The sequence below is a fragment of the Anser cygnoides genome, chromosome 1 (assembly GCF_040182565.1).
Source record: "Anser cygnoides isolate HZ-2024a breed goose chromosome 1, Taihu_goose_T2T_genome, whole genome shotgun sequence".
Taxonomy (NCBI): domain Eukaryota; kingdom Metazoa; phylum Chordata; class Aves; order Anseriformes; family Anatidae; genus Anser; species Anser cygnoides.
In genome coordinates, this window is record NC_089873.1 from 203,691,169 (window position 1) to 203,752,116 (window position 60,948).

The following is a 60,948-nucleotide window of genomic DNA, read 5'->3' on the forward strand; positions in this document are numbered from 1 at the left end:
GCATCTTTACTTTGTTGGATTAATAACTGGTTGGGTGGCCAGCCCAAAATCAGAAATAAAGTGGCGAGCAGCACTAGGGAAGTGATTGTCCCTCTGTACTCAGCTGTGGTGAGGCCGTACCTCAAGTACTGTGTTCAGCTTTGGGCCCCTCACTACAAGAAGGACATGGATGTTCTGGAGCATGCCCAGAGAAGGGCTACGAAGCTGGTGACGGGCCTGGAACACAAGTCATATGAGGAGTGGCTGACGGAGGTGGGGTTGTTTAGCCTGGAGAAAAAGGAGGCTCGGGGAGACCTCATCACACTTTACAGTTACCTTAAAGGAGGTTGTCGCAAGGTGGGGATCAGTCTCTTCTCCCAAGCACCAAGTGATAAGATGAGGGGAAATGGCCTCAAGTTGCATTATGAGAGGTTTAGGTTGGATATTAGGAAAAGCGTCTTTACTGAAAGGGTCGTGCAGCATTGGAACAGGCTGCCCAGGGAAGTGGTTGAATCACCATCCCCGGAGGTCTTCAAGAAACATATAGATCTTAGTAACATCATCTGGTGGTGGACTTGTCAGTGCTAGATTAAAGGTTGGATGAGATGACCTTAGAGGTCTTTTCCAACCCTGAATGATTCTATGATCTATCTCACTACTGATCAGTCTCCTAGTTATGGAAAATCTTGCATTTACATTTGTTTTTAAGGACAGAATAGCTCTATGCAGCTGAGAGTAAAGTAACATGCTTGCAACATGCATATTTACCTCTTTTCATCTGTCAGTGTAATGCAGTTGGGTCTCAGTGCGTCTTAGGCAGCCTTACATACACATAGCAAGGACTTCAGCCATTATCTCACAGTTTATTTTCCTGCCTTTTGTTTTGTTTTGTTTTGTTTTTCTAGGAGGCCCTCATGCATGAAAAGAAGCTCCTAATAAACTCAGGAAGCATATACAAAGTGGAAGCAAGGACAGGTGACCTGAGAGTAACTTAGATACAATGCCTGAGTGAGCAGATTAAGGCAGGAAATCCAAATGTCACCTATTTGGCAAGCCTTCCACTATGAGATGAGATAAGTGGACAGTGAAGTGGGTTAAAAACTGTTGTCCTTCACAGGATGGAGATATAGGCCAGCAGGAACCTCATGCAGCTCAACAAGGAGAAGTGCAGGGTCATATACCTGGGGAGGAACAGCCTCAGGCACCAGGAGGGGATGGGGGCCACCCAGCTGGAAAGCAGCTCTGCAGAAATGGAGCTGAGGGTCCTGGTGGAGACTACGTTGAACATGAGTCAGCAGTGTGCCCTGTGGTAAAGAAGGACACCAGCCTCCTGGGCTGCATTAGAAGTGTTGCCAGCAGGTTGAGGGTTGTGATCCCTCCCCTCTGCTAATCTGGTGAGACACGTCTGGAGTATTGTGACCAGTGCTGGGCTGCCTGGTACAAGAGAGACATGGACATGCTGGAGTGGGTCCTGCAAAGGGCTATGGAAATAGTTAAGGGCTTGGACCATTGTTATACAAAGAGAGGCTGAGAGAGCTGGAACTGTTCAGCCTGGAGAAGAAACGGCACTGCAGATCTTAACAATCTGTATAAATAGCTTCTGTAAAGAAAACAGAGTCAGGCTCTTGTCAGTAGTGTCCTGTTACACGACAAGAGGCAATGCGCACAAAGTGAAACACTGATAGTTCCACTGAAACATAAAATCTTTTTTTTTCTTGTGAGAGTGATTGAGCACTGGCACAGGTTGTCCAGAGAGGTTATGGAGTCTCTGTCCTTGGAGATACTCAAAACCCACCTGGACACAGCTCTGGGTGAAGTCAATTTGAGCAGAGTTGTTGTACTGGATGATCTGCAGAAGTTCCTTCACACCTCAACTTTTCTGTAGTTATGTGAAATGACCTGAAAGAGCCATCTCCAAAACAGCAGCTACTGCAGGCTGGAGTGCATGCTGGTGTAGGAGCTTCATGTCCCTATCCTCACTCTTCAGGAGGGAGAAACCTGCTCTTATCTTGTTGATTTAGGCAGGAGTGGTACGAGGTGCTGTTGTTGCCTACCCCCTTCCTGCTTAACTTGTCTGCCATGTCTTGTAACTGAGACAACAGTAATTTTCTGCAGGGAAATCAGCTTTTTTAGACGATTCAGGATCTGCCTCTGACTGAAAGCAGCAGGAAGCAAGTGCTTTCTCTCCATGTAGGAAGTGGAAAAACTTTTGATCAGGTTGCAAACGCTGAATATGCCTTATTCTTTGTTGTGTGTTTAGCCTATCTGTGACTTTATCATAACACCTAGGCTGCAGTCTTGAGATGGGGGAGCTCAGGACAACACTCTCTTTGTTGGAGGAAATGGTGTTTTTTTCTCCACTGAAGTGCTGTCTAATACAATATTAATATTAATCTAATGTCTAAACAACACTTCAACAAATCCACGATGATGTCCAAAAAACCCCACACTCTACAGTCAACAGTTGGTACAAACAACATCTACCCAAGGTCTGTCTACTTCCTCTTCTCCTCTAGGAGAAGGAGGAAATTCTTCACTCAAAGGGTGGTGAGGCACTGGAACAGGTTGCACAGAGAGGTTGTGGATGAAACATGATCTAGTGGATAGCATCCCTGCCCATGGCAGGGGGTTAGAAGTTGGTGACCTTTAAGGTTCCTTCCAACCCAAGCTGCCCTATGATTCTATGATTCCTCCCAGATTGGACTCCTACATACTAACGAGGAAACACAGCTAGGTGCTATCTACCAGCACCATCTGCTGTTACCTTAGAGAAGGTATCTTAGGTAGGGAGGTAGGTAGGTAGATAAATCTATCTTGACGCTAATGAGACCTCATTCCTACAGTCACATCTACATGGATAGCTCTTAGTTTATATGAAATCCCAAAGATCCTTTGTGGATATAAATCCATGTTCTGGGGTTCCATATTGAAACTAGTGTTCACATATGCAGCCTCCAATGACTTAAAACCTATTTTCATAGCTTTGGTTGTGCCTAAGACACTCTCTCCATATAAAGAAGACTGGTTTAGTAATTATGATGAATTAGCACAATACTTCTGTAAGCGGTGGGGATTTGAAGAACTTTATTGTCTCCTTGTTTCTGCTTTTGCGGTTGGTTGCTGGAGGTAAAGCAAGAGGGAATCCTTCTTCATGCCCTTCAGGGGAGAGCTGTCTCCTATTTAGGCTGCTAAAACTTCAGAGTGTAAAGGAAACGAGCTACCACTGAATGAGGGAAAATTCATTCTTTATTGTTTATACATATTCTGTGTTTGAGCATTTTAAATCCCTTTATAAAATTAAATGATGAAACAAAACAAAAGGGGTTGTTTGCTTGTCTTAACATTAATCACAGGCACAGCTAGAATTTGACAAAAATTATTCATACCATCAATTTTTAACTGAGATTAATTGATCTTTCAGTACTGTGAACTAACAAGACTTTCAAGGAATTGTACAGTACTAATTAGAAAAGAGAGCTTTCAATGGTTGCTAAGAAACAAGTATATATTTGTAATCACTTTTTTACCCCCTGGAAGTGATGCCTTGTCATAGATACAAGAATGTTTCCTTAGGAACAAATTCCTGTCATTTCCAATTAGCAAGCTAAGAATTTAAAAGCTAGTTCCTGATTACTGTGAGGAGATAGGAGGGGGTCCCTCTGGTAAGTGTAGAGAATCACAAGCAATCTCTGTATTAAAGCACTAAGCAGGACATGTAGCTCTGAGCATGCTGAACTAGCAGGGCCCGCAGCATGCGTTTCGTCTTGGCACAACCTCCCAGGAAAGCCCAGATGTGGTTCATAGTGAGTACCATGACCACACAGCACTTCCAGTAGATATTTCAGCCACCCTCTTTTAGGAGATGCAAGGTACAAGCTGTGCCATGCCAGTTGGCTTCAGGGCTAGCAACAGTCCCCAGACTGCTTTATTTGCTGGTATATGCATAAACATAGAAATCAGATAAATCAATGAATCAATTAAAAAAGAAGAAGAGGAAGAGGAAGAGGAAGAGGTTGAAGAGGAAGAAGAGGAAGAGGAAGAGGTTGAAGAGGAAGAGGTTGAAGAGGAAGATTGAAAAGGAAGAAGAAGAGGAAGAAGAAGAAGAAGAAGAAGAGGAAGAAGAAGAAGAAGAAGAAGGAGAGAAACTAAAAAATATTTGATGAAAATATTTTCATCAAAACCAACTTTTTTTTTAAACACTATCTTAGAAATGACCAGCTTTGTGCTGCATAATTGCATTACATTTCTTTATTTTAAATACTCCCCACTCCATTGCTACATGTGCCATAGAAAACCACTTGCTAAAGTCTTGTGCAGAATTTTGTTTATATGAATTTTACTGCCATGTGGTTACATCCCATGAGTGAAGTTAGGCATGTGTTGAAGCATTTACAAAAGAACTTAATGGACTACACAGGAACATGGGGAAATCAACTGTGTCCAGAGCACTTCCAAAACATGCATAATAATAAAACCGGAAAACCCCTAGATTCCCTAGTAAAGCTTATAACAGAGAAGGTGTTTTGAACAAAAGCACTATGTTTAAATTAACGTTCCTTTTAAAGCAGTATCTGCATTCAAAGAATGACCTTCAGGTTTTATTAAAGATATTTTTATGGGATCCTGCAAAGATTGGGTTTTGTCCCCTCCTCCTCCTCCCCGCCCCCCCGAAATAAAAATAAAAAATAAAAATAAAAATCCAAATCTTGCAACTGAGGCAAAAAAATGGGCAAGTGATAAATCACAAAGAGAAATTGTAAAACTGAAGAACCTTGGTCACTTGAAAAGCTGGGAAGCAAGGAAGAAATGCATGTAAAAGGATACATAGGAACAAAGAGTGTTGTCCACAGATGTTGCTGTAGCTCAGACTTGAAGAACATCCTGAAATAGAAATGAGAGCACGGAGGCATTAGACTAAATGTCATCTCCCAGATGACACTGTCACCAAAGGTCTGATGAGATCTTTGGCTATCTAAATGTGTTGATTTAGGGTATATGAAATTACAAATTCTGAAGCAGCTCTGATCACTATAGGAATATTGTGTCCATTTCTAGATACATGACAGATTTTGAAACACAGAAAAGGTCTTAAAGAATCAGAGGAGTGAAGACAGATTTTAAGACAGGCAATTCAGGAGTTTACTCTGGTTAGTTTAATAATAAAGAATGGAGAGATGTCTTCCTTAATCACAGTCTGTGAAAGACTGTTTTTTTAAGTTACTGGAATTTCTAAAGCTAATTGAACAAGACTTGTTATTGTCTGCTGATTGCGTTTGTTTTTACCACATTTACATGATGGATTTATTTTTGTCTCAAAGCACAGCTTATTATCAGGGATGAAAAAGACATCCTGCCTTGTTCTGAAGCAATAGGAGTAGCATGACTGAGATGGGTCACAGCTAGGGACAAAGGACTGTGTCTCATTAGAAAGCCTTGACCCAGGGTTAAACTTTCTATCAGACCTGCCATTGAATTTTTCTTTGAATGAGTCTGACAGATTGTTTTTCTAGGATTACTTTTACAACACAGGATCTAGCCCATTTCCAAAGCTCTATCTATTAGTTTGATATAAATCTTTTGCCACTGCAAAGATATTCTTGATCTTTCTTGCTGTATTCCTCTGCTCATAGGCTCTAAGATTTACAGGAAGCTGAGGCACATTTAAAGTGCTCTTTGGATTTTCTATCTATTATATAGCTTCCAATGACCGTGAGGATTTGAATTTGATGATCAATGAATCATTTCCCATCCTATAGTTTCTTTTTCTCAAGTACATATGAGAACAAGTAGTTGACGCTTCAATATAACAGAAAAATAATGTTTCAGTAGCTAAAATGGAAGGTAAACTATTTGAGGTAAAAATGAAGATGAATTTTCTGAACATGAGAATATTTAACTTAGTAGACCAGGTCTTGGGGACAGTACAAAGCACTCACTCTTTTTTTGGATTCTTTCACATCCTTCAATATAAATGGGCAACTTCAAGGCATAATCAAAATACACATTTTCTGGCGGAGTTAGACAGACAAAGGGAGTTAAACAGCTTCACTACCCACATGGAGATTACCATGTCCTGGATGACCAGTCTGGAAGCTGCTTCTGCAGAACATGAGCATCTTCCAGTAGCAGCAGTGACTTCCCAAATCCAACCCAGGCCCAGCTTCTTACACTTGGTATTTCTATATTATAATTTGCCTACGTTTCTCTGTTACCTCATACATATTCTCTTATATGGAGATAAGTATTGGTGATATTTCTATAAAAGAATATTTCCATAAAAGAATTTCTGAAGGATTATTGGTTTCTGGTAAGTTAATGCCAAGCCAAATATTAAATGCCATTTATTACTACTTCAGATGATTATTCCTCTTTGATCATTAAGAACATGGAAACACATCTCTACTGTTTAATTAGACCTCTCTTTATTCTCTTACCACCATATGACATAGTAGACATGATATTAAACTGAGCAGTGACAATTGTTACTATCTTTTACCTTTTAATTGACTAATCTCTGCATGTATAAGAAAATCCTAAAGGAAAGATAATTTTAGAGGAAAAAAAGTAACAGACCTATCTTATTACTCCTTGCTACATTTTTGTCCTCTCAAAAGGAAGCTTCTTTTAGACAGAGTCATTTCTTATCTATCTCGTTATTTCACAGTTCTTTGTGAAGAACATCTTGACCAGATAAAGAAAATGTGAGGCAATTAAAGTAAGTATGTTTACTGATGGGACACCTAACCCACCAGTGTAATTAAAATCAGACATTTCACTTATTTTTAACTTCCAAAGTGACCCAGAAAAGTGTCCTCAAAACTTTCTGCCACCATTAGTGAGCAGACTGCACCTTTGTCCTTTATGTAAGCCTCTCACTTTCCATTTAAGCTCTGAACCTCCTCCATCCCTTTACAGTTTTCCTCCAGGCTTCCGACTTCTTCCCATCCATATCTCAGTGTCAATCACCAAAGAGTAATCTCTGACAATAGTTTTGGATTTTAGATCCTTTTTTTTAACCTCATTCCCCATACCTGCAGCATCCTCTGACCTTGTAGCCATTTCTGCTCTCTTCTCTCTTCAGCCACCCTCTCAAGCCACAAAGTAGCTCTCTCTTAAGGATGTAATGAAACCAGGGAAATTGAGAGTACAGGATCTGCTTAGCTGTGTCAAAGCCACCCCTAAGCACCCAGACCGAGGCCAAAGGGAAACCAGACAAGAGCAATGCAAAAGTCAGCACCAAGGTTAATACTTCTTTGAGGCCAACAGAAAGGTAGGAGTTGTTTGTCTCTCAGCACCTGAAAGAGAAGTTAATCAAATATCTAACTTACCCAGCAATGAGACAAACTCATCAATTTTCAGTGTCCCCTTTTTTTTTTTTTTTTGAAAAAAATAAATAAAATAAAATTACAGACAGGACTATAACTCCCTGAGCAGGACTGCTTTCCTTTTCAAGAAATATCTCACCTCCAGTACATAGGTTCTAACAGTGGTTTATAGTTAAAAGGGCACCCTTTAAAATTAATTGTTACAGTAGATGTTATTATTTGTAGAATGTCTTTAAACAGTGCCTGGAACCTCACTCACATCTAAGTTTTTGCCTGGAACAGTGCAGATGGGTAACAAAAACAATAATTCCTACTGTCCAGAGTTCACTTTTTACAAAGCACTGAAAGAAGACAACGTGGAGAAAAGGTACAGGAAGATGAATGATTTAGGAGAAATTAGAGGCTTTGAAGATGCAGTGGAGAAGCTAGTGAAACTGGGGAATATTTAGTAGTTCAATTTAACCACAATACGGAATTTCTGATTGTCCTTCCTTCCCCCAGGAGCAGTCATTTCATTCCTCTTTCTTTTATCCTCCTCCCTCAGCACCTCCACTGGCCACCTCTGGCCTTGCTCTGGCCAGTGTGACATATCCTATCCCCAAGCTTTGTGCTGCTCGTGATATATTTGGTAATCCCTGGAACAGACTGCTGCACTTGTTAACTTTGCTCCTATCCAGAGCTGGAATTGTCTGTACATCCTTTTTACCACCACCAGATGTTCATAAGTCTCATGCCCTCATGCAGGAAAACAAATAGCAGGTGGGCAGTTCTTTCTCTCTGCCACTGCTGTCTCACACCTCTTGAAATGCTGAAGAGATGCTGTTACTTTTTTGTTTGTTTGTTTTTTCTAAGAAAACCCTAACAGTCCAGAATGATTCCCGAATCTCACATGGTGAAATTCAGGTGGGTTTGTGCTGTGTAAATAAGCTTTCAAGCCCTGATTACAGTGATCACACTTTTTTCTTCAAAAATCTCTAGATACATTCAGGACATCCATAATGATTCACATGAGGGTTTTTCTCCTGGGTGCCCTTATTTCAGTGACACTTGATGAGCAATTATTGGCAGCAAAAACCTGCCACTGGTTTCAAAACCGAATGCGAAGTTATGCCATACCTGTCAGGATTGACATGCCACAGCTAACACACTGCTTTATTGAAGCTGCCAACATTGTGAGTATGCAAGTCCAAGATTTTGCTAGATCATCATCCTCACAGCATCATAAGGTGTTCCTGAGAGTCTTTCTGGACTGAGGGTCTGTTCAAAAGCTGTTCTTGAAATAATTGTATGTTGTTTTTGTTGTGTTGTGTTTTTTTCCCAAAAACTTAAGGGCAGCCTTTCCCAAAGCCATAGTGTCTAGCTTTTATGTGAATGTCAGACTGCCTCAGGTCACCATAAAAAAGGTTACAGCAAATCATGTTCTGATGTTGGTGTTCCACCTACAAAATATCACAGATGTCATCTTAAAAATTTCACCTGAAAATGTCTGCTAGATTAATATTGCAGTTAGCTTAAAGGTAGAAGCCTACTGAAAGAAAAATTAAAACACAGAGAAATAAGAAAAGTGCCCTATTTTGTGTTGCATTTTACTATGGCTTTGCTGAACTTACAGTCGACTCTAATGCAGAGTTCTGTCTTTTTCCTAGTGCTTGCTGAATGGGCTGACACAGGTGCTGTTATTGCTTAACTACCATAACAGGGTGGAAAACAGTTAAAAGAAATACTTTAAAAAATTATCATCATCCTCTCTGCCCAACCCATGCTTCTCCATGTGGTTACCAACCCAGTAGCAAATTCAGCAGAGAGGGTGGAGTACACAGATAGGGAAAATTAGATATTAATACATAGGTTAACCATTCCCAAAACACTTCTGTAAAATACCGTGACTATCACAGCTACATCTCTGTTTGAAAACGTCATCAGTTTATCTCCTGTCTTCTGATAAGAATACATATCCTAGCCATTATTTTGTTGTTTAAGCCACAGCTGAGTGGGGAAGTCATTTCTTAAGAATCAGTGAACATAACTCCGCCAGAACAATCAGTCTCTGTCAGAGAACCCATTATTTAGAGGGAGAAATGATTACAAGAAAAACCCTGGAAGTTAACCTGAAAAAAAGCAGCCTTATAACAGCTGGGATTAGAGATGTGTATGTTAAACCAGCACAAAAACTTCTTGCAGCCATGGGGATAATTGTTCCTTATTGATGTTTATCCTATCTGAGTAACTTGTCTATCAAATGTGGAGTCCACTCTCAGGTATTCACCAAGTTTCTAACTGTATTTTTACATAACCACACATACAATTCTGCATTTCTGACAAAGTGAACTGTACTTAAAAAGCTAGAACAAGATTTCCTGCTAGTGAAGAATGTATCCAGGTAGGTTTCTTATTCACACAGAGCAGCATTTTAATCCCCAATTTGTACAGTGGATGGACTGCTGCAATAAGATAAATGTGAAATAAAACCCCACAGGTAATGTGCTATTTTACAGTGCAATACCTAGAAGTCAAGATTTTAAGTCAGAAGTCAGATATGTATTTCAAGATGTTGCACAGCCAATTTAGACACCCTGTCCAAGGGCATGTTGGAGAGGCTCCTACAGCCCCCCACCAGCACTGGGATGCCCTCACACTCAAGAGGAAACATCAGAGAGAAACACAAGCCCATCAGGTAGACACACACCTCAAAAGTGCATGTAGACACAACTGCAAAATTGGGACTTAGAAGGGGAAAACAAGTCCACCTCATCTTTAGTAGCTGGGTGATAGTGAACTTTCCCAGGAAGACAGATCTGGGAGCGAAAGTAGGATTCAGAGTCCCAAACTGCCCCATTAACATACACCACTGTCTTCAGCAGAGATGAGCTCCTGAGTCTAGTCTGTCATAAGTAGTGTGCGTAACGCATTTTTGCTAATACCCTGAGTAATAAAAAAGTGGATTTTCTGGATCATCTGTCCCTGTCCTTTCATGGCACAGGCAGACACATCATATAATCTTTCAAATATAGTCATATATCTTTTATAAATTAACCAAAGTCTATCTTTAACTGATTTACATTCATTCTCTCTACCACAAAATTGTTATAAAACCTCAAACCTTGTACTAACTAAACCAAATTAATAGAAAAAAATAATCATACTCTTTTGTTCTTTTGCCAAAAATAACCCTTAACTAAAATATCTGAACTCACTAGGAGATGCTTTCATTCCTGAAGCATTTGCTGAGAGAACTATATCCTCTCTTAATTTTGGCTCTGCTCAAGTGAGCAAGTCGAACTCTGTTTTGTGAGGACATATAAACAGCTCCTCCACTTCTGTGATACCTACAGTAACTCTCTCTGCAAGTTGTTTGGCTTTAATGCTCTTTTTTCTTGGTGGTAACTATTGTAAACAATATTCTGCAGGTGACCTGCTCAGCACTTTGCACAATTGTTACCTGAAATCCTGAAATCTCTCAGTTGATATGTCACAAAGCCATATTTGCCTTTTGCATGGTTTGTTCCCAACTCATACCTCATAGTTATCCTATGACTAATTAACATACACAGATCTTTTTTGTTGGTGGTGGTGGTTTTTTTTCTTTCTTTTTTTTTTCCCTGTTTCAGTTCATAAATTCTAATTTTGATTCTGTAATCATTTCACATGCTTATCTCAGGTCTCCTACTCTAACCCTGCTCATCTCCCGATTTTCCTGAGTGAGTCCAATCTCCATATATTTCCAATAGATCTAGGTCTGGTTTTATAATTAATTCCAGCAAGATTTGGTGCATCGTATTTGCACTGACTTCATACTCCAGGTGTATCTATATAAATGGGTACAAAATCATAACCTATTTGATCATGATAAAAGGGGCACATGCTGTTTAGTATTCATTTTAATCTTTGTTATTTTTGTTGTTGTTGTTCCTAGTCCTATGGTCCTATGTGGATGGATATACAGGCAGCACTCTCCTAACACAGATTTATAAGAAATAAATTCATATCACTTCAGATAGCCTACATAATGACAATTTTCAGATAATTCCCAGAGACTAAAATACTTAATTATCAATGCAAATAAGCCTGTACATGTTCAAAGAAAAGAATAACCAAACAATTACAAACACATTTATCCATCCATCTACAGTTCCTTCTCTTAAGAACAGTCCACCAGACAAAGCACAGCAGCAGGTAACATTTTTCCTATTTGGAAAACAATGATAAAAGTGTGCCAAGGTCCTAACACCGTGAAGATATAAAATAAATCATTGCTTTCACTATAGGAATTTGGTAGTTTTATGACCCACAATATTGTAATTTCTGTTCGTCTACAAGGCAAGCAGTCTCTGTACATAGAATATCTGCTCAGGGGGAAGAAAAATCACACCTGAACAAAAAGAGAGAGAGAGAGAGAGAGAAGAGAGAGAGAAACCACTAAAAGGAAGACATGAGTGAAATGATTAAAACTGGTGCACTATGGCACTGAAAAGGGAATAATGTTAATGATATATTTTCTTAACTTCTGTTGCACATATCAGTCTCGCTCAAGAACTTTAAACAAGGCATATGACCACCTAAGCTGAGTGGGAAGAAGAATGTGTTAGCATTCAAAGGCTCATCTTTCTCTAAGTGTGATGGCAAGTGGCTCATCTTAGTCCACATAGGGAAACTCTACTCCATTCCAAAACTATTCTCTTTCTCATGTGTCCAAAGCATGCCAGGAACTGTGCTAACAACTAAACCACCTGCACCATTGCCTGCCAGTACTTTATCCCACATTAAAGTGGGTTTAAAATCTGTTTCTAGATTAGTTGTAAACACTTGAGAATGAGGGGTTCTCTTCTGCTATACCTATGAGCATAAGAACATCTGTAGTGCATTGTATGTTTTTATTTCTTGTCCTAGTTCTTTCAGTTCCTATCTATGAGAATCTTACTTTTTATCTAAGGTTCATTTGAGGAATTTCAAAAGCCAAAAAGCAATCTGTACATGCTGCTTCAGAAAAGGTGGAGAAAAAGACAGTGTTGGGCATGAAATACAGATGGGAGATAACACTTATCCTTCTCTTAGCTCTAGTTTTCATTTTCAGGTACTGACCATGTGTCCAAATAGACTGTAGTTAGACTTCAAATGTAAATGAAAACCTGTAAATTAAACTCATTCCTATGTCAGTAACATGAGCAAATTTTGGAGAAGTGGAAATATTGTGGAAATATTAGAACCTTTTTTTTTTTTTTAAGACTTGGTAGATTAGTCTTTTATAAAGCAGCATGGTGTCTGACTGAACAGACCTGTGATATTCACTCCCTCCTCCAGTTGGTTTGCACATTTGGCAATCAATAGCCATGTCAGATGGAGTTTTCAGTAACCCAGAACTTTTCCATATAGCATGAACCTCCAAAATGTCCAAATGTTTTATATCAGGGGAAAAAAAAAAAAAAAAAAAAAAAGAAAAAAAAAAGAGAGGGAGAGAGAGAGAGAGAGAAAAATAGATTTTCAAATTTAAAAGAAATCAAAGAACATGTAGAAAAGAAGTCAAAATGTATATTACCTCTTCCCTCCCCACCTCCCCACTGACTGTGCCCTCACAGGTGGGTGGCCTCCTCTTGTGCACGGCTGCAGCCAACTAAGTAGCTCTCTGGCAGCAAACTCTGCATAGTTCCCTTTGGTACCAGGAAACTTCCCCCAGTCACTTCTGTGTCCTGGTTGTTTACTCTCCAATTTTGACTAAGACCTTGCAGCATCTACTTGAGCTCCATCCTGTGAACCTCTTTGCAGGCCCACTCCATGGCCTCTAAAGCCTATTCAAGCTCAGCAGCTCCCTAAGGGATGGAGCAAGCTCCCTTCCCTATAAAGGGTTGCCCCTGGCCCCAGCACTCGAAGGAAAATATACATTGTCGAGAGCAATGAGCAATTGTTATAGACACATGCCTATTACCTTTCCTGAATGGCAAAGCAGATGTTGCTGCACTATTTCATCTGCATCTGTACTATCATTATGAATAAGTCTCTGCACCTAACTCAGAAATCAGCTATTGGTATGGCTTGTGCTGGGATTTCAGCAGAGAACACGTTTGTCCCACAGTCCAAAATGGTTCTGGCGTGATGAAACTCCGAGTTCCTGACCTGACCAATTTCCTAAGAAAAGGAGGACTGCACTCCACTCCCAGTACATCCTGAAAGCAGCCATTTCATGCTACTCCAGCCCTAGCAAAAAAACAGCTTGTTTTTATCCTGTTTTCAGGCTGCCTGCAAAGCTACCAATGACAGGCAGCACAAAATAGCATGAAAAAAAAAAAAATCCTCCAGAGGACAGTTTGGAGAAGGAACATGGCTTACACGCTTGAATTACCTGTTGGAGGATCTTTTTTCTCCCTGTTGACTACATGAAGTGGCTAGGGAGATAAGCTTTCTAACTCAAATATTACATTTAGATGCCTGAAGTTCAGTAACGTGATTCATAAGATTACTGAGAGTGTAAATATATAGCATGCGAAATGCTGATTCCTGTAAACATATATAATTTTCTAGGTTTTTCAACAGATAAGAGATGTAACTAGATTTTGTCGCCCATGATAAAAGCTAGATACCAGAGGTAGATTATCATCCAGTACATCCACCAACAAAAATAATTTTTCTTTCAATTGGCAAATTTTATTATATTTTCCAGTTGGGTTTTGAATGCCCTTCCACAGATAAAGAAAATAATTCAGACAGTAGCTTTGTCTCCGCTATAGATCAGCCAGACAATTTCTAGAGCCATGTGCACAATCACAACAAATGGTCTGTATGTGTCTGTTCAACAAACCGCATTATCCCAATGTCCTCAGAGAAAGCCTTTAGAGAAACCGAAGGGACAGCGACCTACCAAATGTTCCCAATACAGTGCTTGATTAGTGCAGTTAGAAAGTGTTGAGTTCAGAGATGAACATTAAAATCTCTCCAGGAAAAAGAGGAAATTGAGTGTTCCTATTTCCAAATGCAAATTCTCGCCTCTCAGTCAGTTCTCAGCTCTAGAAAAGGCTTCAGATGCCTGTGAAAGCCCATCACTAATTTGCTTAACTAATTAATCGTCCAATGCAGCCATACCCAAAGCCATCTGTGGCCCCCACTGGCAGTACTCTGCAGCAAAGGAGTGGATTCAGCTCTTAAAACAGATCCATAAGTGACAGGAGTGGAAGTCAGAGAAAAAAGGCTCTGGAAGCTCCCAGGCAAGTACAAACCCTGAAAGAACTTCTCTGTGTACTGAGTTCTTCACAGGTTAGCTAATAAAGGTGGTGAGAATTATCTTATCAGCAAAAATGGTTGACTTTCAACCACCCAAAACAGAATAAGTACATGTATTTCTGCTCAGCCACAGAAGTCTTTGAAACAGGGATGGCTTGCTTTCAACTTCTTTTATTTCCACCTTAACGACAAAATTCCACAAGGACCTTAAGACCATTGAAGTGTTTTTGCAGTGACTAGAGTAGCTGCATAACTGTGAAGAAAAGACATATATTTCTTCTTCCCCATTTTCTTAATTTAAGTAGAGCAAGTGAGTCACAGAGATAAGAATGCATGCTAAAACCCTCAAAAAAAAAAAAAGATAATTTTAGATATGATAGAAAACAAATGGATGACTCTGAGTGTTACATAACTTGGCCTTTTATATCCTCCTGTGTCCCAGATACAGGTGCAGTCCTGCACTACACATTCCCCAACAACAGACCAAGTTTGAGAGATTGCCACCCTCCATTCCAGACACTTGATCCTCCCACACACACACACAAAAAAAAAAAAATATATATATATACATATATATAAAGAAAAATGCCAGTGATGTCTAGTATTCATACAGGCTCCCAAAGGAACAAACAACTAGCCAAGGGAGCAAATCGGAAATTCGATGAATACTTCATTACCCATTTTAATTCTTTTATTCCCTAAAGCAGTTAGTAGAGCAAAATCACTCTCATACTCTCTAATCCAGTCCTCAAATTTTATAACCACTTTGAGATGCAAAAGGCAATTTGCAAAGAGCTCTTGTTAACTAATTTGCTTCTCCCAGTGGCTTAGTACACTTGGCCAATGTACTTCTGGTGAAGCCAGCTAAGCTATGTGGATTGATATGGCACAGGGATCGGGCTCTGTTAGCTTCATGTCTCCAAGGACGGTCTCGGTCACCAGGAACTTCAGTAGAGCATTTGAAATGACCATTGTTAGGCAACTGAAGCCTAATTGCTAGCTGTAAAATGTGAAGATAAAAAGCTCAGCTTCCTTCTCCCTGCAAAAAAGAGAGTGCGAGGTAACTTCACTAAGACTTGTATTTCTGCCCCATGCAGAGAGCTTTTGTTCTCTGCAGATTGTCCTTGGTTCCAGCCTGTGGCTGCTTTTGTCCTAGAAATCTGCTCTAAGCGTTTCAGCACCTTGGCAGGAGTTAACAAGCACAACCTGCCAGCGGAATAACTCTGATGCTCTGCTACCTTGGTGAGTGAAGTTACTCAGAAGGAAAATAACCCATATCCTGGTCGTCAGCCACCCAGGGGATGGGACTGTGTACAGATTGCTGCTGTAGCTCCCCTTCCACATCCTGGAGGGTACCACTAGAGATGAAAACCACAGCTGTGTTGTACCCAAGAGCAAAACAGATGCTCACCACTCTTCTCCAACCAGCCCTTTTTCAGCTGTGGGGCTATTCAGCTGGCAGGAGATGATATTTGTGATTTTCTGCATCAAATAAGCAGGAAGACCCAGCTGCACCTGATTCCTACCAGTGGTTAGCTCCTGAGAGAGAGAACCCTATTCTTTGTGTCATATGGACATCAAAAGGCCAGGTCAGAAAATTAAGCAGGGGTTCTGGCTGAGTAAAGATGTCCTCATGGGCACAGAAGGGAGAGCAAGGAAAAAAGGCATGTGGGAATGGACTCATGGGTTAACCATGACAGGATTCCAAGGGAACAAAAAATAAGTTTATAATCACAGAATCACAAAATTGTAGGGGTTGGAAGGGACCTCAGGAGATCATTGGATCCAAACCCCCCTGCCAAAGCAGGTTCCCTAGAGCAGGTTGCCCGGGTAGGCATCCAGACAGTTCTTGAATATCTCCAGAGAAGGAGATATAATGTTAAAATAGAGTAGGTAGAGAAATGTTTGACTGGGATTATTACATGTTAAAACAGAGCTCCATTCCTTGCCTTTGGGTTTCATCAAAATATGCCTTCTGATAGGGAATAGAAGTTCCCATTCCTTGGTTTTATTGCCTATTATTTTGCCTTACATTAAATAAGAAGGAAATGTAGCCAGTGAAAGCTTATTGACTCTCTAGGGGATCCCCCTGTCAGAACAGAGTTTACTGCAAGCACCCTTATTCTCCACAAGCCAGAAATATGTATTAGATCATTATGGATGAGAGAGTTTTCAAATCTAACACTAGGGTATAAACATTTCGTCTATAAAAAAGGCAAATTGGGTTTTCACTCTGGAGAGAAACATCCATAAATCAACCAGTGGATGCTATAATGCAGAATGGAGGGTGAAACAAGAGTTTCAAGAAATAAGAGAAATTAAGAGAATTATATATAGATAGATAGATAGATTATAATTGTGATTATGAAATTTTAAATCCAAGAACTGATTTAGGATTATGAGTGGTGGAGGGGCAAGCTTTTAGGACTCACGGAGGTCATGGATTTTCATGAGAAGCAGGAGCTCTTTCAAATAGCCAACTGTAACCAACTGGGAGAACAGGAAGTTCAGCATCACTTCTGGAGCTCTGTTTGCTTGACGATAATATGAAGTATAAACAAATGTCATAATGGGCTGGTTTCCTGCAAAATTCTATTATTCCTCATAATTTAAAAACAAGTTAAATGGTATTTCTTTTGAGATGTTTGCTTAGGGTTGACATTTAAACATAGGTTATATTATTTATGTGGTTCTCCAGACAGTTTGTCCTTTAGCTTATACTTGAGGAATATGGCTTGAAGAAAAAAGCTATGGCTAAATAAGATTGCCGTGGAAAAGGAAGAGATAACACAGGAGATAATTCAAGTATGTCTCTTCAAAGGCAATTCGTGGTCATTGTTCAAGGATGAAAAAAATGTGACTTGAAAATAAAAACAAGCAGGGGCTCCATCGCTTTCAGTACTGACCAACTTTTACATTTACTAGCACTGCCTTTAACTAGTACTGAGGATATTTAGCAACTCACAGGATATGGCCTGTAAATTAGTATCAACTCACCTATAATATAATAAGAAAACATTAAACTGTAATTTAATATTTATTATGACCCATGAAACTTCCTGCAATTTTATTTTAAGGTGGATTTCAACTCTCTATTTCAATTTCATATATATAGGTATGCCTTTTCCTCAGGAAAACAAGCATAATGTATATTGACCTGTTTGTCTTTATATGGCAAAGCTGCTGCATTCGATTTCCAGACCATCTTTCTCAAGACTGAAATTTCTAGTGAAGGCAGGATTATATTGAACATACAGATGAAATCAGTGGGAATGCCTTTTGAACAAGGTTTGCAGGAGAAGGCTGTGTATTTTTTCCTCTAATGAATTCTTGTTTCAAGGTACTTTAGCTGATAGGCATTGCTAATATCAGCTTTAATTTTTTCACAGAGCATTTTTAAAATCAGTGAAGTTTCTTAGGTTAATCAAACATTGTGCAAAAAATGGTAGATGTGATTGTGAGCAATATTACCTCCATCCTATCAGATTGCTGTGTGGTGCCCTAGAGGAAAGGAATTGGACATTTAGGTCACTTAGGTCTTAAAAAAAGTAAATCTCCTTATCTCCTTACAGCACAAATCATCAGCCTAGTTAACTAGCCACCCACAAGTTCCCAGTGTATTGAAAGGCCAACTAAAATAATTGCTTCATACTATTCTTAAAGAAATAGCCCATAGCTGATGGAGGTAGATCTACGAGGTACAGTTGGATGAACAGAGGACAGAAAGGCTCTAAAGAAACTGGAAACAAGAGCACACATCCACGAATTTACTGAGGGTAGACTCTACCCCATGAGCGCCGCAAACTCCTCATTTCCCATCATTCTGTCCTTTTAAAGGTTGTTGCCTTTGGACAAGGCTCACACATGGTCAATAATTGCATTTCACTTGTGGATCATTAATATCTTAAAATATTCTCTTTCTGCTGTTTGGAACTTATTAAAAAAGGAATATTTCCCCAAGATTTGTTTTCTGGTAACATCCTCACACAGCCTTAATCTTCGTATTCAGCAGTGGGATCAATGTTCAAAGAATCATTTGCTGAATATGCTCCAAGAATTCATAATCTGTTCTTGTCTATCCCCAAAAGAGAAAAACTGGCTGAAACTAACAGATTATTCATTCTGCTTTCCACAAGGATTTAGGACCAGTTCCTTACAAGCACCAAATCATTCAGTGCAGTTGTACCTCTCTTGTTCCACAAAGTTTTAATGGATAGTCTTACACCACCATGAAGGTCACAAGTTGTTTAATTCCGAGATCCATGGGGATCACTTCAATTGGTGGAATAAAACACAGTACATTCATAATGAAGGTTGTTACAAAGATCTCATTTTGAAGAGTCGCAGATTGCTTTTGCTCTCCAAAAAGGCAGCTGAGTGCCCTGGCTTAACCTCTTAGAGGAACTTGAAAACAGGAATAAGGGGATCTGGGTTTTGGGCATCAGTTCTCATGTGAATTTGTATGAATGATCTATCCAACTTCAGAGAGTGTTTCTCTTGTTCCTTCTTAGCATTGTCACTGTGAGGCCCTGGGAAACCAAGCTTTGCAGCAGGGATCAGGACCTCCCTCAAGCTCTGCCTAGCCAAGAAAGCTGTGCGAGCCAGTTGCTTTCAGCAACAACAGAGATATGTGAGCAGAAGCTCAGCATGGCTCTTGGCATCTGTCTCACCCTTGTAGTTGTCTTCTATCCATCCAGCCCTGTTGACTCTGACACATGATGCCAAGGTCCTGTGCTCGCACTCCAGCTTGACCATTTGATGTCCAGGATTTACCCTGTAACAGAGACAACCTGACTTTTGGCCCGGTCACATTGTCTCCCCCTGTCTTCTGTGGCGTCCTGACTGCCCAAACCTTGACCACCAGTCTTCACACACACACACACAAACACACACCACCACCAGCTTAGAACAAGAGTTGACTTTTCTAGCTCCCAGCCTTGGCTTGCCCTTATTACAATATCTGGCTGTCATTGTCATCCCTGAGCCTAGCCTAGTGCTAGCCAGTCTGTGACACTGCCCATGGATCTGTTGCCTGCCTAATGGCTGCAGAAAAGCAGCTACAGAAAACAGCTACAGAAAGTCCTCTGTTCCCCTTACCATTAAGGATTTTGTTTTCTCAAAACACGACAGTCACATGCAAACAAACTTTCAAACATTTAAATATTAAGAATGAGACCCCAGGCACAACTACTGACAACTTTTCTCACTAATGATAGTGTTAGCCTCCTTCTCAATGATTCAGCTCTTTCTACCAATAACTTTTGGTTGACTTTAAAGAACAGGTAGTGTGAGAAACAGCAGGTGCCAATGCTCCCTGTGAGCTCAGCAGTATGTCCCTCTGGGCCAACATTATCAACACTTTAGCCAATCCATGAATGCAACACCACCCTCAATCATCTTCCTTTGCATAATTTGCCAATAAACAACACTTCCTTTCAAATCAGTCTTTCCTCTATTATAACGTTTTCTCATATTCAGCATGTCTCTAAACACTGAGGATAAGTCTATTCTCACCCAGCTGTGACTGCAAAGTAGGTGTTTGTACCTGAGACTGTCATATACATCATCTCTGTATTCTGAAAAATGGGTTCCTCCAAACCTTGATGTTTACTTAGTGATTAAAACTCTGGAATTTAAACTCTACTCATGTTTCCACTGTAACATCTAATAGTAGGAGAGGTGAAAATTGTCTTAAAATCCCAAATATTCCTGAACAAATGGGAAAATCCTTACAAGCACTGTAGAAATCTTCTATTTTGGAAATACAGAATCTCACCTCTAACAAATAGCACCTATAAGTTAATGGTCACTGTCTAAAATGCTTTCACACTGTCTGTTAGAAATGCCTGGGGATGCTTACATAGTCCACTTTCTGCACAACTAATACACATTATTAAACTAATAACCACTAATAACACATTTACATCTTGGTTGGATATAGGTAGCTTCATACTCAAGGGTGTTTTTGGTCCATTGAAACACTGAACTCTTCAGAAGCCTCCTGAGCAGTCAGATTTTCTCCATTTACTGAATACAGAGATTTACATGGTATTTAGGACAATGAATATGGCCTAGATTATGCTTTAAACTAGGGGCAACACATTTCATGAGTAATTGAGGCTGCAGGTGGAATGACAATGCAGAGGGATTTTCCTGCAAACCCTATGGTGGGGAGGATGACATTAAGGCATAATGTAAGGCAGACAATACACAGTTTAATGGCTCTAGTGAGTCTACTGTTTTGTACAGTCAGGCTTATGGAAGCCAGCTCTTCTTGTCCAAGATGAAAGGAGCAGCTACTGAAGGCTGGCATCAAGAATTTTAGAGAGTTACACTATGTCCAAATATTTGCTAATGAAATTTGGTCTTCCACTACCAACACTTCCATGACCCCAAGGAAATTCGCTTTCTTGTTGTGCTAAAGTGAATGAACAAAATTCTGCAGAATATTGGCAATGTAACCAAAGATGCCAGAGAAACAGAAGAAAGATAGGAAATAGGACAATATAAGTCATCCCTGGGGACTGGGTTTTCCCAGCCTGATGTCTCTGAAAGCTGTGTCATCTGTGCAGAATGAGCGTAGAAGATTACATGTAAATTTTGTGAACACAGTGCAAGCGCATACCCATCAGGGAGTGGGAGCAGAGATGAGATGGGAGAGAATGTCTTTCACAAAGTTTTCTGTTTACACTCTTAAAAAAGAGTGTACACTCTAACGAAAGAGTGCTGAAAGCTGCTCTGAAGTCTTATGTCACTGTCTTTCTCTCTATTGAAGAGAATATACATTCACTACAGGTATCTTACTATGCCATTTTAAATTATTTCTTATCTTTAACTTTAGAAGGTTAATTCTATTAATCAGAACAAAGGAGAATGTGACAGCTAGAAGGGGAACCAGGGAAAAGTTGAGAATATTTATTACAGCCATTTGGGGCTCAAGGTATGCCAGTCATTTAATATTTCAATGTGTTGAACACTAAGGTATTTTTTTATCATCATCATTCAGCTCTGATATATAAATAGAGGTATCTATTAATTATACTAACAGATAATATATATGAAAATGCTTACTTAGCCTCTGGTTATGAGAAAATGCATTATACCCATCAGGGCTGCCCCAAGGGCACCAGTGACTTGTCCTTGTGAAGACATGCTTGGCCCTCCAACTAAAATACTGAGCAGAAAATACCAACGTCCCTCTTCAGACAGGTACTTCTAAGAGACAGGAAAAATATCTTTCCGTTCCTTTACAGTATAGGAGCCAGAACAAATTAAAAATTAGAACATTGGAACAGGAGTGGATTTTCACTGCTTATGATGATATTTTTCACAGTAAACATAGGTGCTACTTTACATGCAGCGTTCAGAACTGGAATTGTGTGTTAAGAGATAATCCCCAAATGAAGGAGAAGCAGCATGGCAGTAGATAGCCTCATTTCCAAGCCCAGGGGTGCAGTATGTAAGGAGCTAGTCCTCTGCTAGCTACAGCTTTGTCGAATTTGAGAATGTGGTCCAGAGTAAGACTCATCTCACAGCCCCACATTCGTGATTTAAAGGCTCTGCTCTCCAAAGAGCTACAGCAGTTAAGAAGTAAGACTAATATAAGAAACTGAACTACAGTCACTACCCATAGATGCTCTCTCTATGCTCTTGGTGCATGGAGAAAAGGCGATTACAATTTAATCTAACCTGTATGAAATTGGACTAAACTGAGACACCTGATATTTTCCCAAGAAAAGCACCCACATGTAAGCCATTACCACAATTTAGGTGATACATAGCAACCTTTTATGTAACTGTGAGTTCAGTGTAACAGTGAGTTCAGTGTAAATCTCAGTCTGAGGAGCAGCAGATCAGATCCCTCAGTGGCATAAATGAGCACAAGCTGACTGGCTTTGATTGAGCTCTGCCAGTTTCTAGTTGCATGTTTTCCTCTCTGAGGCCTCTTTTAAGACTTCCTAGAGGCAATTTCTGCTCAAAATCTCTGGAAACAAACAAGCAAACAAACTAAAAACAAAAAACAAACAAACAAACAAAAAACAAACAAAAAAACCTGAGCAGTGAAAAGAAGCTTATCCGTGCCTAACTGTTCTAATGGTTAGTATAGCCTTGCTATTCATTTTTAATGCAATTTCTCTGGAGTCAACATTGAAATTCAGTTTATGCATCTCAATTTATCTTAATTTGCTAGATTGGGAGTTGCCTGTTACCAAATTTTGTTCCCTGAGCAACTACTTTTCAAAGTGTTGCATTCACAACTTGTTCATACAGTGTGCTTAATGCAATTTGCAAAGTTATATATCGTGAAATATAAAAGAATGAAATCTGTTTCTCAAACATTCACAGATTTTGAAAGTGAATGCTTTCTGCAAGAGTCTCTGCTAGTTTGGGTATCAGACAAAAAATAAATAAATAGAAAATTATCAGTGGGTGGGCTTGGTTGATCTATTCTGCTGTCAAGTTATTTTTCTATAGTAAATAAAACTTTTGAATTGGGGTTACTACTTGAAATAGACTTTTCAAAGTTAAATACTACCTGGCTTCACTGTCTTAATAACAGAAGAAATGGCAAGCAGCAATGACATTAATAATAAATATTCTCAAAAGTGAGATGCAAGACCTGAATGCAGAATGAGAAACAGCATGCCACTGCCTCAGTACAAATGTCTAGGAATCTAATCAAGATTGGTCATATCATATTTGGAGCTTGAGGATGTCTCAGGTGGACTAGAGGTGGGAAAACGATAACAAGGTGTCCCTTCTGTAATCCTAGGCAAGGATAAGAGAATGAATCATTAAAGTACCCTTGCTCAACAAGGAACTAAAGAAAATGTCAAAATAGCAATACAGAGGAGCTGCTTAAAAAGAAAACAAGCTCTGCCTCCTAACTGTCCCTGAAGACAGTACTGTTTTGTGTTTAGTATGAAATATTGAAATGCTGAAGAACTGAAAACTGAATTCTGAGGGAGTCCACTTTTGACTCAGTTTTTCTAAGAAATTCATCTTCATACTTTCCACATATCCTTGACTACAACCAGGATAATGTTCTCTGTAGATATAATTTCTTTTTATCCATCCTTTATACAGCTGTGGAGCCATTTCTGCACCTACCCAACTCTGGGATCAGCATTACAAAATGTAGACCACGAGAATCCCTACATGCAACTTGTAGAAGTTCGTTCACATTTTAATGAGAAAGAAGTAAAGACAGTGAGATGATCTTGCATCACCACAGATTCCCAGGCATTAAAATGATAAATTTTACTCTGTGCTCCTCCAGTTTTATTTTCCATATTCAATTACTGTCAGAATGAATATGGGAGGAGATGGCGTGACCTGGGTTTTCTTCAGAGTTTGTCTTCTCCAGAAATGGTCACTGCTCCTTTTTCCTAAGGACTCAGTTTGGCACCAAAAATGTCACTAAAGACAGGCTGACAATCAGCAAAGCAGCACAACACTGGTAACAAGTGGTGGGGGCGCAAGTACCCCAGCCAAATTAACCACCCCCATCTTTCCTTCTGCATGCTGTGCACTCTAATACACCGTGTTGTATATTTGCTACAGGGTCACAAACTTAAATCATTTACATATGTATGTACACAGCCATTTTTCTCCTTCTCTCCCATTTCAACGTGTGCACCATTCAGCAACAAGACCAGGTGCCTGACAAGTACATTCTTGTTATCAGGGACTAACTAGTGTAGTTATGACCAGCTCCAGCTTGATTCAGATGAATTACAGACATCTTTCAATCGCTACCAGCTTCTCAGTATTTCATGTATCCAGCATTATTTATCATTCCTCACCCTAGCATAGGCCTACCACAAGCACTGACAGCTCCTTTCACTACTTGTCACTCACAAATTTGCTGAACCAGTCCCAGACCTTCCCCACTGCCTCTGTTTTGAAGGAGTAACATCTCATACAGAATGCAGACAACCAATCTCACTCTGCAAAGGTGTCAGCCTTCCACCATAATTTGCTATGTTTGCAGGCAAGTGCCCATCCGCACTCTCCCACACTGTCCTTCATGCACGAGAGAAGCTCCTCATGAACACCAAAAGCCCACTCCTCAGGCTGGATGCATCCAAACAAACTCATCTACTGTTAGGCCTGACATTTTGGGACTCTGTGCTCCCTGTCTCTTGATGCTAGGCTTATACTGAGCCTCATAAAGGGATCACAGTACACATCAAAATGCAAAAAAGAGGCAACCTTAAGGCTATATTTGCAGCTTTCTTTCCGTCAAACTTGACATCTTTGACCTATAATAATAAATATCTCAAAGTGGATTTTAAGAAGATAAATGATACATACCAACAACAATTTTGTTTAATCATGTGGAACTTCACCAGACTTTGGAAAATCTGCATCTGGCAGCAGACTGGAATATATAAGTGTAACCAGGGAGATATTGTGAATTTACTATCCTGGAAAAGTTTACTGTCCTGGAAAATTGTTTCTGTACATGCCAAGTTAATATTGTAATGATTTTTATGGCTTAGAACTGCAGTTTGCTAGCACTTGTAGCCAGAGGGCTATATTCTTAGATGGTGTAGACAAAGTAAATGTGGAGAATGTCACAGATTTATCAGGAACAGACTTTTAAACATAGAAAACTGGCCTGAGCACGTCAGCTGTTGCAAACTTTCACAAAATTGGACTCAATGATTTTGTGTGAGCATGAACACAAGAGATACATAAAATCTAATAAATTAAAAAGAAGACATGCATAAAATCTATTAAAGTGATCTAAGAAAATTTCTTAATAACATAGAGGACAATTACCCCTTGCTGTTATGAAACCATTGCACCTTAAATGATTAGAATCATCTGAGCCAGTCTGTTAAGCTGCAAGAGAAAGTTTCGTAGCTCTTGCCTGTGTCTTGCAGAGGTGTTGGAGGAGGTAGCAAGGTAGCTGGAGTTGAGAGTGAAGGGCAGACATTATCTCCTGGGTAATGTTTAAGGTCCTTTCCTGCAATCTGCAGTCTGCCTTCCATTTGCAGACCTGTTACTTTTCACCAAAGCTGCTGCTGCAGTGTTTTTCCTTTGTTCTCAAACTGTTACTTTCATGGCCTCACACCTGCAAAGCCTGGTATTATTCTTATGTTTGATTTCTAATGGGACACAATTGCCACCAGGGTGAAAATCACGTCTTCCTCTCCCTCCACTCCTCCCCAACCTTTTCCCATCCCTCCTTTTGTAGCTTTTAGTTTAAACCAGAGGAAAATCAAAGTTAGTCAATAAATTGCATAACAGTTATTTAAATCTCCAGTTAGTATCACTCAATAACATACATCCAAACTCAGTGTGCAACACTTGTGCCTGATGAGAGTATGCCTGATGAGACAGGAATTAGAACTGTAAGCAGAAGTAGGGAGTTTGAGCAGGTATAATAAAAGATCTACTATAGAAAACCATGAAAACATGGTGGAAAACTCTCATTATCATTAGCATGACTTGGAGAGGACACCGAGAAGAGGACGCTTGTGCTGCAGACTCTGTCGTACCTCTTCATGGACAGCCAAGGGGGAGAGCTTTCACTTTCTCTTCTTTGTATTATCAGTTAATCTCAGCATTCTTTGTGCAAACGCCGCCGTATGACCGATGTTATCTCTTGGCTAGGGCAGAGAAAACCTGCAGTCAGTTCCAAGCTTAACTTAGCCTGTAATTTTTAATGAGTTCTTTCAGCCTAGGTGCAGTCTCTCAGCAGCGGTGATGTAGCTGTGGTGGCTAAGTGGAGAGCCCATGTCTTATGTCCCTCGCCATCATTGGAGAAATTCATGTCGCAGCACAGCCATGGCCTTGGTGGACTGAAGTCTCCCTCCACTAACAACTCTATCACAGCATGTAGAGATACTCCTGATATTGGCTTCTTCTATAGCCATATTTTTTATTATGGCAAAAGCAATCTAGGAAAATTGCTTCTTCTGTCAATACTTATAGCAGTGGGGTGAAGAGGCTGGGCTTTCTTTCCTCAGTATCTCAGTTCCTCACCCATGAGACACCCTGTGTCTCACCACGCAGGTGGACAACGTTTTCAGAGGCTTGCATGCAATTATGGTACAGTCTGCACCATTAAAGTATGTCACTGATGACATGTCTGGACATTACAGCTACATCCTTACTTGTAAGTTAAACAGTTCCAAGGAAGATTCTTTAGCAGTGGAAACTGTCTATACTGTTAATTTGCAGTATTAAATTATCCTGGTGTAGTTTTGGCCGTGTCAGATGGCTTTAGCCATCTCCAAAATCCTCGCTGGGGGAGTCTGAGAATTAGCACAGGCTAGAGGCCGTCTCAGCAAGTAGTTCACATGTGGTCTCTGTTTTGTAGGCTCAGGAAGTTCAGTAATACATTTCTAGAGGGTTCTGTAACAGCTGGTCCACTGCTATTGGGTGAAAAAGATGGAGAATGAAGTGGAAATATGTAGTCTAATTAGTTGTGCTTATGCAACACATTTAATTCCCAGAGATATCAGTCTCCATTCCAAAGGGTAAGACTCTACTTCTAGAAAGATCAAAAATGCATTAAAAAATAAAATAAATAATTAAAAAAAAATATGCCGAGTATTATTAGTTTGAAATTACAAAGTTTTTCTGTTTAAAGTGAGGTTTCAGAATCCATCTTCAGACTCTGTAGCACACATGGTTTGAGTTTTTATTTTCTCTTAACCTCCTGTAGCTCCCATACTCTGGAGTTAGAGAGAGCTCACCACTTCTGAAAACCAGGCCATTTGAGTCAGTTCCTGAAAAAATGGGTTTAGTAACAGAAAAGAGTAAGTCACTTTGATTCTATAAGAGTCAGAATGAAGGAAACTCTCCTTCACAGAAATGGTGTGACTGAAAAGCCAATGCAGTGTGAACATCTTGAAGGCAAACCTAACCACCGTGTAATAAAAAAGGATGCCCATCCACTGAGATTTATTAGCATTTTATATGGAAATACAAAGATGAAACATTTCTTTCTCATTACTGAAGGAATAATGAACAAGTAGTGAAAAGAAGTAAAGGTTTTGTTAAAGTGATTCTTCCTGCTGGTTTTGAACTAATCTGAAAGTGTTTGAAGTGATGTGCTTGCATGACTTCGCAATGCCATGCAAGCCTGATTAAACAAGTTCATCAAATCATCACAGGTCCAGAAGAAGTTTTCCTAAATAACCTTAAAAATTTCAAAATGAACATGCCTTCAAAGAAATAAAGTGTGTCAGAGAGAAAGTTCAGTCTTGAAAATGAACAGGGCTTGCACAATGCCAGAAAACACTCACAATGCTGAATAGAAAAGCAGAGCAGAAATTTTTTAAAGACTGTACAGCAGTGTACATTCTGGAACAGCTGAAAACACCTCAATACATAAGTCATCATATAGGTAAATTATATGCTGTAGACTTAGGCTTGAATTGATCTTCCTATTTTGCAATACATTTATTTATTCATACTCTGTATAGCATCAAAGCCATCTCTAGTTCCCTTTCCAACAACAACTAGCTTAAGTTATATTTAGAATAACAGAGAATATGTGTCTGACTCTGATTGCAGTTACTGTAGCTAAGCACCAAAATGCATTTAATTTGTGAAGAGACCTAGTAATACGGATGTATTACATAAGCAACACATTTTTTTCCTACTTTCTCTTTTTTAATATTCTCCAAGCAATTCTTTCATTGCCATTCACACAGACTAGTACCTTGTTCTTCAAACAGCCTCACTGGCTGTGCGGTGCTGTGAGGGAAGGTCAAACTCTATTCAACATATGTAAGAATAAGAGACCCTTGTGGGCATAGTAGAAGAGATGAGCTCTCACAAGAGATATGAAGGAAGATGTTTAATGCATGAAACTTAGTGTCAGTTCTCATCTGAAATATGAAGAACATTTTAATAAATTGCTTAGCAATAGCTTTTGTCCTGCTCTCATATCTAGTAAAATGAGAATCTGGCTTTAACAAATACATTCCAAGGAGATTTAAAGAAAAGTGTGTTCTTTGGGGAGATTTCTCATGTAGGGGTTTCTCAAAGTTAAACCCAGTGGGGATCTTTAAAACTGATTAAATTTATTTTAAATGTCTATATATATTGTGAGAGGAAGATTCCCTTCTGTGCAACTTTCTATTGTGGCTGCCATTATAAAATCTCAGTAATAGATACATATAACTACATTTCTTGCCTTTCCACTTCAATATAAAATCTTATACTAAACTGATTTTTATCTGTGATAATAGCATCATAACATGGTACCAGGGACATTGAGCATCAGTTAGCAGCAGGTTGTAAAACGAGATACATTTTGTTAGTTAATGTTCAACCTAAATCCTAATGATGTCTTAAAACTTAAGCTAATTCTCTCTTTAATATTGGGCATCTTTGGCTTATGGGCTTGATCTGTTTGCTTATACTGCAACCTGCAAGAATGACTCTGTTTAACTAAATACTGTTATATTGTGTTATAAAGCCCTGTGCAAATCTTTGCCTTCTGGAACCACCTTGCAATAAGAATTGGCTTCCTTTCTTGTTCACTGATGTACTGGAGTTATGCTGCTGTGTAGTGGCAAATTAACTGTTGTGCTTTCTTCCATTTCACTTCATAAAGCTGAGCATTTTCAAAGAAAGGCTAAGGGCAAAGAAGACAAGAAAGGATAAGTGAACATACTGCACCAATGCACTGACAGGACAACAGAGTCCTTCAGTACAGAGTCTTTTTTTTTTTCTTTTTTTAATTCATTGAAGCAGACATCGCTGTCAGTCCTGCAGTGCTTTTGTGAGTAGGACTCCCCTTCTGATACAAAATATGTGGGTATGGAACAGTTGCAAGATGATGCAAGCTGAATCAAAATTGCATTTGGTCCCTGCGGAGTGTTCCCTACATTGGAAAAACTATTCTTTTGCTGAAGAAAACAGCCATTCACCCAGCCTCAGAGTTTCTCTTTAATTAGACATTTCTGCTGTTTTCCAGGGTCTTGAAGCTTTTCTTTGCATTCTGCTTTAAGAGGGCTGTGTTATTCCTCCCGGTGTTCACAACCTGATAATAGTCAACTGATCTGGAGCAAAAGTTTACAAAGTGGCTGTTTAAAATAAGCCTGGAAACTGCACATTACTGGGCTTCATGCTAGATGCTCAGCAGTTTGTAAAAACAGTCACACCATCATCTCTGTCCTGAATATGCCCTCTGCAGTCTGCTTGTAAGGCTCCTATATCCTAGTTCAAGCTGTCTCTTCTTACTCCCATAAAGATACATAATAATTCTGCAGAAAGTAAGGCCCTAAGGATTCAAATACATTACTTTACCAAAAGTAAGTTAGATGGTTTAGCGCCAGAGGTGATTTCATTTTAGCTAAGAAGTTTCTTGTAGTATGGCTGGAAAAGGTATGTGCTATTATTTTTCAGTCTACTCTAAAAACTTCAGTTACACTGGAAAAGGAACAGAAATTAATGCCTTCTGTAACACAAAACCTGTATCTACTAAAGGAAAGAAGTCTAGAGATTTTTAAGTAGTGTTCAGTCCAGTTTTCATTTTCTAGATTGTCACTTTCCCAGCCCACAAATAGCCTTGTACAGATATAGATGCAAAGACAGAGAAACCAGAGGCAGCTTCTCTGCACAAACCTTCCAAGAGCCTAAACTAGTAGAGCTGGGAAAAGTATGAAAGGAAGGGAATGACTCCTGCTGTTTTGGGACCAGCTGAGCAAAGAGGGACTCTTGGCTACTACACTTGGCTATGAGGAGTAGTTACAGAGCCAGGACATTATTTCTAGGGAAAAGCATTGGCTTCTTTCATTCACCTTCTGAAACAGCTAATGGCTGGCAGATGCTTGTATCCTATCAACATGGAGGCCTCCCTCTGTGTTTTCATTGCTCTGTGTAGAAATGATAGTCAGGATTAGCACAAGTATGTTCTGCAGAACAGGCTCCAACTCCCTGGTTCACAGTTGAATGTAACAAGATGAATTGAAGGAATTCAATAGTGGCCTCATTAGTAGAAGGCCCAATACTCTGTATATGGGAGTAAAATCATCACCTTCACTCCTGGGCTCAGGAAACAACCACATCCTCTGGGTGGCAATGATTGTTTCTGTGCCATGGGCTGCAAGGAAGATGGTTCCTCACATTTCTCTTGTCATGAGCATCCTCCTATCTCAGAGACAAAACAGTATGGTAGGAACCCTCTTATTCCCTCTTTTCTATGTCAGTATTTGAATGAAAGTCCAGGAAGCACTACTTAAAAAACAAACAGTGCCTATTTTGTATTCTTATTGTGCTGGGAAAGGACATGCAGTCTGTCACTAAGGTGGTCTGATTTATTCAGTCCCAAAACCACAGTTTACATAAGGAGTCAACATTGTTTAGTGTAGCCTTCAGTCTCATTGACATTCATTCGTTCCACTGTGGTCTCAGTTGATCTCAAGATTTCAGATAATAGCTTCAGTATTGTAGTGGTTTCACACCAACATGCAGCTAAACTCTACCACAATCACTCTCCCACTCCCCCTCCTTGAGGAAGAGGGGAAGAAAATACAATGGAAAAGGGCTGAAGGGTTGAGATAAGGACAGGGAGACCACTCATCAATTACCATCACAGGTAAAACAGACTCACTGTAGGGAGATTAATATAATTTATTGCCTATTACTAAAAATCTAGACCAGAGAGAAATAAAAGCAAACTAAGAACACCTTCCCTCCATCCACCTTCTTCCACTCCTCCCCCCGAGCAGCACAGGGGAATGGGGAGTGGGGGCTGCGGTCAGTCCCTGACGCTTCGTCTCCGCCGCTCCTTCACGGTCCCTCTCTGCCCCTGCTCCCCGTGGGGTCCCTCCCACGGGATGCCGTCCTTCCCGAACTGAGCCTGGGGGGCTGCCCACAGGCTGCAGCTCTTCCAGAACTGCTCCCACACGGCTCCGTACCACGGGGTCCATCCCCCAGGAGCAAACTGCTCCAGCACGGGTCCCCCACGGGCGGCAGCTCCCCCCAGGCCCCCTGCTCCTGCGTGGGCTCCTCTCCACGGGCTGCAGCTCCGGCCCGGGGCCTGCTCCTGCGGGGGCTCTCCATGGGCCGCAGCCTCCTCCAGGCCACATCCACCTGCTCCACCGGGGGCTCCTCCACGGGCTGCAGCATGGAGATCTGCTCCGTGTGGGACCCGTGGGCTGCAGGGGGACAGCCTGCTCCACCAGGGGCCTCTCCACGGGCCGCAGGGGAACTTGTGCTGCGTGCCTGGAGCACCTCCTGCCCTCCTGCTGCACTCACCTTGGGGGCTGCAGGGCTGCTTCTCTCTCAGCTCTCACCCCTCTCTCCCAGCTGCTGTAGCACAGTAGGATATTTTTCCCCTTCCTCAACTCTGCTCTCCCAGAGGCCCACCCAGCGTCGCTCATGGCTCAGTTCTGGCCAGCGGCAGGTCCCTTTTGGTGCCATCTTGAGCTGGCTCTGATCTGACATGGGGCAGCTGCTGGGCTCTGCTCAAGGCCACCCCTGCAATTGCTACCACTACCACCCCTGCTACCAAAACCTTGCCACATAAACCCAATACAGCCCAATACCATCTGGCCAATAAGCAGTGCTTATGTGAAGCTAAGCAAAACCACATCAATATTTATGTTGACAGATAGATCCACTCCAAAAGGCAAGGTGTTTTTTGTTTTTGTTTGTTTTTTTTGTTTTGTTTTGTTTTGTTTTGTTTTTTCCTAGCAGAGTGTATGACATCTACTAGTGAATAGAGTGCATCTTCCTCATGGGGAAATTCTCTCTCCTGTGCTGGAGTAAAATCTCTGAAGGTGATTCCAAGTTGTAAATTGTCTTTGTGCCATTACAATCATTTTAAAACATTTTTAATCTCATTTCATAACTGCATTTGACTTTTTGATTGTATCATCTATGAGACAGTCATCTTACAAAAAGAAACACCTCCATCAGTGAAGCATCTAACAAAGCACAAGTGTTATTTCATGGCATTGTGTACTGTGTACTGAGTAACCTGAGCTGGAAAGGACCTAAAAGGATCATCAAGTCCAACCCCAGGCTCCACACAGCACTACCCAAACATCAGACCCTATGTCTGAGAGAGCTGTCCAAACACTTCTTGAACTCCAACAGGCTCAGTGCCATGACCACTGTCCTGGGGAGCCTGTCCCAGTGCCCGACCACCCTCCGGGTGAAGAACTTTTTCTGAACACCCAGTCTGACCCTCTCCTGTCCCAGCTCCATGCCGTTCCCTCGGGTCCTGTCACTGTCCCCAGAGAGCAGAGCTCAGCGCCTGCCCCTCCGCTCCCCTCGTGAGGGAGCTGCAGGCCACCATGAGGCCTCCCCTCAGCCTGCTCTGCTCTGGGCTGAACAAACTAAGAGACCTCAGCTGCTCCTCATATGTCTTCCTCTCTAGACCCTTCACCATCTTCATAGCCCTCCTTTGGATACTCGAATAGATTTATGTCCCTTTCATATTGTGGAACCCAAAACTGCTCCCAGTACTCGAGGTGAGGTCGCAACAACGCAGCCTCAGGCAGGACAATCCCTCCCTCGCCCAGCTAGCAATGCCGTGCCTGATGCACCGCAGGGAACGGTTGGCCCTTTTTGCTGCCAGGACACGCTGCTGGCTCAGATTCAACTTGTCATCAGCCAGAACCCCCAGATCGCTCTCTGCAGGGCTGCTCTCCAGCCTCTTGTCCCCCACTCTGTATGTACATCCAGGGTTGCCCCTTCCCTGGTGCAGAATCCAACACTTTCTCTGGTTAAACTTTATACAGTTGGTGATTTCCCAGCCCGCTAATTTGTCAGGATGTCTCTGCAAGACCTCTCTTCACCCTCGAGGGAGTTAACAGCTCCGCTCAGTTTACTGTCAGCCACAACCTTAGCAATGTATCTTCAAGTCCCGCATCTGAGTCATTTATGAAAACATTAAAGAGAACTGGCTCTAACATGGAGCCCCACAGAACCCACCAGGGGTAATAACAATATAAATGAATAATAAATGCATACTTTCCATGGGAGGTTTGGTTTGGTTTTGTTTTGCTTTTTTTTGTTTTGTTTTGTTTTCTCCAATTTAAAATGGTTCTACAGGATAAACCCTTTTGCTCCTCTTGGGAGGACAATAAATTATGGCGAGGGTTATTTCTGTTTAAGGTTATTCTGACAAGAAGAAAATAGACCATAAAAAAAAAATCGGTATCATCATGTAATGTGGTAATTACTGTAGTTAAACACATAACCAGACAATGAAGAACCAGGGATTTTCCTTGTATAAGAGAGGACAGTCATATATTTTCTTTCTTGACTAGTAAAAAATGATTTAATTAAAAATAAAAAATAAAATTGTATTAGTCAAGTCTGAGGACATTGTGAAGGGTACACATAGAAGAACTAGGTGTGTATATCTCTATTGTCAGAGACAAAATTATATTACCTCTGCACTAGCTATGAATTTGGAAGATAAACAGCAGATCTCTGTTGTTCAGAAGAGGGAAGGGTAAAAAAAAAATATGAAACAAAACAAAGTTTTTGGTTTTTATGGGTAGGATTCACCTCACCTAACCTTAACTGTCGCAGATTTCTAGTCATAGGTTGCCATTCAGTCTGTCTCTGCTGTCACTGGAGAAAGATGGACTTGTTCAGAGGCAGCTTCTTGCCATTTATCTTAGACATCAACCCTCGATTAAATGAGCCAGGCTCTGGAGGTCCCTGCCTTTTCTTTCATTGACTGAAAACAGCCTAAAAGGACTAATTTTACATCAAATGTTAATATGTACATTGGTTATGTTAAATGAGATGAATTGCACGCTCAGGTTACCTGTAAGATGACTTTACAATTTTATCCCATGAAACTTCCACATCATTGTGTTTGCCAGAGATCAAAAACTCAGGCAGAGAGATCATGACTATTTCTTGATTCAAACCAGGGAAAGATGTGTCCCAAAACCAGGTGGAAGCAATCTTCATATTTATTTTTGAAGAGGTTTCTAGAGTTCAGTTAGTAATATTATAGGAAAAAAAAAAATCTGTTGACAATCAGTCTGTTTTTCCATTGTCTTAACTTTGCTCCCATTTGGCAAAAATTAGATAAAATGAAGATGAGATAAGTTGGAAGTCTGGCTTTAAATCGGTAATTTTAGTTATTTTCTGAATGTTTTGATTTTTTGAATTTTGTTAGCAACTATTATGTTTGTCAAGCTGGGCATTAAAGTCTGTTTGTTACTAGAACCTCCAACCCTATACTTAGCACATTTTTGCTAACCAGGCTGAATGTATTTAGATATATTCACATAAGCAATTATGTAACTAAACTTAGTTCAGATTCTTAATACTTTTAGTTTTAACCAGATTTTCTATGGAAATGAAGCCTAAATTATCAGACTTCATATATGTATATATATCTTCCTGCCTGTAATGCTTTCTAATACCTTTGAACCCTCTAATTTCTACCAAATCTGACAGAGGTTCAAGCACATTATAGTCCTAAAGGTTTCACCACATCCAGATGAGATAAAGCTCCTATCATTGCCATTATTATAGAAAATGTAGCAACAAGAATTCAAACCTTTGTAAAGACAGTGGAAGTCTGCATAGGAGAAAAATACTCTGAGTACTCTGAGCACAGGAAAAAGGTTCATTTACATTCACATCTTTTCAAAACCGCAGGATCTAAACACAAGTGTCATCCATTCTGTTGCTCATGGAACAACTTATTAATTTTCTACATGTTAATACGGGACTATTTCTCTTTTATTGTTGATGATAAAAGCTGATTTGAAAAAGACAATATTAAAATTGAAATTGAAATGCACAAAGGCAGTATTTTCAATCTTTTCGTTTCAACTAGCCTTGTACCCTAATATATTTAAGCACAAATCTGTGATTCTCCAGGGAAAAGATCATCTGCTGTCACAGAGTTAATGTATATCCAGTACTCCATGTCCAAAGTAAACATTGTGACTCACTGTAGGAGCTTCATGTTCCATGAACAAAATAATTTACTTTAGTAAAGACAAATTAAAGAGTGTGGGAAGTAGCCAACTGACAGTATTTTATTTTGCATAAGCACAAAAATGATCCCAGTTCTATTTATTTTTTAATTCTTTCCATAAAAGTCCAAGTTCAGCAGTGTAATCAGAGGTTGGAATAGTAAAATAATGTCAGTTGGAAAGCATCTGTAGAGATCCAGTCCATCTCCCCTAACTCAAAGCAAGTTCATCATCAAAATAGAGTCATATTACTCCAGTCCACTTTTGAAAATGTCCAAGAACATCCCGATAAGGTCAATGGCCCTCTGTCCAAAGCTTAACCACCCTTACACTGAACATTTTTTCTCTTGTGTTCAGGTGGAATTTCCCCTGCTCTGTCATCTCTCTATTGTTTGCTGTTTTTGTAATGTGCACCCTTATGAGGACTCCAACACTCTCCTCCATCACCTCCCACTTAAAGCAGTAAGGTCCCTGTCCCCTTCTCTTCTCAGACTCCCAGTCCTGAAGCCTCTCCTTAAATGGCAAGTGCTCCAGCTCTGATCATCTTGGGGGCCCAAAAGCCCTTCAAATATATCTTAAAAGTGCTAGGTAGAAGGGAAGATCAATTTCCTGGACCTGGTGGCTCCACTCTTTCTGCTGCAGCCCCATACATGGTAAGCTTTCATTGCTGCTACCTCTGCTTCCAGAAAACTGGTCCAGTGAAGAATGAGTAATGTTTATCCATTCAGACTACCATACCCTAAAGCATTATAGTACAATAGCATTAAAATCCAAAATCCCAGTATTAGAACTTTTTTTTTCGGTCCAGTATATTCATATGCACATTTTGTTGTTTTTTTGTTTGTTTGCTTGTTTGTTTTGATTTTTTAAAAAAGAAATATGACCAACTGCTGTTTGATTTATGCATTCATCCAAGCTAGCCATAATCACCTAGGAGACAAATAAATAAACAGAGCTTTCACACTTGGATGGTCTAGACTAGAAACCACAGACCTCACACCGAAGTGTGAGACAAGAGTCTCATAAATAACTGTAAAATGTGACTCTTTTTTTTTTTTTAATTGTATTTTAATCAGCTTTCGACCAACAGCAAAACTTTCCAACATAAAATAGTTCATGTGAAATAAAACTTTGGGTCAACAAAAATGCTGAGTTCCTTTTCATATACACCTGGAATTCTATAATACTATAAGAACTAAAATATGGAACTAGAGATGAAAGTTCATGAAATGCTTCCATTTCACTCTATTTTGTCTTTAGGCTTGAACATGGTTTGTGGGCATTGTCTTGAAAGGATGGTTACCTGTAGTGCAGAGCTGTACTGAAGAACCTGGGTGCCCAAGATACATCTTTTGTTCTATTAGCCTTCTCTCCTTCACCTGACCACCCAGGCCCAAAAGCCTCAGGTGTCTTCCAGTGGCCACAGGTTCTACAGATTCTCCTTCAAATGGGCAGTTCAGATGTAGCAGCAGAGCCAACACATGGCCAAAGGCAGCGGGTTGCCAAGTCCTGTAATGCCATGAGACAGAAGGAGCTTGAGGGCCCGATGCCACCCAAGGCAAGCCAAGCCTATCCCTAGCCCCATCAACCATGGCATCCTCTGAGAAGGTACATAATGCCCTGTCTGTAAGCTTTTCAGGACCTGCCTTCCTGTTTGTGCCCAGCCCTTGGAGGTACTCACCATGTGTCTCATGGTCTTGAACATCAGAGGGATTTTTTTCTGTAACTCACACCACTGGAAAAGTCAGGAGACCCCTCACTTTTTAGGTCAATCCATTTTTTGTATATCCTGGTAACTCTTCAGACTATAGCCATGAAGTAAAAAGCAGATGGCAGAGGTTGTCCGTCTGCTGATGAGAAGAGATGACGAGTTTTATAAGCACATATAGCATGGAAAGATAGAGCACTTCACAGAGGTGGTAACCCCAGGGAAGAGCTCCATAATACAAACGTAATGAATTTGAAGCCATTTGTATTCAATGCCACTATATTAGAATAACTGTAATAAAATAAATTAGTAACATTAATACTCCATTAAATAAATACATAATTACAAGTGCACTTTTAATTTCCAATGTAGTTTTGCCAGTCCCCATATCAGGACTAATGGTTCCCTCTGGCAAACAGGGCCTCAGAAAACAGAAGTTTGAGTCAGAAACCTACAGGGATTCCCTCAAATATAACATAACTGGTATTAGAGCCTTTAATGTCAGGTGATACAGATTAAGATTTTGGCAATGTGTTTTCTAAGCATTACATATGGATTTATATTTACAAGAAGGTTTCTTATGAAAAAAAGAGCAACATTGTACACAAACTCACCTGTCATTTAAGTTCAAAAACTGATTGCGATAGCAGGATTTTTTTCTTAATAAGATGGTGTAATGCAATCTAATTCCTTGTGCATAAGGTGAGGGGCAGAAAAGGGAAAATGTGTTCTGCTAACTACTCCCCTAAAATGCAATGGCCAACACTGACATCAGTTAGACAAGACCTGTAAGTGAACATCATGAGTGAAAGATTTCAAACAGATCTCACATCCATGGTGCCAAGTTTTATTTTCACAGTTTGTCAGAGACATATGATTGGTGCAGGAGCTAAATCTGCTGGCTTTACGATACAAGAGTTTCTCTCCCCTTCCCTACACAAGGGGAGTTTTCCACTGGTTCTCTTGAACTAGTTTTGGCCCTGACTACCTGAACTCCACAGAGGTACCAGATCATAACACTGAAGTTCCCAATTGCATGTTCTGTCATGCATTTATGTGTTTAAATTTACAGCATACCAACGAGGTGGAGATAGGAAGTGGACAGACCGAAGTGCAAGATGGGCTGGATGAAACCTGGTGATGATCAATGAAGGAGATGAGGAAAACAGTAGACAAGGGTTACCAAAGTGAGGGGTCAAATTGCAGCTACTTCAGTGTTATGTTTTGCTAAAGGAGGGCTAGCTGAAGGAGGACACGGCTGAAGCAAATATCTTCTGGTTTGCTGTGCTTGGACTGGAAACACTCAGGTGTGATGGCCCAGACAAAGAGGTGGTAACCAGGTACTGAGAAGCAGAGTGTTTTTTTACACCATATGAGTAAGGCGCACACTTTCTGACTGTCCCTTAAAATACTTACCGCAGCAAATGCTGAATATTTAACAGTCCATCTAAGAAAACACAGAAATATTTAATTTCATCCTGTTGTTTAGTTCCTACTACATGAAGAACCACTGTCATGTTGTATTGGTCTTGTTGAATGCAGGAGTCAAGATTTCAGTCTGAATATCCAGGTAACTTTCTAAGTTATCCAAACAACTGCCATTCCTGAGGACATGCCTACAACTTAGAACTAGATCCCTAAATGTACTTTGTACATAAGAGCATTTATTTCTTTGCTAATATTACCTAGTGAGGAAGGAGGATTGAATAGGGACAGCCAAGAAGATAGGCTCACAGATCATGCAAATCCTTTCTGTCCCAGTAGAATCAGAAAAATCTTTTTGGCTTACAGCAGTGCACTGTGTTTCTGCATAGAGCTAAAAGTGGGTGTGATGCTACAGCTTGCTCTAGGGTGGATTTGGCCCAGTGTTTTTGGGCTGAGCTTGGACAGAGCCTCTGGGGTTTGACTGGGCTGGAGGCTGTGGGCATGCTTGCAAGTTTTGCCAGATCAAGTGAACGTGCTCAAAGCCTGGGAAGAGAAACACTTCCCACTCAGATTACACCTATCTGTGATATATGGCTTAGTCACACTGCCCATTAATCAGCTGTCAAACCCATGATGTCTGTCAAAGTCAAAACCTGTGTTCCTGTATTTTGGTATCACACCAAAAGTTATCTGAACTTCTTCAGGTTTCAAGACAATTCCTCTTTGTCTTTCACACCTTTGAAGCTTCAAAGTCATGTCTTTCAGAGATATCCCTAGAGGTTTCATGAGTAACCTGAGACACCCTCATACAGTGCTAGAGTAAAACTTATCCTCTTCAACATATTTGAGATTTTCTTTTACATTTCATTATAGTGGGAATTATTCAGGAAAAGAAAGTGAAACTGAATTAGAGACCTTTTAGCAGAAGAGTTAAACAGTGTTATGTTTCCTACCACTAACTGCCCTGCTTCTTATTAATTCAGCCTACAGTTTTAGGGTCACTAAAACTTTAAAAAGGATTTATTTGGATTAAACTGGTTATAGGAGACACAAATCTACATCTCAGGAGTAGGCAGCTTTTGTTTTCCTGACTTAACATCTTCACCTTCACCCCCACCCCCACCCCCCAAAAAAAAAAAAAGTATATTAATATGTTGTTCTCAAACTCAGAATACTATTTGTGGCTCCTCTTCATCCTGTCATTTATAAGAGCTAACAAGATGACTGCATCCACTGTACAGGCTGGGAAGCTGAGGCAAAGCATTGCCCAACACAAGACAGCAAAGGAGTGCTTGGCACCAGAGGCAGCCCTGCTCTGCTCACTGCCCCCATCCCTGCTTTGCTCAGTTATGTGCTGCTGCTAAACACTTGCTCCTTTGGCTAAAACAACATACAAACCGTGCCCCAGCAATCCAGAGACCTTGACAGCATCACCTTGGATTTTAATAAAAGAACTTCTGTGGTTCTCAGTTTTTATTTTATTTTAATTATTGTTCTAAATTTCAAAACTTTAAAATACACTAAAAATAACAGAGAGCAGATGTCGCTCAGTCACCTGATTCCAGGAGAAGGAAGCACCAAAAACTCCAGTGCTTCAAGTTCGTGCAAAGCTGAGATAAATGTCACATAACAATGACAACACTAACCTCTGACATCAATGGGCAAGAAATTAATTTGATTGTGTCCAAGCTGTCCAAAATTTAGATGTTATATTTTGTTACATATAAGACCTCTAAAATGAGGCCTTAAGTCCTCAGGAGGGGGTATTTTAAAAAGCATTTTTCCCTACCGCCATCATCGGTACAGTGAAGCCTTGCAACATTTTCCTATGGCTTACAAATCACTGTGCATGGGGAATTTCAGTATCTGGCATCTGTTAGGAGCATGTTACATACAGTAACAAAGCTGATCCCTGGATAGCTCATTTAGTTAATAAATAAAGACCAAGACTTTACTAAGTTCCTCCTGCTGTAGCTCTGAAATGGCAACCTCACTACCAATTATCTCAGCAATGCTTTTAACTCTTAACCCAGAGGCCAGCATGTAGACATTAAAATTTCTGCTCAGCTGGCTCTGTAATAGTTCAACCATGCTACAGACTGTGCTTTCTCTGTTGAGCCAGGTTGTCTCTGAACATTGTGGTTGTAGTCAGAGAATAATCTCATTAATAATAAATTATGTTATTCAGCAGACACCCTTATGCATCACACCATTTAGCATTAAAAACAAAAAAAAAAGCCTGTTTGAAGATGCATTAGTTCTTGAAATGCTGGAAAATGTATAACTCTGGCATACCTCATCCCAGACGTGCAGAAATGCAAACGGTTAAAGCCTGATTATTAAAGAGGAAAGTATACTGACCTGCTTTGGAAGGAATCCCATTTATCTGAATCGCTGCACTTCCCCTTTAGCCACACCAGCCAACTGCTGAGCAATATTCCCTGGAAAATCAATTATCCAGTCCTTAAAGGTTGTGTGCACCCCTGATAGGAGGAACGGGTCTTAAAATTAGGGCAAAATCTTTCCCAGAACTGACTTGGATCCAGACACAAAATTCTATGCATATTCAATTTTAAAATTACTATTGTGTAGCTACTTGTTAGCTGTATTTCTGCGGAGCTACCAGTGAGCCACGAATGTTTTGCTATGTAAAATCCATCCATATGCTATTAAATAAATCAAGAAAGTGTATTGAGAAAGCTGGTTTAGGGTGTGAGGAGACAGATGCCAGAGCATGAATTGTTGCAACTTTACTGCTTAAGAACTTGGAGATGATCAGATGATCACTGTTAGGCAGTCATTTATATCTTCCTAGCGTGTTGCAATTGTAAAATAAAATGAGTTACTTTATTTCAGGGAAGTTAAGTAATTCAGTTCCTCAGCAGTAAGCCATGGGGCCGCATTAACTCATTTTCTTGCAGTCAAATGTATGTGCTTTAAAACTGCAACTCTCTAAGAGTTGTAACAATATAAAATCTACCTCCGTGGAAAAAAAAATAAATGCACATAAAACATGTGTAGAAAGAAAACTTCAAGCTATGCTATCAGCAATAGACAATAAATTAAAGGCATTTGGCAATTAAAAACACCTCCCCCCAAACAAAAATAAATAAATAAATAAACAAACAAAAAATCACACCACCACCACCAAAACCATTAGAATGAATAAAAACAAAAGCAAAATTTGACCAAGGAACAAACAGCCAGGTAAGAAGGCAATTATTTTCCTTCAGTAGAAATTTCTGCATGATGGAAAATTATGTTCCCAAAGACCTGACTTTAAAATCAATTTATTTTTTTTTCTGGCTTTCCTCCTTGCAGAAACAGAAGACCAACACTCCTGTCACAAATGCTCTGGTGAGATTTCCTGTGGAGGTGGGTGGAGAGGGGGTAAGGTAAACACCAAACGCATGAAGGGCTGTCCCATAGCACACAGCTGGACATTGCAAACTAAGGAAGGCTGACAAGCATCGTATCAGAGAAGTTGTATCCCAGAGATTTACACAAGGGACAACACAAAGCCTTAGGAGGAGTCCTTTTGACATAATGTTTTGCATGGAGGGGGAGGAACGAAGTAATGGAGCAAAGGACATAATTCATTTGGGCTATGTTAGTGCTCTCAGCAGAAGGCTGGAAAAGCAGCTACATGCTGAGAGGAAGGAATAAGTGCCATGGTAAGAAGGCTTGCCTTGAACTTACTTTTGTTTCTTAGCCCTTAAGCTGAGAGGCACTCATAGTGGGTATGATGAGTTTTCCGAGCAAAATCCTGCTCTCAAGGCTGCCTGGTAATACATAAAACAGTTGCAATTACCAAAATGACTGTCTGCTAATGAAGTGCATTTCAGTTCTCTCCGTAACATGTGGAGAAGCACTGAGAAGCATGGCACAGCCTGTAATAGCCTCAGTGACAGTAACAATGTCAGGTTTCATATGCTTCTTTGCTAGGAAATTTCATAACCTAGACAGAGGTTTGCAGAACATCCTGAAGGAGACCAGCAGGGCATGGTGGACCAGGCTGGAGAAAGATGCATGCACCCATTGCTTTTGCAGCCCTGCGTATCATCCACAGATATTTTGAACTCTGAGATGCATTGGAAGAAGAAGAACAGAGTTTTGACAATGGAGGATCATTTTTGGCAAGCTGTAAAATCCATCAGGATTAAGAAGGTCTGTGAGGACATCATCGGGGTCTGTAACAATGTTGAGAGGCAGCCAAGAACTCCATGAGACAAGAGTCAGATGCCTGGTGAATAATGCACTGTTGATAACAACAATATTCATAGGGTCTGATACAGGAACCGTCCTTTGCGATCTGCTTGGGAAAAGCACACACTCAACACTTGGCATAATTCAAGCCCTCAGAGAATCTACTGCTCTGGTTTGTGTGTGTCCTCTGGCTGCCCCTGGCGTGACGCACAGCAAGTCTGACAGAGAAACAGACAAATTCTGATGACTTTGAGGATAAATACCCTACGCCTCGTGTGGACACGGCAAGAATTCCCAAACAATGCAACCCCGCTCAGACAGAGCTAATTTAAGAATTTATTGGTCATTCATTGCTCTGTCTGGAATCATTTAGTAAGAAAGAAAAAAAAAAAAGAAAAAAAAAAAAAAGGACATCAGCTTAAAACACAGCACAACAGCACACAGTGATTTCATTTGCTTGGGTGTTTGTCTTTTTCTTGTTTTAATTTTCTATTTCTTCCCTATTTTTAGCTTGATGTGAGTTTAGCTTTTATCTGAGTGATGTCCAAATCACTTTTAATGAAACGTGCTAAGCGCGGGTCACAAGCCAGGTTTTAGCACTGTCTGTAATCAGGATTCCAGCTGATTAAATGCATACTGAGGGGCAGCCAGTATGAAAATGTTCTTAATATTCTCAGTTGAAATTGAATTAAGAGTGCGTAGACCTTGCTTTATCAGAACAGCTACTAATTTCTCCAGAGAAAACCCATATAAATTATTTTTGTAATGCTGAAGTTCTTTCTGGGTGAGCTACACGTCAGTAAGTCAAAACAGTTGGACTGAAACACAAGAAGATATCTATAGGATTTTGGAGAACTCTGCTCTTTATGCCTCTGAGCTCCTGGCTTCTAACACAGACGTGCCTTGTCAATCACACTTACTGCATTGGATGCAAAATTTTATAAGGTACAGTCTGTTTTGCACAAGCAAATTTTAGGCTTAAATACCTGAAATTTTCACAAATGTCAGACCAAGCAACCAGCACTTTTAAGAGTTCAGCCTAACAGACACTCTGACCACTACTGTTGAAATCCAGCTGTTTTATTCTAATTATCTTCAGGAGACAGAAAAAGTGTTCAGCAGCCATCCATTCTGTTCAGACCGGCAGCAGTGAAATCCTAGATCCCTTCAAACATCATTTTTCATCTTGTTTACAAAGTCTGCCAAGTTCCCAAAGAATTAAGGTCTTACTCGGCTCTGCTCTGATTGCAAGCAGATAGGGATGAACATTAACAGCCAGAAGCCCGTATCTGTTTGCATCAAATGTTTTTGTGTGGGCACAGAATATCAAAAGGCTCCTTCACTTGTCCGTGCACTCACTCTGCCTGTGTTGCAAGGACTGAGAAGGGGATTTTTTTTAACTGTGACAGTCTCTGTTGTCACTTACACTGGTGTGATGCTGGAACAACTGCTTTTGGCACTGGGGAATCTGGACCCATGCATATGGGCTGGAGCATTTCAAAACTCTCACACAGGTTTCCACACAGCCCCATCCGTGGCAATCTGCTAAACAACCAGGGGAAGTAAAAAGATTTTCTGCTTCGGGCTATATAGGTGAAAATGGCATGTCACTAGGATTTTGACTTTCTGAGGTGAAATTGTCAAGTAACCATCAACTGCCTGGAGCCATGGGAGAGTGAGTTACAGTAACAGATTGCTCTCCATAATAATAAAGCTCCTTTTAAAATATATCTTACCAGACACCGTGACAGACCACTTGGGGACTTCTTATCAGTGAAATCATCCTCCACACACAGCAGCCTGACAGAAACAGAAAAATAGAGTTTGGTCAGTTCATCCAACATGTTCTGCCCTTTTGGACTGTATTTATTAAAAGGGAACAGTTTTTCTGCCAAAGGTAATATTAGCATAAGTTAACAGTGCATTCCTGCAATTAAATCTCCCTGAGAAACACTGGAAAGAAACACTGGAAAGAAACATCCTTCTTCAGTGGTTTTAACCCAAAAGCACAGCCATCTGAAAGCAAATCCGACTGGAAAAAAAAGGTGACAAACCACTTGGTTTCCATTCTCCAAACACTGAGAAGAGCATTAATATAATTACAAAAACGGTACAGCTCAAGGGAATGGAAATGAACACATTTTAAATACTTACCAAGAATGTATTTAAATATGATTAAGTTAATAGACCTGCACAGAGGGTTTTGTATCTGCTGAGGACAAGGGCAGGTTGCATGTGGTTCTGCAGGAGGAGGCCAAGGCTCAGCCACGGATGGCCAACCTACACTAGCATTGCCATTCGAAGAGTATATTTTACTCTGGGAGAAGGGAATTCAGGCCCCATCTCCCAGCCAAAAAGGTTGTTTTCACTTGCATCAAAATCAAATTATAAAAGGAAGTCCCAGCCAAAACCACAAAACTCTCCTGGTTTTATGTTACGACAGGATGAAGCCACCAGTCAACTTTACATGGTTTCCACACACAGAAAAAAAAAAAATTATCCACAGGTTTGGCAATAGGAAGAAGAACATATCCCCAGTTCAGGCCTAAAAGTGAATGAAGGCTGTGTTTTTTATGGGTTTCCTCACAAAGCTTTTGCACAGCTGTGTCTGTTTTATAAATAGAACTAGCCAAATTAGTTGTAGAGTAATATCCATTACAAAAGTGGCCCCTCAGTATTTTTCCACAAATTCGTCCTAATTTCTTTCATAAATATGAACTCCTTGTTTAAAAGATTTTTGTCAATATCTCGTTTGAGCAGTTGTACAGTAAAAAACAGGATTCTTTCCAAATGGACAATGCGATTATTCATTATTTTTATGTGTCAGTAACTACCAAAATCATAAAGTATTATCTCTACTTGGTGAGTGGTAACTGAAATACCAGAAGCTAAAGAATACTGAGCTATGAAGTTTTCTGGGGTGACTTTTTGGATGAACTATCCATGCAAGAGTCCACAAAGCTTTCCAGAATAGTAAATCTTTCCAAATATACAGAGCAGCTTTCTCAGTATTCATAAATAACAAATAATTTTAAGCCAATCTTGGCACTGTTATTTGGAAAATACTAAACCACTCTCTCTACTATCAAATTAATCCTATATGCAAGTGTGTTTATCCCTTAAGTCTTAAAAAATATTGTACTATATCCTCTGATAAGATATTATAAACAATGACAATGTCTTTCAAAGTATTTGTTATGCTCCTTAAAAGTGTAATTACAACGAGAGAAAATGAGGGAACAGTGGGATAGATCTTTTTAGCCAAAAATAACAAGAATAACAAAATAGCAAAATATTCAGCAAGCTAACCTAGAAACCAAGCGATTACATTGCATTCAAGCTGAATAATGCAACCATCCAATACAAAGAGCTGAGGTTTGAGGTGAGGTCTTCAGTGATGCCTTAGACTTGTGCTCACCCTTTGCTCCCCTTGAGTGACAAGCAATGTGGAAAATTTATCTCCTACTCAGAAGGAACCAGCAAAAAGCCAGGTGGAGGCCTCCAGATCTCACATAGATTGCCACCATAGGGATCTTCCTGCTCGTTTCAGGTGGGATATCAGGCTTTTAGATCCCTTGACCCCAGGTCATCTGAGATTTGCAACAGAAACTGCCTTTACTGAGAATTTACAGCATTTACTGACCTGAGTGACAGAAGATTTGGTCTGAGGTTTTTGGAAGAACCTTAGATCTGGTACAACCCAGCCCTACGCCCAGCACTTTTCCTTCTTTACAGTGAAATAACTGTAAATTAGGTTCCATGTGCAAAGACCAAAGGGGATGCCCGTGCAAAGCAACTGGAGATGGATGTGTCAAGTGACCCCAAATTGTCATGGTCACTCATGAGCAGAAAGGCAGGGGAAAAAAAGGCAGTCCCTTCTGCTTACTGTAATAAAAAGGCTTGCAGATCCATGATTTGATTTGCTCTCCATATAACCACAGCTATTCAATAATCCATGTTGCCACACTGCAAATTCAACAGATGCAGAGTGGTGGAGCATTCACAGGCCTCTTTGCACAGGGTTGATTAAAAGCTTGAGGAATTAATAATGACTGAGAGAACTGGCTGAGAGAACTACTGTAATCTTCCAGGGTAGCAATAGCTGTGGAAATGATATCTGAGTGTACGTGCTCCACATAAAACTGTTTGATAGGAAAGTGAACATATTGTTCCTGTATATGTTTACCAAAAGTTTCTGAGCCCTAAGCTCCTACACAAAATTTGGATAACTTCAAAGGTCAGTGCAACAGGTCTGTGATATCACCAGAAAGAGGAACTTTTCTTTCTTCTCTGGGTCATGTTCTATCAGTATTGTGTCCTGCAGGAGAAAACCCCACCACAGCCAGCTCTCACAAACGCCAAGAAAAAGCTGACTTCTGGATGGAATAGCTCCCCATCAGTGAAGCTCTGTGAGGGCTCTCTTCAGACAGCAGAGCAGACCTTAAAATAATTTGATTTCATTTGTTATAAAATTAATTAGAGCAATGCTTTAGTTTAGTTTCTGTGTAAATAACCAACACCTTGCCAAGGCAACCAAGAGGCAAACTTGTCCCACAGCACCACTCAGATTTCACAGTCAATATGGGAAGAGCGAAGGGAGGTATCTTCCAGTACACCTCATGGCTCCTCCCCTGTTTTTACACCATGTCATGGCATGGTATTGAGTGAGTTAAAAGGATCAGCCTGTTTCCCCAGGATGAGAGATGTCTGTACACCAAGCGCACCAAGAACACCAGCTATTAGGGAAGTGCCTGGTGAGAGACCACCATCTCCAGTCGGACCCTGCCTAGTTGAAAAAAGACACCCACCTCTAGTTAGCACTACCCACACGCATGTTGTTAAGTGCACACAAAGGGCACAGCATAGAGCAGTTGTTTGTAATGGGCTATGACTAATTATTTTCATTTGCCAGCACATTTGGGGCCATATTTCTTAAACGGTAAGTTCTGGAATGGTAACGAGACCCAAGGGTATTTACCACACCACTTATCTGTTATTAGAGCACACTACTAATGTGTCTGTGGGAAGACGAACATTAACTGAAGGGCTGGGAAAAAAAGGTCATTCAAATGCCAAGAAAAATGAAATTAATTGCATAAAGCATAAAACAGTGCTGAATCAATCAAGCACCAGAACGCTAATAGAGACAGGATAGGCAGGTCAGCTGTGGCGGGCACCCGCCCTTCAAGCGAAGTCTGGACCTAGGGAGCAGAATTAAGCTCCTGCTCCCTGAGGTCCTTCCAGTCTGGGTCCTCTCGGTCGCACCACATAATGGCATGGCCAGACACTCTGTGCTGCCTGCAGCTGACATGGTTTAAGAGATTACAGCCCCAGGCACCCCAACCACTTGCCCCCACTTCTTCCTTCCACCATGGCTGATGCCAGTTACTACCTCTCCAGAGTCACCAGCAAAACCATGTTTCTGTCCAGGTTTAGCTACAACTTTTTAGGTTTTGCTTGTTTTAATCTTTAAATAGGACACTTTGTCAGACTGAGGCCAGGAAAAATTACACCAGCAGGTCCTAGGAGGAGGTGAGGAAAAGCAGTCACTGGGGTGCTACGCTCTTTCACACCAGGTCAGATACAATCAGTTCAGAGCATGGTACTGCACACAAAATCAGGAGAAACTCCTCAGAGAGTTTCCTTGCAGCAAGAGTGACCTTGCAGCATCACCAAAGGAAGACAATATGAGCATCTTGTTCTCAAGCTTTGGGCCTAATTTTGTCTAACCAGGGACTGGGAGGGTTTCACCATCACTGTATTTGACAGCCCAGAACGTCAATGCTCTTCTGTTTCCATTTCTCCTACAAAAAGGAAGGCCCAAAGATTTTGTTTTTATAGTTCACATACAAGTGATAAGATATCTGCCTGGGACATAGAGATGAAGAGGCGGGTTGAATATACAATGTTGAATACATGATGTTGAATACTGTACTGATTGTACATGTAGCATGGAGACTGGGAGGTGTAGAAGGGGCTGTCCTCTCCAGTCACAAATTTCCTTCACTGATTGAAATTACCAATAAAAGGTTCCAGCTGAGAAGAACCATGCCAAAGTGGGAACAGCATGACAGTGCTGTCAAAGCTACTGCTGTTATACAAGACAGAGCAGTCCTTGAGCTACAGCTGAACAGTATTCAGGCACTCTTGTATTTCATTTCACTGCAGCACATGAAAAATAAATCCAGAAGCAGAACTAGCTAACAGCAGACTATGTACAACATCTGAAATGGCTGTTTGAGAAGTACCATGCCAGTCCCACAGGAGAGGGAACTGTTTCTGTGCTAGCCTGCTAGGAGGAAAATTCCCACACAGAAATCAAGACAAACACCCTGGCAGAACCCAAGGAGAAGCCAAACCTCCCTTTTCCTGCTGCAATGCACCACCCAGAAGCACTGCTGATCTTCAGCAGCAGGGACCTCAGCACAGCACACATTTCCACAAACAGTTACAGATCATACAACCCACAGAGGATCCTGCAAAGTCTCTGTTTTGCAAGGTGGAAGTGAAAAACCTGCTGTTATAACTATCTTGCACTGCATGCTATTTGATTTGAAGAATGGTACCTTCAGTGACTAAAGCATTACTACTCTTTATTTAAGCGCACACACAGAAACGGTGGCCCTGCTGGTAATTGGCGATTTGGTCCAAAACCAAAAATGATAAATGAAACTATATCCCAGATCATTAGCAACTTTGGATTTATCTGACGGAGTAGAAACTTGCTGCAGTAAAGATTAAAGATACATCTGTGGGTTTTTAGTGCTTGGTGATACCCAGATATAACACTACTGTGGAACTAGTGCTCTGCCCTGGGCAACTTCCATTCCTCATCTCTTCTCATCCTCAATGAAAGTTCACACACTCCTGTTCTCCTGTTTTCTTAACTGACATTCACAGAAATGATTTCAGCACCCTGTGCGTGAAGGCAAGCTGCAAATATGTGCAGTGACCAGCCAAGCTGGACGTAGGTATAGTCATGCGCTGCAGGGACAGCACCAACACTGTGTGATTTCCTAGCCAATCATTTCCAAGCCTAAGTAAGATTTATAGCATTTCTGTAACACTTAATCTCTTCAGAAAGAGGTTTGTGTGGGAATTATTGCCTGCCTTTAAAAGCTATAAGAAAGCAAGGCACTGAGAGATTTGGGATCATGAGGGCTACCAGATTCCCTCTTTAGAAATTGTGTGAAAAATTCCATTATCAATGCTCAAAACAAAGCTGTACTTTTGTCTTATATGTACCAAAGGCGATTTGAAATTCTTTAAAAATGCAGCAGTTGCACTCTACTTTCCTTGCTAGAGCTTCCACCACTTGCAGCAGTCACTGCTTTGGTATTCGGCACAGCTCAGGGGGTGAAATACATCCTGGGGAGCAGACAGGGAATGTAAGCCTGGAGATGTGAAGAAAGGGGGAAGGCTGAGAACTCTGGAAGCTTAGGCAAGGGTCCATTTCTCAGGGAGCATCTGTGGGTTAGGATGTTTTTGCCCTGCACCTTCTCTTCTCCTGTGCCCCTCAGGTGCACCAAGTGCCAGGTATGCTGTTTCTGTGACCATGTAACAATGTGACACGGAGCTCTAGGAGAAACAGCAACCACTGCACAATTATTGGCAAACTAACTCTGCTATTATTTCTGAAAATAAATGTGCACCAAGATGGTGACTATTTAACAGCTTTATCTCAAAATAAACTGGGGAAATGGAGAATCAATTCATGGACATCCCACGATGATTATTTTGCCCAATGTGCAGGTGACCCCTACATGTGAATCACAAAGGCTTGGCAGAGAAAAGCCCGAGACCCCTTGTTTCTGCCCAAAGCACTCTAGGGACTTCCTTTTGCAAGGAAGGAATTGGATATTGCAGTTAAGGGAGACAGAATATCCCACAGGCAGAAGGGAATCCAGATTTGTCATATAAATGATTTACTGTGAATTTTTGGCTCAGCTCTGCAACTCAGATTGCAATTCACCCCAACAGGCACCTTCCATATGTCTGAAATCGTGTGACACTCATTCTTGTCGGTACAATGCAATAATCGCTAACTGGCAGGTTGACCAAATACTTTCCATAGTCACAAAGAACAGATGTTGCACCATTCTCCCCAGCTATTAAAGATAGAAATAATCAGTCTTTGTGCTAATATACTAAGTTCTATTGCCCCATGATCTCAACACACTTTCATATCCCTCCTGTCTCCTGTGAAATAGGAACAATAATCCATTAACGCAGTAAAACAGATTCTATTGGCTAAAAAGTACTTTTGGGGAGGGCATGCAAGAACAGGAATCTTTTCCAGTTCGATTACTAAGGTCTGTTAATCCTTACAGCATCCAGTGCTCCTCTAGAGAATTCCAGCTTTTAAAATAAAATAAAGAAAAAGTAGACTGTTTTACAGGGTTCAGCTTGACCAGAAATTTATCTTTTTAATATTTTGGTTTGTTTATTTTCATCTTGTGAAAACCACGCTGTAAACCACCACCTACCAAAGCTATTTTTCTACAACCATTGAATTGCTTTAAAGAGTATGAATTATGACACTGCCACGGAATATAATTTCTTCTTTTAAATCAAGATGGTTTTGGAAGTTTTGAAACGTGTATTTAAAAGATAATAGAATCAACAGAAAGAAAAATAATACTTGATTTTTTTTGTGTTTTCCTCCCCCTGCCCACCCCCCTAAACGTCCCACGTTCTGAGCAATGCCATCATGGTAGCTTGGTCTGCCTCTGTAGGTCCCTTAGGGTGAGCAAGGATGGCTTTCTCCTAACACACACACAGGTTCCTAGCTGCAATCCCCATGCTTGTTTGTTTGGGTTGCATGGATGTACAGGACGTTAGGATGAGTCCCAGACAGCCTGCTGCTTCAAGTGTCTGAAGACAAATAAATTTCCTGCGTTTAATAGCAGTACTACTAACATGGCACAGCAGTTCAATTATCAAATATACTGTTTAGTTAGCCATCAAACCTTAAAATATTTCTTGTGTGAAATCACCCCAGCACGAGAAGTTTCAGTCCAAGTATCAAAAGCGCATTAAAGACCTAAAGCCAATTCCTCCTTTTACACACTCCAGCAGGACCAAGTATTTATATGCTAGCCTACAGCAATAAACATAGCTCTGGATATAACCAGCCTTTTCCCAAAAATGAGACTGCACGTCTGCCACTTTTCTCCCTCAGCAACAGAACACCACTTTGGGGCAGTCCTGCAGGGCACAGATCACTCTGCCCTGCTTAAAATAGTTACAGATGTTCATGAAATTAGAGGTTTGAGCTACTGGCTCAGCTCTGTCAGACCAGCAGAGAGGCTGCTGCTCACAGAGTCTCAGAACACCTGAGGTGGGAAGGGATCTCTGAAGATCACCTAGGCCAAGGCCCTTCCCGAAGCCAGGCAGGTTGCTAAGGGACATGTGCAGCAGGTGTTGAATATCTCCTCAGCTGGAGACTCCACAATCTCTCAGGCAACCTGCGATAGTGCCTGACCACCCTCACAGTGGAAAAGCATTTCCTTATGTTGAAATGGAATTTCCTTTTTTCAGTTAGCGTCTCTTGCGTCTTGGCCTGTCACAGGGCATCACTGAGAAGAGCCTGGTTCCATCTTCTTTACACCCCCTAATAAGATCATAGAATCAGAGAATCGCAGAATGGTTTGGGCTGGAAGGGACCATAAAGATCATCTAATTAAAACACCCATGCAATGGGCAGGGACACCTCCCACCAGACCAGGTTTCTCAAAGCCCCATCCAACCAGGCCTTGAACACCTCCAGGGATGGGGCATCCACAGCTTCTCTGGGCAACCTGTACCAGGGCCTCACCACCCTCTGAGTGAAGAATTTCTTCCTCATATCCAATCTAAATCTCCCCTTCTGTAGATTAAAGCCATTGCCCCTTATCCTTTCCCTGCACTCCCTGACAGAGTCCCTCCCCAGCTTTCCTGTAGCCCCCTGTAGGTACTGGCAGGCCGCTGTAAGGTCTCCCTGGAGCCTTCTCTTCTCCAGGCTGAACAACCCCAACTCCCTCAACCTGTCTTCACAGGAGAGGTTCTCCAGCCCCTTGGTCATCCTTGTGGCCCTCCTCTGGACTCGTTCTAATACTTCCATGACCTTCTTGTGCTGGGGGCCCTAGAGCTGACATAGGGCTCCAGGTGGGGTCTCACAAGAGCAGAGGAGAGGGGGACAATCCCCTCCCATCCTGCTAGCCACGCTGCTGTTGGTAAGATCCCCCTGAACCTTCTCTTCTCCAGGCTGAACCACCCCAGCTCTCTCAGCTTCTCCTTGTATAACAGGTGCTCCAAGCCCCTCACCACTTTCATGGCTTTTTGCCAGACTCTCTCCACTATGTCCATGTCTCTCTTATATTGCCCAGTCCAGAACTGGACACGCAGCACTCCAGGTGCAGCCTGACCAGTGCTAAGTACAGGGGAAGGACCAGTTCCATCGACCTTCTGGCAACGCAGCCCAGGAAGCTGGTGTCCTCCTTCGCAGCAAGGACACTGCTCTGGTTCAGGTTCGTCTTGTTGTCCAACAGAACTCCCAGGTCTTCCTCTGCAAAGTTACACTGCAGTTAGCCTTAAGCTTGTACTTGGGCCTAGGATAGATCTCTTTCCTGAACTCATGAGTCTTCTGCCCACCCATTTCTTCATCCTGTCAAGGTCCCTCTGAGTTGTGGCACAACTGCAACTGTGGTGTATCTGGTGTGTCAAGGACTCCTCCCAGTTTTGTATCACCAGCAAACTTGCCAAGGGTACAGCCTGTCCCACCATCCAGGTCGTTAAAGATAAATAATTCTGGCCTCAGTATCAGCTCCTAGGGTACCCCACTAGTTGATGGACTTTTTAGCCCAGCAGTTCAGCAGTTGTTTAAGGAAAGCCTTGGCTGCTTTTTCCTGATCAGGTCACCTTTAGCAGACATCCACAACAACGCCAGCCTCTAATCCTGACCCATGAGCTCTCAAGATTATGGCTCATCACCCAGCCCAAGGCACAGCCCCCTGTGTTCCCCATACTCTCAAAAAAAAAATGGAGGATGACTCCTCCTCACCTTCCCAGCCTGTCTTTCCCAAAGACAGTATTTCCTGTATTCAACCTTTGCAGCACTCCAAATGTGAGAGCTGTCCCGCCATGTCACTGTGATCCCAATGAGATATTAGCTCTGCAACTGCATGCAGACCTCCAGTGCCTCCTGTTTGTTAGCCATGATGCACATCAGTGTGTAAGCACTTCAGAGAGGTGCTCCAGAAAAGGTATGAAAGCTTTCCTACCTTAAGGCTCTCTTCACCAGGCTGGTGAAGACTTCCTTCTGTTGGCTCCAGTCAGTTTTGCACTGTGTCATCAGAGCCCATCTCCCCATAGCGGTCAGTCTGATAGCTGGGCACGCATAGAAATGTGTTCCCCAAGACCTGCATTCGCCTAAAAAGGCTGAGCAATGAAGAGGATTTGCCCTTCTGCACTTTATTAAGCTCTTTTCCACCTCAGTGTTCAGAACAGGCTGTGAAATCTTCATGCTTCCAAAAAAAATGTTTCATTTGGTACCTTTAGAACAACACATCTCTCATTGCCCTCCTGGTTTGCCAGTGTGGGAATGGTCCTACTGAAAAATTTCACACTCCAGACACCCCACAGTCTCCCACTGGTGACAATAAGCAGATAAATTCCCGCATGCGATGTGTATGACCTATCAATATCCTCACGTTTGAATTTATCGGTATTTCAATGCCATTTACAAGAAAAGGAGCCATCACACAGTCCTGATGTTATCCCTGAGAGGCACAGCCTTTCTGAGAAGTGTTCTTAAAAACAAGTAGCTGAAATATATATCGGAAAAGGGATATTCAATGAATTGTGGTGATTCACAGAAAGTCATTGGCCACCTTGGGACTGAACCAGTCAGACCTTTAGATAAGATAAGAAGCCGTGAGGGCTGAATATGTTCTCTGTTATATTCTGGAATATACTGTTGTTTGGTAGTAGATATCGTGTGTGAAGAAAAGGACTGTGAGCTGCAGATTCCCATCAGCAGATGAAACCATGAAATGTATCTCTGGACTACTCCACATATTTCAGTGATGCTAAATCCCACACTACAATGAAAAGAGAACAAAAAACAGTGAACAAAACCCACTCATTTCAGTGAGATTTTCATACCTGATCATTTCTTTGAAACAGAAAAAGCACAAAGCTTTATATGTATTTATACAATGCCACCTAGTGTCATATTGATCAACCTTGCTGAATCCAAAGATCACCCAATACTTTCCAAAAATCACTGTCTTCTGACATATTCTCACCAAAATATTTTTCAGTTACTGAAAACCACTAAAAACAATATACAGCCAGGGTTTATTCACTATCCCCATTTTCCCCATGTTGTTTGTTACAGCGCATGTACGAATGTGCTTGTGAATGTCTAAAAGGCACCTAATTCGTATTAAGTTTACATCTATTTTATAAGCCACTTTCTTATGTTTCACAGCTCACAGATCAAAAATCATGCACCTACAACACCTTTTGCAGCCATCGGATAAAACCAGGCACTACACCAGGGAAACTATCATCTCATCTTAAAACAGATATCTAAGGACAGATGAATCACTGCTCTGAAACCCCTCTTTCTCCCCACTGCCTGTACAGGGAGCCCACAGAGCCTCTATTAGGGACAGGTTTCCACACTGCAGACCTCCAGCTCGGTGAGCTGAATCCCACTTTCTCCATATGAAAGAAAAACATTGTCGAAAAAAACAAAACAGAAAAAAAAAAAAAAACCAACAACAAAAAAACACCACAAACTTTATTTTGAAAGAGGAGATAAAGGATCCTGCTGCCAACCAGCCCACTGTTCGGGCCATAACACTTAAGATCTTGGAACAAACTTGGAAGGAAAAGGGTAATCAAAGTCAAGAGCTAAAATTGTGGCTTATCTAAGGCATAAAGCATTTGACAAATTGGACACCTTTCAGTAGATAATGGACTTCTCACATAAGTATAATGCAGTAGCTATTCTGTCTCTTTTTAAGCAAATATTTGATATAGTGCTTCATGTCCTAAAACAGGGTCTCCTGACAGAGGAATTATCAGGATAACAAGAGGTTATTAGTGCTGTTTCTCAAGAGTCAGTCTGGGCACCAAGCCTATTTACTGCTTTCATTCTGCTGTCACCCTTTATCCCACTAAATTCAGCACTGCCATTGCTAGTAAAAGGCCACAGGCTTCATCTTCTCTCTGCAAGCCCTCAGGACTTGCCAGGCTCTGTTCAAACGTGTCTTGGCCTGCCTCGAGTTTTCCTTTAGCTCGTTCAGCTGTAACAGCAGATTTTTCTAGCAACCATGGTGGCTATTGCTTGATTTATTTTATTTTTCTTTGCTCTGATAACATAGTAAACCCATAATTTTTATATAGATGGTACTTATTCTGTACTGAATGAAATATTTGCTCAGGATAATGATGCAGCTTTCAGGAGAACCAGCCTCGTAGACAGCCTTGAAAATGGGGACAACAAGCTGGGGGTGGTTGGAGAAGGGACAGACATTGGCACTGGAGGCTCCAAGGCTATAAACAACTCATCAGGGGGCTGCTAAAGAAATGCCCATCTGGAGCTGGACAAAACAATTTTAGGGGTAACAAGATCACAGAAATAGTCTTGGGCTCCGGTTTCATTGAGAGCTGGAGCTGTCACCTGCTGTCCTGGGCACTGATTTGGAAAAGCTAAAGCTGCTAAGCTTGTGCTTGACTTGAAGGAAAGTGAACAGAAATCAAAGTCTGGAGCAAATGGGATTTAAGCAGAAGTTTAAAAAGTTTGCTAAACTGAATCAGTGGCTTATATAAAACATTGTAATTTGGTGAAGCTGAACTAAGTTTTCCAGTTCCCTCATGCTGATGTAATGTTTCAAAATACAAGAATTATGTTCTAAAAATGTATGTATAGTTGTGGATACAAGCTTATAAATACTTTCTTATTTACTAGGAAAATTATCTTCATAGTTACACTATATGCTATATACCTACTTAAAATTTCATAGGCTTAGCATAAATATCTGTGGTTTAAAAGTATATATGCTTCAAAGAGTAGTGTCAAGGACAAGATAGTGCGTTAGAGAAACTCAGATTTACTGATTTATATAGATTGTTGGGGTTTCGTTTGTTTGCTTTGTTGGGTTTGCTTTTTCATTTTGAAAATGGACTTTTCTCTTCCCCAGACTCTATAGTACAGTTGTGTGGCTCCACAAGGCTAAATTGTGCTCTTACACCAAGTACAGCCCTAGTGAAATACTACTTTAAGTTAACGTCTAGTGAGGTGAATTGCATGCAAATGAGGTGAGAATTTGTATGATTTCAGTAGTCCTGATTTACTGAAAATGAGAGGGCAAACAGGCCCAGATTTCTAAGCCTTCTCCTTGCAAAGATAACCAGCACCAGCCTGTCTCCTGTGCTCAGGCACGGACAGTTCAGTGCAACAAGTCCTCAGCTGGCATGAACTAGCACGACCCCACCAAAACCCACAAACAGAGCTCGTCCAGTTGGTATCTGCTGGGAGCTGGGTCCGGAGGCACTAGTGCCCCGTGATGACAAATGAGACATCAGCTCTCTTAGTCTGTTTCACTGCTGGTTGTCTTAGCCGTAAATTTAGCTGCTATGGGATTGGGACTGTGGTGGGTGGGGAGGCAGTTGGGCAATATGACATCCTCTGGTGCTTCTGCCTGGCTGGTAAAGTACTGCCATTTCCCCTGTGGGTGCAATTATACAATACTAACCTTTGAGCCGTGTCTGGTAATCCTCTAACGACACTAGAAGAAATTTCCACTTTGGACACGTCCTGGTCTTTTGACATCCTGGATGATGCATTTTGAATGCACAAGTCATCACTGGGATGGCAATGAGCAGAAAACAGGGGAACTCATCTCTTTCAGGCCAAGCAGTGAAAAATGGATGAATTATTTGTGTTTGTCTTTGCGCCATTACTTGGAGTAGGGTTCTTCTCCCTCTCGCAGAGATCAGAAATATTCATTTCTACATGTGGGTATCAGCTGCATAAAGTAAAGGAGAATCAAGCAATGAGAAAGCTAACCAGGAATGACAAGGGTCATTTATTAATACTGACGAAATCTTGTGGCCATCAAATGACCTGCTCTGGGCAGGGAGCTGGACCAGATGACCTCCCATGGTCCCTCATAACTTACATTCTTCTGTGACTCCTTGACACTAGAGACTTGTTCTTTTGTACAGCTGCATAATAAAAGATCATATTTAATATAAAAACTCTCATTATCTGATCCCAAACCCACATTTAAAATTAAAATGAAGTATCCTTTTGAATGTAGGGGTCCAGACAGGATGTGATGGGCACTGATTGAAAGAGGAAACAAAAGAATGACATTGAACAGTTTTGATCAAAGTCATAAAAGAGGTTAGAAGCAGAAATGGAAATGAAATGCCATGTGCAAGTCAGAATAAAGAGGGAAACGGGAGTTTTGAATCACTGAATCAAGGAAGATAAAGGAACGTGGCCACCGAGGAGGGAAAGTTTCCAGAAGTAGCACCCTGCATGTGACAATTATTCCTCAGTGCTGCTTACCTGTCATGTGTTCAAAATCCCCTCAAAATCCCCATCTCCCCTGGAACAAGAGCTGCCTCATCATGACTAATGGTGGCTCTTGCTGCACAAATTCACAGACAGGCTGGACCATGGGGAAAACCCACCGGGTTGCTCATCCATCCTCAAAGGAAAACAGGGGCAACTTTTGCTTATTTGAGGATGTCTGCTTGGGAATTTGTCTTCTCTTTATTAAAGCCAGATAGCTTTTTTTAAAGCCGGAGCTGTAGCCTGAGGTTCATGTCCATGCTGGTAATAAGAAGAGCTGTGTCCTGTCCCTGGGACTCCTCTTCTAGAAGCACAGACATACCAAGGAAGGCCACTGAACAGCAGCTTTATGCCTTTCGTGCCCATATACATCTAAATTTCCTTAATGTCCAAGTGTCCAGCAGCCCACTTGAAGATGCTCATCACCACCACTGCCCTGTAGAAGCCCACTGCTTTTTGGCAGTGCCCAGCAGCACGGGGCAGGCTGCATTTTAACACAGTGTGCAGCATGAATGCTTTGAAGCTACATGGGGCACTGGCAGGCCTGCATCTCCAGCTTGCTACACCGTGGGTGACCTGTGGACATCCTGAGGGTTTCCAGAGCCAAATGTGACAGGAGATGGTGTGCCACAGAAGAACTCTCCCTTGGAGACACCAGGACAAAGCCTGGGAGGAGCATTGAAGGAGGAAGCCCACCGGCAGGTACACAGGGCACCTGCCAGATGTTTTTTTTCAAAGTCCAACAGTAAAGTTAACTTTTGCTGCCTTTTTGACTCCGACCTCTCTGCCTCCTCCTTTCCCCAACAGCCTCTCCCCTGGTCCCACCACCAGCTGTGGTGCAACCCTCCAAGCTCCAGAATGCAGCAGGAGCCGAGGAGGAGAGGGACAGGGAGCCCAGACCAATTCTGTTTGCTGAGGTTAAACATGCTTGGTGTTGCTGCTTGCCCAGGTACCTACAGTAAATATCTCATTTAACCTCATATTTTTAATAATAATAATAATAATAACAATAATAGCCGGCCTAACCTTTTTCAATTTCCAATTTTCTAATTAAAATTTAGCACCTCCTGGGGAAAAAAAAAAAAAAAAGTACAAAAATATGGCTTTTTTAAAAAAAAAGTAATTCAGCAGAAAAAAAAAAATGAAAGGACAGCTGGAGTCCTTCCAAACAGGAATGGGAAACAAGGCAGCCTCCCGTGGGCCTGCAGCCAAGCTGGGCTTTCCCAGTGAGATGCTCTCCTCTACCATCCTCCCACCTGTTGCAGAGGAAGAATATTTCTTCCATAAACCTTTCCACAGGGCAGCGTGTTGAACACTTCAGAACAAAGTCAACCCAATGAAGACCAACACGGGTACCTCAAGTTATGTAAGTCGGAGCTGTTCTGCTTTTTGGCAGGATTTTACAAATGGCATTTCACAAATGCAGCGGGGTGTAACTTAGGTGGCTCCTTTTCCACCTGCAGCCTACGGAAGAGAGCGATGACATCCATAACAGGCTAACTTGGACAACTGGGCTCAGCTGCTCTTTGAGCCCCCGCCTGGGTTGCTCTAACCTGGTGCTCAGGATCGTCTCAGAATAGCTGCTGCTGACAGCAACTGGTACAGGGTATCCCTGCTCACATTCCCACGGGAACCAGGAAATAATATCTTTCTGATTATTTCCAGACTGTATTGGCTTTTAAACTGGCTCTTCAGTGATTAAATAATAATAATAATAATAATAATAATAATAAAAAGTTCCTCTGCAGGGTTTGGTTTGTCTCGGCATCAAGACTGCTGAACATTTGTCCAAACTGATTGACACCTATACAAATACAATTTGGCTCTCCTGTCTCTCCTCGGTCTCTCACCAGCAAGCCTGTTCACTTCTGGCTTGTCTGGTCTTGCCCTCCAAACAGAAACAGAACAGGATTACTCTAGTTCTCTTTCATTTCTGTTAGATATTTCCACTGCTTTCTTCTGTTCCTCCCTCCTCTACAGTGTTATGAAGATCAGCGCAATATTTCTAATTGTGTATGGTGGTTTGGGGTATTTCAGTGGTCAGCTGCTCAACTTGAGACCCACCTCAGGTAGCCTGGTTTCTAAGGTGTGAGGCATCAGAGTGAATTGCTCCATCAGTTGTATAAAAGGTTACCCCTGGATTTTGTAGGAATCCATAAAGGAAGTTTTCCAAAGGTTTAGGAATGGCATTCTTGCATTTTGCTTGTTGTTTTTACCCTGATGCAAGTCTAGCTCTGTGAAAGGCTTTTGCTTAATAGCCACATAATTATGAATGAGATAGAGACAGCATTGATCGCCACAGACACTTTCCAGTGCCTTCTCACTCTTTACCTTTAGTTATGACTTTGAGGATGCAGATAATTCCCCAGGACATGTGTAATATTTGATGCTCCAGGCAAAAATTGCAAAAGAGTTTCTCACATTCTGGATCATTATCTAAATCCTGATGGTGCCTTACGACCTGAAGGTGCAGTCTCTGTCTCATGGATTTTGTAAGTCCTCTTATACAGATGGAGACTGGCAGGAAACAGCTCTGGGTGGGAAATTTTGGGGCTAAGTACTCTCAGCAAGTGCAGTTCTGGGGCTAGC

The 60,948-nt window shown here is 41.1% G+C and overlaps 1 long non-coding RNA gene across 2 annotated transcripts; it reads right to left on the minus strand.

Moving 5' to 3' along the window:
• Positions 1–34,415: 34,415 nt before the first annotated feature.
• Positions 34,416–46,129, minus strand: LOC125184358 (uncharacterized). Of its 2 annotated transcripts, XR_010828425.1 has the most exons (5): positions 44,940–46,129; positions 44,522–44,585; positions 40,941–42,361; positions 37,128–37,296; positions 34,416–36,955 (listed from the first exon to the last, which is right to left on the minus strand). It is a non-coding gene; the product is annotated as an uncharacterized lncRNA (long non-coding RNA). The 2 variants fall into 2 exon arrangements; XR_010828424.1 differs by having other exon boundaries at positions 44,522–46,129.
• Between the last annotated feature and the right edge of the window lie 14,819 nt (positions 46,130–60,948).